The sequence below is a fragment of the Telmatherina bonti genome, assembly GCF_933228915.1.
Source record: "Telmatherina bonti genome assembly, chromosome: 20".
Lineage (NCBI taxonomy): Eukaryota > Metazoa > Chordata > Actinopteri > Atheriniformes > Telmatherinidae > Telmatherina > Telmatherina bonti.
This window is the reverse complement of record NC_136618.1, coordinates 20,855,241-20,916,188: the sequence shown is the minus strand read 5'-3', so window position 1 is coordinate 20,916,188 and position 60,948 is coordinate 20,855,241. Positions and strand designations below refer to the sequence as shown.

The window sequence follows — 60,948 nt, the reverse complement described above, 5'->3', positions numbered from 1 at the left end:
TTCTGTAACTTTTAGATACATGCCTTCACCAACACACCTGAGTCAAATGACTAACTTCCCTGCCTGCATGTCATTCCTCAGCAGAGGACTGGTAACAAACCTTTCATTTGATTCAGGTGTGTTAGAGAAGGGTTGTGTCTAAAAGCTGAAGGAAGTAGCTCTTAAGGTTCTCCTTATTTGTTTGCAACTGGAAACAAGTAAAGAAAACTTTGACAGTTTTTTTTCATTCAATCAATGAAGATAAGTTTCAGGATGACAGTGCATCTCCCACAAAGCAAAATTTAATTCCATAAAAGAAACTTAATTTACACTCATGCATTAGGGTTTATATGTCAAAGTCACTTATATCAGGGTTGTAATTGTGAAATATTTCAATACTGATATGCAAACATCAGTGCAAATTAGTAGTTATTGCTATTTCCTAGGTTTCTCTTCATTCTCCAGATTATAACTCATTATTCACTGAAGCATGAAAGCCACAACGCCTTCTCAGAGTAAACACCCTTTTCTTTGTTTTCCACTGTCTGGTATTGCGAAGGAATGAAATTGGTCTTTTGGGCAAACTTAGTGAGACAACTGAGTAAAATTAACAGCAAATGTATTTTATGGACTTGTTACTGCTGTCAGACTGAATAGCAGGAAAAAGTCTTTTAAACAAAAGATAAAAACTTGGAATCCTTTCTAAGTCTCAGCTCTTACATGTGACAAACTGTAAAAACACGAGTGCAGCAGTTGTAAATATTAGATGTTTTATTTCTGTTTCAGCATAAGCATCCAGGAATTATCTTAAAAGACACCAGTCTGAAAAATCTTCTGCACATTATGTTTAATGTGTTTTAAATAGATTTTTTTCCTTACAGGGCTCATTTATTGCTGACCTACAAAGTATGTTTTTCCTTTTCATTTGTCAGGATGGAGGATTAAATCAAAGACACTCTGATACAATCTATCAATTTTCTCAGTTGGGGAACCTTTCGAAAAAAAAAAATATATGAACATAATTTCCTGGATGAGACTGAAGTAGATTTTAATAATTTTAATTTAACTGGGTTGAACAGACCATAAATGTGTTTTTAAATTACTTTTGTTGTGGTTGTATAGAAACACTAAAACTGAACTGAAGCAATACTATATCAGTTTGTATTGTAATTGTGATGAACATCCACTTTAGTTTGAATGTGTGATGATAAAAATATAAAAAAAAATTAGAAGTTGATGATTGAGCCTGGTGCTAGAATGACTGGAATGATGAATTACTATACTTGTGCATAATGCTTATAAATATCTAGAAATGTTTATTTTATGGAAGATTAAACTTTATTTGAAACATTCAGTAAGAGTTCCTGTTGTAATCTTAAATTGTATATAGGGATGAGGTCGGACCAATCCTATTGTAACAGAAATAATATGGTGAACGAAATAAAATTGTGTCAGTAAATTTGCGGTTTAGTCATTGTTGATTGCATTTATTGCCTGCCAAAATCCTTGTGATTTGAGCATTAGGAAAAAGAAAATATTTTACTTTACACCATGACACATTTACCTCCACTCATCTACATAATCTGTTAAAAGAAATATTAACATTAGTATTTGTGACAGTGATCCTAGATATTAACATCACAAGTCTAGCAATAATGATCACCTCTGTTTATTAATCAATATGGTCAAATGATTTTAGCCTTTTCTCTCAATGCCACATTAGTAGAGTGAATTTTCCTATTTAATATCTGGTTCAAGGGGGAAGTATTTCAACTAGTTTTAATATAGCTATAAAAATCCTGATTAAGGCAGAAATGGGATTTATTTATAGCCCTCCTCTGTAGTAATCCGATGGAAGTGCTTGTTGGAACACATCGGCGGCTGCCCTTTGCCCGGGTGGAGCCACTTTCCAGACTGCGAGGACGACTGTCCCGCTTCCTGCACACTCAGATGTAACATAAAACGAGCCCACCTCCCGCCAGCAATGACGCTCGATAACTAACCCGGAAACAGCGGCAGCAAATCGCTTTCCTTCTCCTCTGAGTTCATACCGCTGCTTCCAGCGTGGTATCCAGACATCGACTCCCGTGTTTCTCAGCGAGCATCAAGGTAAAAGAAAAAGAAAAAGCAACCTGAAAGCTAAATTGATGACTTTCTGTCGCCTCTTTCCGGCTCCTCATCGAACCGTCTTTACTATCCACCGGTTGCCATTCACTGAAGCTGGTTTTGAATGTTACATTTCGGTCTTCCTTGGTTAAACTAATGAGTCATATACGTGCTCAGGTGAAACAACACCCATTTATCTTTCACTTACTGTGACGTTAAACTGGTGAAAAATGTTAATATTAACGCGATGTAACCTGTACATGGACCGTTAACTTCCCCTTTTCAGAGCAGTGGTTGTTTTTATCAAAGGAGACTCGGAGCTACACTGCTAGCCGGAATTTTCCCTTTATTTTGCCAGAGGCATTGGATTTAACATGCTTTCCCCGAAAACGTGTTTGTACAGCCGGGCCATCAGCTGTGTTTGGCCTCATGTATGCCGGAGAGTTGCATTATGTACACAGTTTTAAACTAAGCTTATGGCTTTGGGTTGTCTGCTCGCTTACAGGCAGCAAATGATGCATCATTAAGGCAAATGCACACACTGACAGCTGCGGTTTGTTTGGACCTGGTTTGTCTTTCATATTGATTTTGAAGTATTTATGAAAGGATTTAACCAGTTTTCAAAGTATGCACTACTTTAATTCAGGCATACAGCTGACAAATGTCAGTATAGAAAACCTCATTTACACATATGACATAGGAAAAGGACTATTTTTTTAATTCAAGGTTGTTGGGTTTAATGTACTGCATATAAGCTTTTATTGAATTTAAAAAAAAAAAAAAAAAAAAGGATATTTGCTATAGATGCAATAGATGCATATTTGCATCTATTGCCTGTTTAAGCACAGAACCAAAGCACAAAATTACATTATTTCCTCGCACCAAGTCTGCAGAAGATGCTGTAAGTGGAAGTGAAACTTCCATACTGCCAAATTTGCTCATCATATGTTGTGAAAGAGCAGCATCTACATTAAACTTGTCTTAAGGAACTACTAGTGTCTAGCTAGCTTGGTTAAAATTAGACCAGCCAGCAAATAGATATTTCCATTAATTAAATGTTTATTGTGAATTTTAACACTTTGTTTTGTTGATATAAATATGTATCTTAATTGTGGCTGCAAAAAGTAGTGCCAACATGTTTGCTCTAAGAGCTTACTGAAAGGCTCCAGATCGTTTTGTGACAGGCAGTCCTGCTTTACAGAAAGCTGTAGTACATCAGACAAGATCTAAGATATTTGTGGGAGGGTAAAAAAGGAATGCCCAAACTGGGTTAATCAAAGACCCACCGCTCTAAGGTCATTTGAGTTTTCCTCCTTTTCATTTTTACATCGGCTGACTGTATGTTTTGGAAAATGTCAGAATATTCGCGATAAATTTTTGCTCTTATGTTTCTCCTTAGTTTAACTTTTAAGATTGGCTGGAAGCATGACAGTACGTGGCTGGTACAGACTTGTTGCATGCTGTCATACCAACATGAACGGAGATGATAATAACTGGGCTGAGTTTTTTCAGGAAAACTTCTTCCTGGTTTTGATTCAAGCTGCATGCACTAGATGCAACAGCAGTGTCTTAAAAAAAAAAAAAAAAAAAAAAAAGCAAAGTTGAAGCTTCTACACAAAAGTGAAATCTTGGGAATTTAGTGGCTTCCAAGTATAATCTACGTATGTTTTTATTCTCAGATTAGGAAACAAATTTGAACTAAGAAATATTGTTGACTTGGCAGACTGTTCTCATAAATCCCAATCAAGAGCAAGTGGTGACGTGCATGTGCAGTTAGGCATGACCTCCTCTTAGAAACTAAACATCTGTTGTATCCTGTGCAGCGACGCCATCGTGCCAAACAATAGTTTGTAGTCAATGGAAAAGCTCACAGGTTCTCCTTTTTAGATGTTTTCATGTAGAATACATTGAAAGACAGAACACATAAGGCAAAACAAATCTCTCTTCTGACCCACTGTTCTCATCCACCCTCAGAAATCCCAAGAGGGGAGATTTTCCACATACTTTCTTCAGCATCTTTTTTTTTTCTGGAGCAGGCGGTTGTTAGACACTACATCTAGTGTGATGCATCTGGGCTTGGAGTGAGTGTTAATGTTAGTTAATTTGAATTATTAATCGTGTTTCCAGTACTATTGCCCCAGGACGTTCCTGTCCACTGCTGCTCTGAAGTTTTCAAACCACAAACCTGCAAAAAATACCCACGACAATATTTTAAAGTATTTGCTGCTCTGAAAGATGCCTAATCCTTATCTTATAAAGAGAGGGTCAGAGTCTGCCTTTGCAGCACACACTGCTGTGTGTACTGTAAACCTGAAGCTGTGTTTCAGGTTGGGTTACTGCAGATATCTTGCTATGGAAATACCAAGCCTTTGCTTTCTAAAGCAAACACTTTAGAAAGTCCTGCTGACAGACTATATTATATACCCCATTACCAGTGGTGAGTGGATACACACACACATAACACATCAAATGTCTTGTCGTAACTTGTTCATATCCTTTGTTTTTAATGCAGTATTGCAAGATTTCAGGGAGTTGGTGTGTTTTTTTTTTTTTTTTTACTTCTTGAGGTTGTTTTCTGAAACACTTTAAATACTTCTCAGATTGTCAGTGAGTGTGGCTGTTCAGTGAACCACACGAGAAATTAGTTTAGCATCTAATCTTCGTAAGCTTCTTATTCATGCTGTAGTGAGTGGTTTTGTTTTTGTAATCTATAGTAGGTGGACGCTGTAACAAGCAGCATCAGTATTACACCATTACGCCACCAAGAGCAGCCTTATAGAACAACCACAGGATTAAGCCTGCAGCTCTCATGCACACATCTGACACAAGTTAAACGTTCAGATGTGGGAATGTATGCAGATTTGTTGGTGTTTATCTCATCGCATCCACTCTTTTTGTGAGCATGTTTCTTCCTTTAGTCTGTACAGAAAAGAGCTGTATTGAGCAATTTCTCTCTAATAATGCTGTTTGTGCAGTTATTTGGATTAACACCCTCTATCTGATCTGTCGTGTTCAGCACTTTGCTCTAACACTATTATCATGACATGGCTTAATCCAGCCGAGATGGAGACTCATTCACTATCAAGGATGTTTTTTCCATATGCAGCTTGCTTTTAAAGATGCTCGATGCACCGCTCCAGCGTTTCTTGGCTTGTCTAGTCAGTTTTAGGATTATGGAAAGATTTTTTATATATATATATATATATATATATATATATATATATATATATATATATATATATATATATATTCCTTTTCCATTTGACAGACTCTCGCCCTTCCATTGCGTTTGCGTGTCTGCTCTTGTCCATTAGCAGATCAGAGATAAATTGATGACATACTTTAGTCAGTGGGAAAAGCGCTTTGTGCTTATCACAGTTTTTCTGCCTGCTTGTTTCTGCATGTGGTTGAATTATTAGAAAGCGGGACATTTCTAAGACCCCCTTTCCAACTGTTGTCCAGTTTGGTAAGCCTGTTAACATGTGCACATCGTTGTTGGTGTTATTTTTTCCTTTTTATGAAAGTTACATAAGCAATTAAAGCAAAGACTAAGTAGTTTGAGCTTCACTCTCTAAAGAAAAATTCAAGCTGCTGCATAGCTTTACACTGGGAACGGTTGTATAAACCAGGAGATGAGATTATCCAGAACCGTGATAAGGATGAAAGTTTACTTAAGGTTAGTAAAAGATAGTTTGTTGGTGTAGTCAAGCTAAAAGAATAGTGTTTTGTGCAATCTTTCAGAATTTACTGGAGAAAATCTCTGCTGTACCATAGACTGAAAATCAATCCATTTTTACAGATATTTTTGAATATGCATTATTTGAACAAATTAAAGTTAAATAAAATGTTAAAATTAAGTCACTCTTTGTGTGTGCTCTCTGTTTTGGCAGCTAATCAGTAAATCAGCATCTGGGATACAGTACAGGGCTTGAAGAAAAGCAGAATTAAAAAGCATCCGTGAGCATGGGATTGACACCGGCGTTGACTTGCCGTGGAATTTCCTATAAATCAAATTAATACAAACTGGTGTTTTTTGGAGCTTTCTATGGGGGTGGTATGTGTTTTGGGCCTTTGTCCAAGATGAGTAATACATTCTTGACTTATACCTCTGATGTGTATGATTCAGTGTGAGCCAGTTTCTGACCTGCAGCTCTGGCTGTGCTGGTAGACTCGAGCATTCCTCACAAGCTTCTCACATCCGTCCTGTGGTGCTGGCTTATATGAAACCCTGTGGTCATAATGAGAAGACCCTGTGGTCTGTTCTCCTCCTCCTTCTGCAGGCAGGCCATTTCAAGACCTTCAGCAAGATGCTTTTGCTCCTCATTGGCTGCCGCATCTTCAGAGTGAATTTGGAAACAAAGCAGAAGGGACTTTGCATTTACTCTGCCAAAATGAAGCTATAAATAACATGGCCTTCTCAAAAGAGAGAGAGGGGGTCATAAAAAACAAAAACCCACACCCACATGTACAGAAAACCTCTTCTGGCTACCATGCAGGAAAATCTACAGGGGAGATTTCTTCTTCTAACATTTTATACATTCAGTTGAATTTAAATTATCTGCTGCATTGCAACAAATGAAAAATATTAAATACAAAAAAAAAAAGCAAGTGTTGACTGATTTTATTTTTCTACGCTAAAGCGGGCCTGACATCCTCATGTTGCCACCTACATGTCAGCAGACACAGAGCAGGCTTGTTGCTGCAGATGGCATATCAGCATGGTATAAATTCAGACTGTGGCTGTGTTGCCCCCGCACCAAACCTCCACCCACACACGGTGTTAAAACACTCTGTCTGTAATCTCAAATCCGAGGTGCAATTTCTTTCATTCTTGGGGTTTTTTTTTTAAATTTTTTTATTTTTATATCGGTTAAGATTTTTTACAAACATGCATCCTCCTAATGTATTGTACAGGCTATTCTTCCTTTTAAATGTCATAAAATCGGCACTGTTCTTTGGGTTTACCTTATATTTCTGTTGTTTTTTTTAAAGTTATAGTTATAGTGACTTAAGTGGTAATTACAGCATTTTTCTTTGTAAATCTGAAGATTAGCTGCAATTTTTAAAAATATTTTTTGAAGCCATTTTTTGTCTCTGATTCAGTTCTCTGGTTAATTTGATCATAAAATCAGATACTGCGAACTAATTCTTAGTTGCAATCCCAATATAAATATTAATTTGCATATTGAAATTGGATTATGAAACAAGTTTCTAAGCAAAGTGTTCTGGTTAGCAGAGGCTATTTTCCATGGAAAACCATGAATATTCCTCAGTCAAGATTAATGACAAAGATTTTAAAGCTTTACCTTTGAAGCAAAAGCACAAACCGAATACAGTGATGAAGTATTTGCAGTAATGTTAATGATTACTGCATGCCATGATTGGGTTGCATGACTGGCTATAATCGCCTGGCATAGTGCGATTCCTGTTTTTGATTCCAGCGCAGAAGATCAAACCCGTAACGAGTCATTTTAATCCAAGCATCTACAAACCCGTGTTACTGATCTGTGGGAGTTTTTCTTAATGAAATGATTTTCCACAGAGGCTTCACTGTGTTCTGTGGGCTGCAGTGACAGAGTGTAAACCCCTCTTCCACTCACAGCTCTCACTTGCAAGCAGGGAAAGGGAGAGTACAAGTTGTCAAGGCAACCCAAGCTTTAATGGATGCTTTATTCAGCAGTGTACTAGCCAACATCACAAGGACCTTTTTCAGAGTAATTATTTTTTTGGTGATCTTAAATAATTCAAGACTCCAAATAAAGTATTGTACTGCAAAGAGGTTTAAATATTGTGACCACTGTTTCTCATGGTGGGTGCAGGAGGTTCCTTGTTTTTGTCTGACTTGTACATTAAGCTTTAGATGGCTAATGTACTGTGTGTGTCTGTGTGTAGGATAAAAGGGTTTGTGGGGGGGTTTAATGAAATCACTGCATATTGCTCCACAATACAACATTTTACTGCTTTGAACTAAAACAATGAAAATATATGAGTGAGATGTTTGATATATTTGGGTAGCTGATTATATACTTGAACAGGCCAATCAAGTATTAACATTAAGTATTAAACACTGCTTGGACTCATTACACTGGTCATGCTGGAAGGGTTGTCATTTCAAAGCTTTATCCCAAGATCTCTGCATTAGTGGAGTGTGTGTGATCGGATTGATGAGGTCTGTGTTACAGAGTTCCTAACATAAGGTTAAATGTTTAGTCAGTTTTAGTCAGAAGCAATTTACATGTTTCATTACAGTTCTGGCAAAATGTGATTATGGAGAAACTAAATGTAAGGGCTTATTAAAGATCATTTTCAGCCTGTTGAGACTAATTAACATTAAATATGTTAAAATGAGGAGGGGGTTGGGGAAGGATTATTGCTTTAGTTTAAGAGTAGACTCTTAAAATAAATGTATAAACATGTTTGTTTAACTGAAATCAGAAGAAACTACAGCTTACAAGCTGAACTGCTTGTATACGCAGAAGTACTCTCAAATGGGCCTTGGTGTGCGCTACACATGCTCCGATTTTCCATCTTATTTTTTTTTTACATCAGTAAAGCAGAAGTTTATAAATGAAGCCAAAAGCTATTAGCAAATTACCATAAGTATACATGATGGAATGATCTCCGTGTGTGTTCAGACTAGTCAGCGTACGTTTAGTACTAGAAAACACTATAAATGGAGGTTTTAATTGGCTACACTTCCTGTTGTGCACACACAAAAAAACAAAGGGTCAGTTCCTTTAGAATCGGAACAATGCAAAGTCCATGCAGTCAGTAAGCACCTAAAAGCATTTTAGGACCAGAATCGCTTGCATATTTTGCAAAAAAAAAAAAAAAGCATGACGGTAGCACATGCACAGACATCTTATGGATGACCTCATGGCGTTGGCCCGACAGTCAGTTTCAGCACGTTTTGCTGTTTATAGTGTGCTGCAGGGCCACACATGTTGGTGCACATGCTTTAACCTCTTCATGTGGTGGAGTAAATGAAAACCAAACAAGTGTTTATGGTGCGTCAGTTCATTGCTCCTACGGAGGATTGATTCATTAGTCATACTTTCAGTTGGAAGTATTTTTGCTGTCGTGGACTTTTTTTCCTCGGTGAAACAGAGAACTCTTTAAATTTACCTTTGATATAAATAAGCTTTTAAGGAAGTGATGATTTAGTTAATAGAAAGTTACACTGAGTCACCCATCTGGCTTGGTTTTTATAGGAATGATTTAATTCATGCATTCGTTTGGGAAAGAACGTCTCGCGTGACTTGTAGTTTCCCTCCGAGGTCACTGAAATGCCAAACAGCGAGTGCTGACGGTAGTTAACGCTGCTGCTTGTTGTGTCATAAACTGGATTTAATTGTTTTGGAGGGATGAGCAAAGCAGAATTTTACACCCTGTCAACACACTTTTGATGGTTCTCATGTGGTTTTTTTTTTTTTTTTTTTTTGCGTCAGCACTGAGGGGAATGACAGCAGTCTTTCATATAAATACCTGAAACCTTCAAAATGAAATGATTGTGGTAGAGATATCATCACAATCTGAATTTGACAGTACCTCTGCAAGAGATGTTGATTTCAGATATATGCGTGCCTTAATCCACCCAAAACCACTTTATCCTCCTTATTAAGGAAGACACTGGTAGTTTTCTAGCCTTACATTTAGTGGTTTTTAATCATCTGGTGTCCAGAAACAGTTATTACTAGTACTATTTCAAAAGTACTAGTAATTGTGGGAGAAGCTGATTTTTAGACAGAAGCGACACAAGCATCAGTAAGTCATGCGAGAGTAGGGTCACTGCTGTCACCTAAAAAGGAAATGTATTCGAAAAAAAACCCCAAAACAAAACAAAAACATCCTAAAAAATAGGGAGTTTTATGAATCAATATTGGATTAATTGAATCTGAATTGAATTCAAATGACATTATTAAGACTAATATTAGCTGCTCTGGGAGCAGAGGATTAGACCAAAGGCATCCAGCCTTTTTACTTACTCTTTTATTTCAGACTTTAATATTCCACCTTTTGAACAAGTTTCACAGGAAATGTAGGGGGGATTGACCTGGTGGTTTGTAACAGATGTGATTAGATTACTTTCTTTTTTTTTTTTTTTAAATTATACATTCACCAATATCAGGTCGAACAATCTTCAAAAAAACATCAACAAAAAAACCCCTCAGCAATCATTACCCTCATCTGTGTTCTGGTTTTCTCTATAGGTGATCAGGGTGTTTAACAATACACCTGCAGAAGTCAGCATGTTGAAGCCGTGTGAATGTTTTGTGCTGTATGTCAGCTTTATGTCAGTATTTGCCCAGAAGACACCAAAAGAAGAACAAAAGGTTACTGATCTTTCTGGATGTATGAAATATTTTCTAATCTTTTTTTTTTTTTTTAAATGTATGTCAATTACTATAAAGTCAAATCAAAATATCTGCAAGACTTATGTGTGAATCAGAAAATTGATTAGTTACAATGACCTTTTTAGAAGAATTGGAGGTAGCCTGTGTGATGTCACTCAGTGGTTTGTAAAGTGCCATTGCGGAGGTTTAAGTTCAGCAAGTTAAGTTTGGTTGTGTTCCTCATCTTGCTGTTTCAGAACCAGATGTGATCATATAGAAACTAGAGGCTGAAGCTGACAAAGTTTAGCTTCAATCTGATCTGTGGAAAAATATCTTTTTAAAGACTTAATATGTCTTTTGGGATTCTTTTCTTTTTTTCTTTTTTTTTTTTTAAACCTGTCCAGCATCTCAGCATACAGAACAGCAATCTGCATGCCATATTTTTGCCAGACAGATTTGCTCTGTCAAGGGAGACATCTCATGTATATAGCTGCCCTTGATAATCTGAATATTTTTATTATTATTATGATTATTTTATTTATTTATTATTATTATTTTTGTGATTATTTTCAAAGGGACCAATAGTATTCTGCTGAGAAAGAGTTAAGTAAGCAAATGGCCAATGAAATGAATGACAAATAAGCAGCAGCTTAGTTTTAGATGTCCCAGTGGGAATGTCAAACAGCCGCTTGCTCTGTTTTTAGCAGTACAATCGTCACATTGAAGTGCATCCTGTTATGAGTAAAATGGGTTTTGTATTGCTTGAACACTCTGAAGTCCATGACATTAATAATTCTGTTTTTGTTGAGCTTATTTCTCTAAAAATCAAGTTAAAGCTTTAGAATCTTGTTGGCAAGCTGTCCTGATCGTGGCCTGAAATACTAACATGATGCTCCACATACTGTAGGCTTAACCTCTGTTACCCTGTGTGCTTAGTCAGACACTTGCCGTATGCTGTTAGCCTCAGCTGAAGGCATGATGCATAGCTGACTCCCATGCTGCCCTGCTCCAGATATCACCTGTGTCATGCCAGCTCTGTTCAATTACAGGCAAATTGTGGTCAGTTTTATAAGAAAAAAAAAAAAAAAAGTTAGAGAAGCGATATTGCCTTCATTTATCAAGTTCGGAAGGATCTGTGTTTTTTTCTTTTTTTCTTTTCTTTTTTCCAGCATCTAGTCAACCTTTTGCATTTGTTAGTTTCCTGCTCTTTTCACAGTCTTACTCCCCCACATTTGCCTCCCCTACCAACCCGCCTGAGCTCTAACTGTGTTTTGTGGTTTAGAAGTTTCAGGGTTTGAAGTCTGATCACATCATGCATGACCAACACTGCTGCTGGTGCTGCACATTTGTATGCAGGCTAGTGAAGGGAGAAGCACCTTTGTCGTGTGCTCTCACAGTCTACTGAGCTTGTACTCTTAAATAGGGCTGCACAACTTGTGAAACATGCCTGTGGTTTGCATAGACTGTTAAATCTAAAAACTGAGGGCAGTCTTGTCACACATAGATAGTAGGTCTTAAACATCTTAACTATTGTGATGTGGTATTGATATAATTGATTTTTTTTTTCTTCTTTTCAATGAACAGATGTAAACAGCTGGGCTGCAGCAACTTTGAAGGAGGAAGCAGGGAACCTTGTAGTAAAACGGAAATTAATCATAGGAAGTGTTACTCAATAGGAAGTGTTGAGTTTTTTTCGTCCAAGGCTGTTTTTCTTACTGCCATTTCTGGTGTGCATCTATAGTGTAAGGCAGATAGAGGGAACAATTGCCTTTTCATACTTATCACGGTAGCTGCAGTTTTTCTGGCTGTTAAGGAGATTGTAAATAGATTTCTGAGACTTTAAAGGGGAACCAAGATGACCTCTAGTCTTTTGAAACTGGGTGTAACCAGTTTGTGTGAAGTGTGCTCCACACATGCTGTCCCACATTAAGATGTTATTTACAACTTGTATGAGCAGTTGCTGAAAATGTTGTAATAATCCTGAATGAATTTAGTGATATCTTGCAAAAGAAAGGATTAACGCTGCTGTTTCTGTTTTGCCTTAGCCTTTTCAATCCCCTAAAGTATAACTTTGTGGTGCTCTTGATCATTATGGGCTTGATTGTGATTTTTTTTAAGTTTTACTTTCGGTTTTGTTTCAGACTAAATTCTTCTGGCGGACTGTGACCCGAGGCCACCTTCCAGGCTGGGCTTCCTTGCTCCTGACCGCCAGTTTTACAGCTCCACTGCTGGTAAGTCCTCACTCCAAGCTGCACCTTATCTGTGAGTTATGCAATTGTTCTAACTTTAATGTGAATCTGATCGGGCCCCATTGATACGATAGAGATTTTGATATTTAACAGAAAAAAGTTCAGATAACAGATTAATTGGCTGATTAACTTAAAAGATATATTATCAATAAAATAACATATTTTCTTTATTTGCTTGCAAAACAAAAACAAAAATATGAATTCATTTACTGTTTGACTAATGCTTGGCTAGGTTACCATAACTACAGCAGTGTTGTTGCTGGGAAACAGATAAAACTCTCTTGCTAACTGAAAGGTCTGTGTGTAATAATAGGGAAGGTAGGCTCCAATAATGGTCAAAACTGGTCATTTATTGCGATGAATCATTCAAGTTACAGATCAAACTCAAACCACATCACACACACAGATCACACTTTTATCAGTGTGCGGACTATATATTACAGACACAAAGTAACTTAAAGCGTGTGCGAGAATTACTCCCATCTAGCGGTGCGCTAGATTAATGCAAACAAGTAAGTAGTGCTCTCTGGTGCCTCGACATATTAACAAACTGCCTCTACTGAAAATGTGGTTAATCACAAAAATGAAAATGCCAACAGCTTGCACAAGTTGGAGTGCCCCTTCAGGTAATGAGGTACAGAACAATGCATAATTCTGTTTTTATTATTGATGCTGATAAGTTACAAACATGTTAAAAACGTGTATTTAGTACCAAGCTACTGCAATGGGAGGGAGGAAATCAACTCCCACCCTGCTTAACAAATGAGCAAATAGATTATGAACCACTGAAAAGTTCTCAGAAAGTACGACTGAAAGAAATGCATAGTTGCTTGCTGGTATGACTTGTGTTACAAGTAACAGTAACTGAAAACTAACAGATTAGCGGTTTTTGCTAATTTATGTAGCTTGGAACAGTAAATTATCCGACTCGCACAGGATAAAAAGTTGTCTCTGAACTACCTGCCCTGTTTCTTACATAACGCCATAATACACTTCACTGTTATATTGAGTTAACTACTAGGGATGGGAAAATCGAATCGAAAATTTGGACTTTTTGCTTAACAAGTTTGAAATCGATTTATTTATTTATTTTTTTTTAAAGTCTTTTTTTTTTTTTCAAATAAACAAAAATCATACATTATAACATTTTTGTCATTTTTATTGTATTTATTGATCTTTTTACTTGTCTTCTTGGGCATTATAGCAGCAGATTGATGTGGCTACTGGGTTGTTTTTTCCTCATTGAAATCAAGTAAAATGACGAGTGAAAGAAATCTTCTAGACATTTTTTTATTTTCAATCTACAAAAATCAGCAATATTGAAGAATTGTGAGAAGCGCAATTTTAATCGAATCGGCATCCAAAAAATCAGAATTGAATCGGGACAAAAGCATATCATCACAGCCCTATTAACCGTCCAGCAGAAAGCTGCAATCTCCACGTCAGTTTTGAAGTCCCTCTCCCTTATGAATAGTCTCAATGAAGGTAAACGCTACACAAACATAGGCTCTTGTTTTCTCATGGTTATTTTTATTTTTTTTCTTGACTATTTTTTTGTCCCTCCTTGTGGGGTAAAGAGTTTGGATGATCTTCTATTTCAATAAAAAGCAGCAAGTTGAATGATCCACAGTTGACTTTGCTTGTTTCTCCTCCTCCCCCTGACAATGCACAGGGATTCACAGCTACAAAGCTAACAAGTTTGTCCCCTTTTGGCTACAGTATTCAAAGATGGCGGTGCAACAAGGCAGCCTTCAGTTTAGTGCCCCGCCACCTATGTGTTTATGAAAAATCCATTCTAAGCTGCGAGAACACTTTAATTTCAGAACGCTTTTTAATTAGACTTAGTTTAAATGTGTTTTTATGAAAGCAGTACTTGATTTTTGCTAATAAAATGCCAAATAAGTTACACACAGTACCTTTTAAGTTAGTTTAGCACAACTTAAATAGTTATGCAATCTAAATGAAAAGCATGACTGACGCATATAAGCACCTTCACTCATGACATATGGCAAAGAGAGTTTAAACTGAAACTGGATACATGTTGAGTCATTGCCAATTTCCCTACTATGTTATAAGCTTACCTGTCCGTGAGCTCCCCAGAGCCGCCTCCTGTAATGTCACCTGGCTGTAGCTCATTCCAGTACGACACTGAGAAGACAGTGGTGAGGATTGACTGGAGTTCATTTATTGGACAAACGGTACAAGAACATGATTCTCTATGACTCCGACACTTAACAAAATTTTCTTATGCAAAATTAAGACTGTTAGCTTCTTGAAAAATTCTTGAAATTTTAGTTGACTGGTGACTAGACTGCCTTTGAGACTTGACCCAAAGGCAGTGTGAGGAAATTATTACACTCATATCAGTGTGCACATGTTAATTATTTATGGACAAACTTTGTTCACTGTTTGCATATCTGTAATATATCCGTCAAAGCAAAGTTTGAGGCTATTTTAATCATGCAGTGTTTTTCCCCTGCTCCTGATGGTCACGTCGATGTCTGCTCCGATTTGTTTACATGTCTATTTATATCCATCCAAAAACGGAACTAAGATCTGTCTTAATTTAAATGGACCTCAAAATCAGAATTTTAAAATGTCATTCCTATTTGCATGTTATTTTTTTCCCACTGTGTAAACCAGTGACTGGTTCATGACTGAATGAATGTGAGTATTTTTGTAATATTTCTCCAAAAGGCAGTCGAGTCATTTACAAAGGTAGCGGTTTCTACGTGGATGTGGACTCGCCATGGATGGGCGAAGAGCTTTAATGTAACTGCTGTCTGAATCATTTTTATTACATTTCATTTAGTGTTATAATGAATATTGCAAATCATTTTACACTCTCATTTTGTCCCATCCACTTATTGTTTTTACCTGTTTGTTCCAAACATGGTCCGTTAAGGCAGTGCTGGAATCTATCCACTATCGGAGAGACGGGATACATCCTTAAAATGATGCCAGTCCATAACAGTGTAATTTTGTTTGGAAAATGATCCTTGTATTGTCAAGTCTGCCAGTTGGAAAAAAAAGTTGCATGTTTGAGTTCATTTTAGCTGGTCATGATTAAACCTACATTAGTGTTTGTGGACATTAACTCATCTTGTCTTGTTTTTAACAAAGGCACAGGCAGTTTATTACTGTTGGGAGTCTTGATCACCTTGCTGTGCAATTTAGTCTGACTTTTTTGTCAGGTGAAAGCACAGAACACATGCACAGATAATTAATCCCATAATGGCCTATGATGAGTTAAATTACAAGCTGTATCGGCCACAACCTTATTTTCAGGTTTGAACGTGATCAGAACCTCAGTTTTCGAAGTGTTTGGCACTGGAGTGCACAGATAGCAACGTGTCATTATGTAAGGCCGGATTTGGTACCTCTGCTTATTATTGTCTTAAAGTGCTATGCTGTGCTGTGGGTTTATGTGTAACACCAGTTCAGGAAATGAAGTGCATTGTGGGCCATAAAAAAGAGTTGAGTAATATAGGTGCTCCTGAGGTGCTTCCTGTTCCTTTTCAAGGCCACTATGTTATGTAACTACAGGACACAGGGTCACTGCTCACACGACAAGACAGTTCTGACAAGAGATTTACTGTACAGTTTCATTTAGGAGTGTTTTTAAAATATTAAATTGTTCTTTATATCCTAAAGCTGGTTGTAATATACATCCTTTTCATTTTGAATCTCAATATTTTAGTGTTGCATAGTTTTATTGCATGGTTTGTTTCCCTTTAGATTGTCTTTTTTTCGTCACATCCTATTAAGCATAAGATCATTTCTCCCTGGTTGCATGTCTGTCCATCCTTGTTATATTTTCCTCTGTGTCTCCTCGGAGATTGTTACCATGACATGCAGCTATCAGTGGATTGGCTAAGCTGTGCTGCTGGAATGCTGCACCGTTATGACAGCAAAGCCTCAGGTGGTGCATGTATGGAGGGCTAAGTCAGTGTCTCCCCATGAGAGACTCATGATGTGAGCATGTGTGTTTATAGGCTAATGCCATGCTGCCATAGCGCTATGGTGATGCTTGAATCCATTCACTTAAAAAATGCCTGAATGAATGGCATGCTATTGTAGCCAGCGTGCAGAACACAAACCTGTGGCGATGCATGGGAACAGTATATGTGTTGCATTAAACATGGAGTGTGGAGCTTTGTTAATGTGGCAGCTTGAGTCCTGTGTGAATAGATACAGGGTGGATTAGTTTTGCTAAGCCAGGGGGAGGTGTTCTACGTTATCCTAAGGTGAAGCTTTCCTTGAATCTCATATCTGTGCCAATACTGCCCCCAGTTGGTGAAGTCTTGTAGTGTTATATCTGAGGTAATGATAGATTCTGCTCAAAATACACTTTATTTTTTGAAAAAAGGGTTATAAGCTTAGAAATTAAACTATATTTGTGAAGGAAACTAATTTATTTAAGCACAGATGTAATTCTTCTAACACAGGATAAAATGATCACAAGTGTTGCTCCACTCTTGACTCAGCATATGGAAAATGCTTAGGTCTCTCTTTCTAAACCCCACCCGCAGAATCTGTAATATGAGAGGGTATGTCTGACTGGATGGAATATGTATAGAGGTCTTGTTATGTCAGCTAAAAGCTTCTAGCTTCTCTTTGCTTATCTATTATTTATACCAATAGTGGTTTGACACCATGTAACTTCCTGTCCCGGTTTTTGTGAGGAGCTTTCAGACTGCTGGTCATTCCTCTGAAGACTTACTTCATAGAAAAGCAGAGTCTGGCGGATCAGTTTTTAACGGTGTGAAATTTTGCAGCAAAGTCATTCTAATCTTGAATTTGAGGCACTCTTGTGAAATAGCTGCACATTAACACTGGATGGTGCTCTTGGATCTGACAACACTTCTGCAGAGTCACGCTTCTTATCTCAAACACTTGTTTGCAACATTTAATTTTGTGGCAGATTTGGGTGTAGCAGTTACTTTATAAATGTTTCCCATTTTGCAAATTGTGAAACATCCTTTTAAGTTGGCATGAGTAACGGTTGGGAGTGGTCTTCATCATCCCTGCACTGCTGTCTGTATCCTCCAGATGGCGCTCATTTCCTACTGAATAAACACACTGGTACTCTTCAATCTGACACTCATCTCTCCAAAGCCTCCTCTCTGCCCCACCCAAGATTCAGTTAGCATAACACCGTTTGGGTGGGGTCGGAGGGATTTTTGGGGTTAATTTTAATCTTTCTTAAATATAAATCTGGCTTAATTTAGACTTCCCACTACAAACGTAAACACCCTCCTATTCTCCTCACACTCATGACTTCTAATACGAACAAGTGAGATTTAAAGATGCGCTGATGCTGGTGAGTCACATTCACTCAGAAGGTCAGTCAAGTAGTGATGGCTCAGGGCTGTTTCTGCAGAAGAATGGGAGATCTGTGTGAATGGATTCAGGAGGCGGCTGCCCTCGAGGGAGGCGCTGCTAAGACCGGTGACAGTGAGTCAATGTGCCCTCCTTAATGATTTCCTAACGCATCCTAAGAAGGACTCTGAGGACTCTCAAGGGCAGGATGGAGAGGGTTTCTCTCTGAAGCAGACATCGGGGTAAAAATGTTCAAATTAGCAAGAAAGTTAATGCAAACACACTGCTTATTACAGCTCCTTGAGTCCTTTTGACATAAATTTTATCATACTTTCATTCATTATTTTCTGTTTGAACTTGAATGATCATCCACACCCATGTAGTGTAGAGACAGAAGTCTTCTCTTCCCCTTTTTCTGTTAAATTCATCAGTGTGGCTTTAAACGATCCAAGCTGTCAGCATCTCGGCATGTTTTGATGGGATAAAGTGTTGTATTGGTGTGACTGAAGAGAAGCGCTAAGAGCCTTTTCAAAGAGCTCAATTTCAATGAAGCCAGCATTTTCACAGACTTGTGTATGTGCCTGTTGCCATGGTTTCCAACATTCATCAGCTGCTGTCCAAAAAGAGGAGCTTAGCTGAGGATGAGGCACTCCTACTTTCATCCTCCTCTCTGATGTGCCTTTATGGACAAACCATCAGTTTCATGTGCTCGTTTACTTCCACGGTAATTGGGTTCATTACGGAGCCGCTGATGGAAAGTTTTGCAGGAGCTGTTTTTTTGTGGAGGGAGTATTTTTAGCCCTGCCCCCCTGTGTAGTTGCAGGAGTAAGATGAGACAGCCAATACCAGATGTCACCTCAAGTATTGCAGTCAGTTGTCATGATTCAGTCTTCCTCTAGGGTTTGTTTTGATTTGCTTGAATCTGGGTGAGGGGGGTATTAGTTGATGTTTACTCGGGTGCAAGGGGGCAGAGGCGTGGCCATGAGGAAATCAAGTTCACCCCCTGTAAACAAGCAAATAGCTGCCTCCCCCTTTTCCTTGCGCCTCCTGCCATGTGCCCTCTAAACCATTTTTGGTCAGCGGGGTAGGATTGGCGGTAGAGGGCGTGGAGGAGTTGAGATGGGGTGGGGGTGGAGATGCTAAGGGATGTGTCGTAGCCCCATTTGGGAAGTGCTCCCCCATTTATCTGCCTGTCGAATCAGGACAGTATCAGTGAGCTCCGGCGGGTCCAGGTCTGGCCGAGTGGGCTAATGCAATGTGGCGTGTCAACTGGGGGAATCTAGGTCAAATTTAAAGCTGCCTAGCTCTACCCGCCTCTGCCGCAGTGTGACGCCCCCCCAAATCCCTCCCCTTCCACACACATGGCTACCTTCACCACATATCCTTACCTGCACTACCCTTAATCTAAATATTTTATTCAGGCAGAAAGGAGCAATGCATATCCTCGTTGGACCCCACATTTTTTCAGACAGTAAAACACACACGCACACAGACGGCTGCCTTGGCCCATCCCCCCCCTTCCTCCACACCTCAGGCAAGCTCTCAGCCTGAGCACGATGGAGCCCACGTGACGCTCTGCGCTGAGGCTGGGGAAGGGAGGGCGTTGTTTTTCCCTCCATAGTAAAGCAGCAGGGCACGTGGATCCTCATGCTGCAGCCCAGTAGTGGAATGTCAGCACTATCCCAGCCTCACATTAGCCATCCCCAAGGCCCCCCGAGCTGTTTCTGTTGCCGCAGTGCCCAGTTTCAACTATGCCCTGATTTCTTGTTTTTTTTTTTTTTTTTTTTTTTTTTTTTTTTTTTTTGGTGTGCTATTTACAGGGGAAGTGGAGAGCTTGGAGATGTTAAAAGGCAGTGCCATGCAGAGGTCAGACTGCTGCATAGGCGTGGTGCTGTTTTGGTGTCCTCACTATGTAGACTGGAACCTCTGCACCACCAACAATCTAAAAATATGTGGGATTTGGGGTTTTTTGTTTTTTAAAAAAAAATCCATGTTTTATTATTTTGTCTTAGTGACCAGGTGTATTTTAATATTCATCTTTATTTAATTAAGCAATGAGCTTATTTATCAGTATAAAATTTATGAAGTTTTTTTTTTTTCATGACACAAGTGGTAATAACAATGTGATTTTGTTGAGATGCACAGAAAGTCAAATCTCAACAAATCTCTAAGTCCTCACTGGTGGAATTAAATATTTCTCCACCATCTGCAGTTGACTTTACTCCCCTACTAATCCGCTGTTTTTGGCACATTACCTCATCTGTATTAATGTATTCATGTGCTTTCAATTCCTACTACTACTGTACTCGCTCCTTACCCGGTGCTCGCTCCTGATTGGCTGCTGCAATGTTTTTCAATGGCTCCAAATTTTTTTTGACTCCATGGATACAGCGAGCTGTTGGGTAGATTGGCTCAGCCAATGAGAAGGCTGCGCGGGCTCCAGCTTGTCAGATTCTGTCCCTGGCCCTCGGAGCAACACTCCCTCCCTTACAGCGAGCACGCGATGGCTCAGTGGGGGGGTTCAAAACAACAACAAGGCTGTCGTAGGGCTTGCCGTGGTGCCCAGGACATGCCAGCACTGCCGGGCACTACTCCAGCCACAGAGTTCCTCAATATCTATCTGATATATCTCCTGCTGCCACTGCCCCTCACTTGCTACACTATCACTAAGCAACCAGTTACTTAGTTTGGCTTACTTATGAAAAATGTGTCTTTGAAGAGAAAGCTGTCATCATAAGAAGTTTGTTTAAGCTGCAAAGTCAGTGTTTCTGTAATGTCTGAACAAGTCATGAGTAAATTTGAGTGGAGTGAGACTTAAAAAAAAACTGTAAAATGTACCAATATAACCAGCTTCCCCCCCCCCCCCCCCCTCACTGCACTTGAGGATTCTCTTCTGGACTTTGAAACATAGCCACACAAATCCCTGTCCTTAAAATGACCTCATTTCAAACGGCACAAGGGACCAGTGCCGGGCTCTCTACTAGGCTGTTGGCATCCTTGTCAGTTAGGCTGTTCCTGCCAGCCGACTCCAGTCAGCGAGCGGCTGAGAGGTGGCAGCAGAGGACCAGAGGAGGTCTGGCGGTGATGGGCAGTGCCCACATCATCCAGCAGGGCGATGCCAGTGACAGTTCTCAGCCCTTCTGAGGCTGCATCAGGTGCTGCTTTCTGACAGCCAGCGAAGTGCCAGCGTTGGCACAGTCAGACATTCAGGTCACATTAATGAAGGGTAATGGGACGAGGCTGGACAAGGCAGGTGGGTCTGTGCAGGTGGTCGGTGGGTTTGATGAGTGACAAAATTTCAAGAAAAGAAAGTGTCCACTCAAAACTGTCCTTCTGATGACTCGCCAACAGAGCAGAAAAAATAGTAAATAAACCAAATAAGTTAAAAAAAAAAAAAGAAAAAAAAGAAAAAAAGTAAAATTACATATATTTAAACTTTGAAATATATGGGGACATTTTCAGCTTGTCATTACAGAGGCCTCTCTTGTCTGAAAATTGTGCACTCATCAGAAATATTTTCTTATATTGAAAAGGCGGGAAAAAGGGGGACCCCCTGTCAGGTTTTCAAGAACCCATATAAGTCCCCCTCCCTCCCCCTTACATCAAGCATCTCATGCATTTTAAAGCCCACCCCATCTAACCCCCTGCCGCTGACTGCTGAGTGTGTACTTTACTGTGTTGCAGCACCTCCTTGTCTCCCGGCATAACCTGCACTGACATGATCGACCACGTCACCACCGGTCCACACTCAGTCATTTTGGCTCTCCCCCTGTCACTCATCTCAGGTGAACCCGGCACTGAGACTCTGTGCAGAACACAGACCCTGTACTCCACAAACCCTAATTGGGCTAAGTGTTGGAGAAAATTAATGAACAAATGAGCTGAAACATGCGGTATATAAATCAAACATAATATGGCCTCATATAATGATTTTTTTTTCTTTTTTTTTTTTTAATAAAAAATGTATTATTGTAACAAAGGGCATATTTTTCTTTTTCCACAATAATGTGCAGCAAACTACAGCCATCTGGGTTGCTGCAGTCTGCCACTGTTCTCCCTCTGAAAATATTCACTGTTGTTGCACCTTGTGCTCACTGAGTACTTGAATTGTTTTCTGTATGTTAAATATTGATGCAATGTTTATGCTATTATGACCTGTTTTGCACTACATAAATTCTGCAGGGATGAGCAGGTGAGTTTAAAGCACCTCTACAATTGTTGGTCAAAGTATAAAACAACTATATTTTGCAGAACAGACTTCTAGATGATTTCCTTTCTAAAAGCTTAATTGTATGTTGTGGTGCTACCAGCTACCTATTTAATGAGCGACCACAGATCAGTAGAGAGATTCCTGTGGAGGACAGTGACTTTGCATATAACTGCCTGTAAAGACTTTCCGAATGCTGGGAACAGGGTTAGCAAAGCAGAGAAGTCAAACTTGTGTTTTTTATTTTTGGGACTTTTTGACATCTGGCCGGTAAGAGGTTGGTCCACTGGGAGTGCTGGTGCTCATAAGCAGTGGGAACATGGCTGTAATCATACATGCATCAGAGCAGTGAAGCAGAGCAGAAGAAGGTGCCTCAGATGCAGCAGTGTATTGACACCTGCTCTTTACCGCTGCATTATTCCTCCTTTATTGACTTCTCCCTCTTTTTTTTTTTTTTCTGCAGGTATCATACGATGGGGAACCTACTGAAAGTTCTGACATGCACAGATCTAGAACAGGAGCCCAATTTTTTCCTTGACTTTGAAAGTAAGTTTCAAGTAGTTTCCTCCACTCATGATATCAATCACATGAATATCCTTCCATAACATTATCACTCTGAATTCTCATGCCTGTTATCCTAATTTATCTTTACCCTATTTTTTTTCACAGCAGCCCCCCCCCCCCCCCCCCCCCCAAAAAAAAAAAAATCTAGTGCCAAAGCTGCTGACTTTTCCATCAGCCTGCATTTTCCACAGTGTAGTGTGTGCAGAATAACAATCAGACCAGAGCTGTAACAGACACCCCCCTCCACACACACACACACACACACACACACACACACACACACAAAAGCATCGAAGTTCAGTTGCTTTGTAGCCTTAGGCCCCACAACACAGCTTGAACCTGCACTGTACTGTTCTCACACTTGGCAAGCCCAGACACTCAGATACCTTAGGAGAAAATAGTTCCTGGTATGGCTCAGACTGTTTCTAGGTGGTTTTTATATTAAAAGAACATCAAGCTTTTACATCCAGTAGGTGCCTTGATGTGCTGTTGCTGAGGGAAGCTTTTGTGTTTTCAGAATACCCACCCAGATGTGTTAATAACCGCAATATAAATTAGAGACAGCAGCTTCTATAAACTGTTTTATTAGCAGGGAAGTAGGCATTTGTCACGCTTAACAGGTTCTTACTTCATGTTATGTATTAAAAAAAAAAAAAAATTTCATCGTTTCACTATTCTCCTAAGCTCTGAGTAAAGTTTCTGAAATCAACGCCCCTCTACACCCGAGAGCTACAGTGGTGTAAAAAAAATCTTCATTTCTTATCTTACTTCAGTGAATCTTCTCTCAGCGTGAAAAGTGGGTGGTGTTCAAACTTAATAAGAAGCAGTTGGGAGAAGAGATTAAGTGACATTTCATTACCATAATTGGAAGTTGTTTATTAAACTTTTCATGATATCAGAGAATTTGAAGGATTTCCTGGAGCTGTATTTTAGTCTCATGTTGAAATACTATTAATATGGGCAAGATACCGGTCAGATACGCCTTGCTGACTTTCTTGCTGTTGTCCCATGCAGATGCACAGCCCACGGAAGCAGAGCGAGAGGTGTGGATGCAGGTGGACGTAGTGCTAAAAGATGCAAAGGGGATCCTGGACGAGCTGCAGGCCTACAAGGGAGCAGGGCAGGAGATCAGAGAGGTACACCTCATTCAGTTTTCCACCTTATTTACAGCACAGATCTTCAGGAGAGTTTGTGCCTCTTCTTGCTGCAGAAAAACACATTTAGGTTGTGTAACACTAATGCTACAGGGTTTATAAACATGTGAGGAGTTTAGATGTTGCCTGTAGCTGGGTCTGATGCTGTTATACAGCCTGTTTAGTAGTCCTGTAAATGAAAACAAATAAAAACGGACATTTCTTGGATTCAAACGGAAAAAGACCCAGAAGAATAACTTTTACGTAAGTGAAGTGTAAGTAGTTGTCAGAGCAGGTTCTGTGTTTTGCTTCAATCTGTTTAGTTTCTGTGGGTTTTTTTTTTCCAGCCCCAACCTAAAAATTAAGCCGTAAAATGATGTGGATGTTCAGCTAAAGACGACCACAGCAAATTCAGGAACATTGGATTTGCTTCTGTCCAGAAGAAAGGATGCTCCACCAGTTTAGCCAGTGCTTCCTGTAAAGTTACCAGACTTGATGGAGACATAAAACATTTCTTTTTCACTAATGTGCTTTTTTCTCTTAATTTAAACCTGGAACAACATTACCCACAATGCAACACTTTCTTCAGCAGTTTGATTATGCATGTGTTATTAATTGAAGGAATTGTAGCTTCAAACCACCAACCTGAAGCTGTGGTTAAGGGTGGACACATAGTTTCTGCATGTGTGAAGTCATTGAGACTTTTGGACATGCAGACATAAAGGCCTAATCCTTTTTCCCACCTTTGGCGACACTATGAACACCTTTGCAGGAATAAGCCCCCTCCTTTTTTAAGGAAATTCTTTGACGACTAGATCACTATTACTCAGTAAGTGTTGTTACAAAAATTCGGACTGCACGCCATGCGCCACAGAGGGACCCAGTGGACCCAGACAGATTGCTGTGGGTGAAATTGGTCTTTAATAGGTTTTGGAAATGTGAAAGCCGTGAAGTGTCTCAATGAAACCACCTGAGATGTTATTGTTTGAAAAGTTTATTACAAAGAAGGACACATCCTTTTGCTGTTTAAAAAACAAAACAGGAGAAAAACACAGTGGTGGATGGAAACTGTCTGAACATACTCCAATCATTTTAGCTTCTCATCATAACCTTACTGTTTCCTGTAGTTGCTTTTCTTTTTGTGGTGAACTGCTAAGGTCATTACCTTTTTATAGATTGAGACAATTTTCAGCCACTCTGTCTGGAACCCTGCATATATAGTCCTAACATTTTATACAACTATAAATATCTCCATTTAGACTTATTCACAGGCTGCAGTGCTCTGTAAATCTGTGTGAAGTCAAAAATATGCATACTACACTGGAAAAAAGGGTGCCTTAAACGTTTTCTAAATCTTCCTAAACAACATTTATCTCATAGTTTTAGACTCAAAAATTGTTGTTTTGTCATCCCCAGGCCATCCAGAATCCTAACGATGAGGCACTGCAGGAGCAGGCATGGGCAGCTGTGGTTCCTTTGGTGGGGAAACTGAAGAAGTTCTACGAGTTCTCCCAGAGATTAGGTATGTAATGGGCTGCGCTGTCTGTACAGTGGCCTCACTATGTAGGCCGGGTAACATTACATCACTGGCTCTCATACTGAGGCTGCTGCATGCACTGTTTCAAATGGAACAAGCTCACAGGTCCTGACGAGCAGAGATCTCATGTGATGTTATGTATGATATAGGTCTCTTTAAGGGGTTCTGCACAGGCACTACCTCCATACATGACCTTAATTGTTTGTGTGTGCATCTGAATTATTGACTGCTGAGCCAGATATGTCAACAGACATGCAATGTATTCACATAACATGCAACCCAGCCTCTTGTAACATGCGTAGAAACCCCACATAGCCTTGCATTCATCAACATGCTGCTTGCGCTGCACAGTGCACTGACCCCTGTGTAGGTTGGGGCTATAGTTTGTTTAATTAGCATAGAGAAGATGGGGGTGGGGACGTGGGCTTCCTACTCCCTGATCTTCTTATGACCCTGAAGCTGAGGAAGGGGGTGGAGCTCCTCATGCCTCAGTTCGCCTCCACTGTGTGATCTCAGTGGCGGCAGAGGAGGTAGTCAATGGGAGCAGTGGGCGGCGGCGGTCTGACGACGGCTGTTATGTAACGAAGTAGGTCATCTCTCAGCTTTGGCTGATGCTCCAATTTGTTGCCTTGACTTTTGGCTTCAGGGGCCATGTTGGCCTCCGCAGCCTGCCATTCTGACTTGCACGCATGAAGCTGAAAGTCTACTACAGCCTGGTGGAGCGATATGCAAAGCAGGACAACCAAGCTTATGTAATTATTAGATCTAAAATAAACTCAAAACATTCATAGAAAGCACTTAGAGGAAAATTGTTTGTATTTTTAAGCCATTTTTTTTCTTTTTCTATGTCTGGGTAAGATATATGAAAAAAAAAAAAAATGCTGTCAGTTTTGTATTGAGCAAGAGTGCCATGATGGGCAATGACTAAACGGCGGGAGAGTAACGTTGTTCAGTCGTCTGGCAGGCTCAGAGTCTGACAGCATCATAGAGAGGTTCTCCGCTGAGGTCTTGCTGATAGAAAAGTGTTGATTCCAGACATCTGTCAGCCAGACAGAATATGCATCCAGGGAAGAGGACACCTTCACAGTTGGGAGTACATAAACACACTTCTTTTAAAGCAGACAGTGGTTAGTTTATTGTGCAAATTTACAAACTGTGGCAGCTGAATGTCAAGACACAACATTCACAGACAAGCATTGTTTCAGTTTGAACACGTTTATACCTATAAAACAAGAAATGGATCCAGTTAGAATCGGTGTAAATCCTTTTTTTAAACTGTCAACTCGACCTTAAATGCCAATACCAAACACGTAGAGATAATACAACCGAAACTAGATAAAAGCAAAATACACATGTGTTGCTGCAGAGTTCTTTTCTATGAAATTGACTTTTGCTTTAACTTGTCAAACTAAAACTCACAAATGCAAAAAGTACCTCTATTTTATGACTTATAATTTTCACTATAGCGTTACATTAGCAGCAACAAATGTGGATTAAAATTGCAAACTTCAAGTAGAGATTAAGAGTGAAATACATTTTTTTTTTTCTACACGAACCAGTTGGAACTCTTAAAGCTGAGGTAGGTAATAGACTTTTTTTTAAACTCTGGGTGAAGTGGTTCTTCATGCTGATAGTAGTCTATACATTTTGTAATCATGAACAATAAGAAATATAGTTAGACCCCTCAGTTTACTGTAAATCTGTTAAAAAAAAATAAATAAAAAAATAAAACAACAAAAAAAAAACCTCTTCACACATTAAACGTTCAGGCCGAATTAACGTTAATTTCTTAGTTTTTGTAAGATTCTTCTCCCGGCTCCCCCCCTCCCGCAGCGCATACCTGATAACCACACCCCGCATATAAACGGCGTGTTAGGATGAAATTATGAAGTAGTGAAGAAGAAACTCTGAAGGCAAACTTGGCTGATAAAATGCAGGAAGGATTTCCGGACCCATCTCGGTTTATTTGTCTCCTCCCGTTAAACAGGAAAGAAAGAGGAAAATCATTGGTGGAAAAAGCTGCAAACTAGAAAAGCACTCAAGAGAGCGCAAATTTCCGCCACGGCTTTTAAAAAAATTTCTGGATCCAAACGATAATCCAGATCAACATCAAAATTAAATCCGTTTTTCCTTTTCACATTTCCAACAACGCCTGAAAATTTCAATAAAATCTGTCCATAACTTCTTGAGTTATCTTGAACACAAACAGATAAACGCTGGTAAAAACATAACCTCCTTGGTGGAGGTAAGGAAAAAGTCTTGGATCACGCAAGGAGCGAAACTAGAGGGGGAGGGGCCAAGACAGGGTGCTACTTTCACATCTTGCTAGCTCCCCAACATTACCTACCGTAGCTTTAAGAGATGTTGACATTGAACCCCCAATATCAGTTGCTACCTGCTAGATGCCCCTTTTCCTTATGGAATAAAGGAGTAGTGGTCATCTAGTCCTCCACAGCACAGGACTTTGTTGATGACTACAACGTCATTACTTCTTCATTCCATAATAAAAAAGAAGGGAAAAGGCTGAGGATGAGGCTTGGGTCAAGTCAACTTTAATAATAATTTAATAGTCTACGGTACGTTTGGAAGAAAGTGGTTCTCCTGCAGACTTTAGTTGTTCTGTTTTCAGTATACCCTGTCAGGTATTTTTCTTTTTTTAATCTAAGCACATGCATACTTGATGAACTCAGTCATTGCGATTACAAATATGTGGACTGCATACATTTTGCCACAGAAGGACCCCGTGGATCATTACAGACTAGTGAGGATCAAACAATTTTTCTCTAACAAACCTTATAAACACTGAAGGTGTTAAGCTGCATGAAATGTTGCCTGTTTCTGTTTGGTTCATCAAAATGTTATTGATGAAACATTTTGATGAAATGTTTCATCAAAAATATTCTCAATGTTTTGATGAAGATTAAGAAAAAAAATGTGACCAAGAAAAGCTGAATAGAAACTGATAAAACTCCCCCCCCCCCCCCCGTTTTGAATAAACAAATAAATTCTCTCTTGTAAAAATTGAGGTTGGTGGCACAATATTATATAGACATATTTTTTTTACCCCAAAATAATTTTGCTTGGACTACAAATTTTGCATCTGATAAGACAAACGGCCAATATGTGACATTCTTACTTGATAATTTAAAAAAAAACAACAACCTGACAAATCATGTGAAAACGTAATTAGCCGGAGCGGAGAGCGGAGTTGTACAGAATCCTTGATTAAAATTTCGGATCTGCTTCCTTCAATGATGGCACAAACTTTTCAGTTCTCATCAGAGACTTTAGTGTCAAAACCAAACCGCCGCATGCACATGCCCAAAATTCTGCGCCTGCGACGGCATGATCTGATGAGATCGGACATCTCCCCCGAAACCCCACCCCCTCTCTGACTTCCCGACATACTAGAGTGCCTCATTTCTGACCGCCTAAAAGCAGCTCCATCTTAACTTCTGTTTTGACTGGGATGTAGACAGGGGGGGAAAAAAACTGCACCACTAAGACCATTTTTAATCAGCTGCTTCGCTGCAAATGCTGGCCCAAGCAGATGGAAGTCATTACTGGACAGCAGACGTGCTCAATTTACTGCAGCGCACTGCCAGCTCTCTGTCCGTCTCCTGAAAGTCGTCTCACGATTATCTTCAGCAGACCCCTGTTTTTTGTTGACATGTGCATCATCATTTGTAATCGGCAAAAACTGCACAATACAATTGGAATAAATCTGTATAAATTAAATGAGCTAACACGAAGCTTATAGATGCTGAGTTTGTCTGGGGTTAAATCACTGCTGAAGCTTCTCCTCGCGCGTTCAGACTGAACTCAAAGCACCGTCTGAGTCTATAAATAAAATTCCCTCTGGGCTTGAAAGGTTTTTTTAAGTTCTTCCTTGCAAAAAAAACAAAAAAACTGTTTGAACAAGACCCGTTTACTGAATATTACTTGATAATTCTCAGCATTTCACTTCATGTTTTTCCACATTTCCTGAACAGTCATTCCACCTTAGTTATCAGTCCATGGGCATGGTATGTTCAGGAATGGCTCCGGCTTTGTATTTACTGATTGTCAAAACAATGAGCATAATCCTGCTTGAATGAAATCGCAACCCCTTCCCCCCAAATTCCATTCCATTTCCACACCAATAAGATAATTAGTCCCATGTCTCATGTGCATCTGAGCAGGATAGCCCCTTAAGCCCCCTCCACCCCTCAAAATACAACCCCCCACCATTCCAGACCTCCTGAGCCTGGCATTGAGCCCTGGGCAGTTTGGGCACCACCGCTGCCCCATTATCTGTCTCCAGTATAATCAGGATGCTTCAGCTGGCTGACACACTGCACTGTTCACAGATCTAGCTGCGCTCATGATCCACTGTGACAGTTGTTAGTTGACCTCACACAGAGCCCATGAGAAGGAGTGGTTCGTTTTTCTTTCTTTCTTTTCATTATCTGCTGTATAAATTTAAAGTTCTTTCAAGGCAAATTTTGCAATACTGAAACTATTTGGAGGAGTCATGCACATTAATACTCGATCAGTCTGCAGAAACACACCTACTTTATATCCGCTTTGTTTGTAGTAGATTCTCAGTCTGCAGACTCTTGCTGTCCTAAGTGCTTGAGGAAAAAGGTAACTGGATTATTCATTAGTTTTCATAGAAATCTCCCCTCCAATCCGAGGAGCAGATGTGGTTCTAACTCACGTTGGTGAAACTGATATTACGGCCCGGAACTTGTATTGATTAACGCGTGAATTGTGCCTGCAGGCCTGGCTATCAGATTGTTGCTCTTTGACAAGATAAGCTGTGTGTCCTCCTACTTTTCTGTTCCATCTTGGATGAAACAGACTTAAAAAAGTTGTTAGATAAAAAACAAGTGCTGGTTGTTGGAGTTTCGTTAGTCGTTTCCCCACCATTCTGCATTTTGTACGTGAATATTCACCGCTACCCTGCTACAGGCAGCTGTTCCTTTTTTCTGACCTTTGCATTACAGGCTGCCCAAGCTATAAACTGGCCGCCTGAATGACAAAAGGCTGAATGTTCAGCAGTGCTGCCTGATGGTCAGAAAGACTACAGGCATCAGCTAAAGTGTCTCTCTTCAGTGCTCCCTTCGTGGTTTTTTGTCATGACTAAGAGCCCAATAGATGTATATACTCTGACAGTGCTGCACTTTCATCTTCAGATCTGTCTTTTTCTAACAGAGGCAGCATTGCACAGCCTCCTGGGAGCTCTGACCAGCGAGACTTACAATGACTCGACTCAACACCTGGAGCGTGAGCAGGCGCTGGCCAGGCAGTTTGCAGAGATCCTGCACTTCACTCTTCGCTTTGATGAGCTCAAAGTAAGACACTCTCTCTGTTTCTCTAAAATATCTCCACTCACTTTTAACTCTTTTTATTAACTGCATTAATTTTTGGAAACTCTGCTCTTTTCCGCTGCCATACAAAGTGGACCTATTACTCATCCTAACAGGCTGCTGATGCCCTTAAACTGATTTGAGTTGTGTGCAGTCTTAAACTGCCGTCAGTGAGTGCATGATTAGCACTTATTTGGAGTCCTGATGCTGCTCTGCTGTGTGTAATACACTGGATGTCAGTGGAATGGCTAATAAGGGTAATAGCAGGGAAATTGTTGTCATCCTAAGCAAAGTTCTGCAGTGTGGCAGCTTTTCTAGATGAGTGAGGGAATAAACTTTAAGCACTCTGATCTGGCTTGGATTCAAACACAAAGTGCTGATGAAATGCTGTTAAAAAAATATCCCACATCTAGTTTGAGTGCCTCTCAAATATCAGTTGTAACGACACACGATTCCACTCAGTGGATAAACTGGATCCCCCTGATGTCTGAGACACAAACACTTTAAAAAAAAAAAAAAAGAAAGAAAGAAAAAGTCTCTTCGAGTCCCTGAGGCGATTTGCTGTGACGCCCCAATTAGTACCCACCACCGATCCTGGCAAGATAAAACATAAAGGTAGGGGGTGTGAGGTGGCATGCCAGGCCTATTCATCAATCTTTCACACCCATGCATGGGCTTCTGACCTAGTTAGCGTGTCTGTGTGGCGCACATCCCCTCCCTGGCAGAGCAGCCTGTCTCTCCTGGTGGGCACAGTGGACACAGACTGAGTACCAGTCTATTGTAGCAGGATTAGCATGCTGCCAGTGCAGCTTGGACTCTGACAGGCTCCTACAGCAATGGTGATAATTAACCACATAATGAGCTCTCACTGGTGGTGCTGGTTTGAAAGAAGCTCTCTGATTGGCTAGATTTGTTTTTGTGACATGAAGTCAAAACCAGATAATTTGTATTTTTCTAGGAAGACCTTAACTTACTCTCCTCTTTATGTAGCTGCAGGTGTAAATGATGTCCGAGTAAGATCACATTTGTCCTCGCCTCTCCTTTCTGGCTCATCCACCTCGTCATTTCAAAATGATCCAAATCTTCCTGGCAGGATGAACAAAGATGCGGATGTCAGGAAGCAAATGTCGGGCGATTCATATCTAGTTCAGCAAATAAAACTGTATTTGTATCAGCATTTGTTTTGTCTTTTCCCACCAAAAGTTCATTTCTGTCGTTTTGGCTGAAACGTTGCGTCATGAAGAGGGTGGGTTTGATCCAGAACTGAATGTCCTGCTGCAGGCTGTGCCACTTCCAGACAAGTCTGGCTCATTGTTTATTTATTTATTTATTTACAGATGACAAACCCTGCCATTCAGAATGACTTCAGCTACTACAGAAGAACCCTGAGTCGAATGCGGATCAACAACATACCAGTGAGCACATTTTATGCCTTTTCCTTTGGTTCGTGAGAAGAATTGTGAGACAGACTCATGATTTCTTTTTGCTTCTTACATCGACTCTTTAATTGTTTAGGCATCTTTCAGATCAGATTTTTTTTAATCGTACAGCTCAAATGTTGCTGGTTTTCATCTTGCAGGAAGCTCTTGAGCAAAACGAAACAGTGGATTGCTGTAGTGCGGCGCTATGTTATCTTATGTAGTTCAGTATATCAGCTTCCTGCTAAACATTTTAGCTGTAAATGAACAAAATCCAATTAGAAAACTGATAAAGTACCAGTGTTTTGACTGTTTTCAGATATCTAAACATCTTTATTCCCAGTGTATGACCTACAGTATGTGGGAGCACTGTGTGCTACAGCACTGTGTGTGTGTGTGTGTGTGTGTGTGTGTGTGTGTGTGTGTGTGTGAAATCAGCGTAGCATTGTGACCACACCGATATAATTCCTCCGCAGCAGACAGTAGCCACGTTTAAATGGAGAGTTTTACCCGATTCGGCCTGATTTCCTCCTGATTTTGGATCTACAGTCAGCTGTTTTCATGGGAACTCATCTATTCAGATCATGTTTGTCTAATAATTAAGCAGAACTTTCCTGTCTGACATATGCAGAAAGATGTTTACGTCACAAGATTTATCACAGAGGGAGACGTCTCCAAACCGAAAGGGTGTTGGGGTTTATACTCATGTGCTCCTACAGAGATAGAACGTTTCTATTCTATTCTATTCTATTCTATTCTACAGTCATTTAGCAGACGCTTTTATCCAAAGTGACTTGCATATGAGTCTAGACAGTTTGAATTAAAAAGAAACTTTTTGCCGCTCTCAAGTGTTTGTTCGGCGCCGTCTTCCCAAGTGAGGAAGCGTCCCTCATTGCGTGTTTACGTCTAGTCAGAACACGCGCTGTAAGAACGCAGCTGAACAGCTTTGTGATTCAGTGTTTACATGATGCCACGGTCGGTTTGGGGAAATGAATTCAACCCCTGTGAAACTGAATGAAAATCTTTTAATTCAGAATGAGGTGTATACATGGGTCATTTTCATTCATAGGTGAACCAGTTTCAGGCTTTCTCTGTTCTGCATGCTGCATCTTTTCCATGTTTTACTGGAGCTCTTAGACTTATCTGCCATTAATGGACTTTTCTTGCTAAGACAAAAAGTCTGCTTTAAAAACCCTGTTGTGCGTCCCATCTCTGTCTGTTCGTCTCTGATATGCGAGCCATGAGGGAGGAATCTGAGATAAAGGCACTTGAGCACCAGTGTGACAGCACAAAGTTTTAATTACAAGCCCCTGGCAGTAGCCAGGTCTGTCAAAGATGAGTTCCTTCATACACTGTGTTACACTCCACTATGTGTACACTATGTGGAGATGGCCATACTTCAGACTTCTTATTGGAAGCATAACTAAGTGCAGTTATCCCATAAATGGTTATCAAACCCCTGTCACGACCCACGCAGAAGGCCGTGACAACAATGAGGGAAGGCTACGCTGTTTATACACAAAGATGTTTTTTTTTTTTTAAATTAAAGAATGAACTTAAAATATGTGTATGCAGTGTGTACATGTGAAATTCAGTGGTGTAAAGTGGTTGCAAGTCAGTGTCTGAACAAACCAAGCTGTGGGCTGAGAGAGCTTGAGAGAAAACAGCCCACAGCCTTATATAGGCAGGTGCGCTACAGCCAGGTGATGACTGGAACCACCCACAGCACACCTACCTACAAATAAAGAAAAACCTAGTTAAGGCCAGGCTGTCACACCCCCCAAAGCTGCTGGGTGATCTGAGGTTGTTGGATGCTGCCTCTCATGACAATATTCTAACCAGTGTTGCCGAGATGTGATAATTTGATGTGATTAATGAGGACATAAGCATGAAAAGGACAAAAGGCATAGACATTTTATGTATGGACTGTTGCTCTATCAGGATATTGCACACACATTGTTTCTCCATCACAGTTCCAGCTGCACATTCACTCTCTTTATGAGACAGTCCTGTTCTGGTTTATTTTCTTTTTGCTTCTTTCACCTCATGTTGGTTCATCATGTGTCACCAAACTATCCCATCAGTTAGTTCACTTCTCGCTTCTGCTTTCAGTTTATATGTCTTGAAGATGTAACTATGGATAATCTTGTTAGTATAGATTCAAACGAATTAACTACATCTGAGGAAGTGTCCTTGAGCAAAGATTCACGTTGGAAAAGGTAGCTGCCATTTTTAAGGACGTCGCTTTTACTGAGTGGCAATTAAATCAGTTGAAATATAAAATTCAAGGAGTTTTTCCTTCTCTTGTATCATTAATTCTGTACTTCAGCTCAGTCGATTGGAGGATGGTTGGACTTGATGCTTTGAGACTATATGTTATGACCTGTTTGACAAAAGTTATCTCCCCCCCCCATTTGACCACGATGTTCCATTAGGAAAACGGGCCCAGGCAAGTTGTTCGGACCTGCCTCTGACTGAACGACGCTCAGGCTGCAGTTGCAGCCGTTTAGTCACCCCTCAGACAACTGAATCATTCAGACATCTGAGATAAAACGCATCTGTCCCGCTCAAGCAGCCTTTGAGCTCATCTGTCGGTGTTAGAGTGCGAGTCGGTTTGAAAGTTTAGGACGAGTTATTCATAGTCTGTCAGGAATCTCATGACGGCAGGAAATGTTCTTTTTGTGTTTAAATATGCAGACAATTTTAGAACAGGCTGTTCAAGAGACGGCTTTTTCTTTGTTTTCCACCAGGTGTTTTTAGTCTTTGAAAGTGGAAAGCAGCAGGGCACATTAGTCAGCTGGGAAGCCAGAGAGGGGGGTGGGGGGGCTCGGTGATGTGGTTCAAATCAGTGTTTTCCTGTCATGATTCTGTTTGATGAAGTGGTCTTTCATGTGCATAAACATAATCTACTGAAGTTTCTTGCATATATCCAGGTATCATTTTATTGGTTTTGCTCTTTTTTCTTCTTCTTTAAATTCATAATTTTTTTTAATAAAACATCTTCAGACTAAGGAGAATCTGGCACAATGGATCAAGATTCCTGCGTTTGTCTCAGTCAAAACATTGTTTTCAGAACCCCTTTTATTTTCATTACTCTGACATTTTCTTTCCAGTATCACTGGATAAAACGTCATTTCCCATAGCAGCTGTCCTGATAACACTTTTCTGCTTTTGATATCAGGGTCAGCTAAAGGTCTGCATATGAATTTAAGATTAAGGCCAAACATTCAGAGCTATGAGAAATAAAAGGGTTTGCAGGTTCAGCTGTCTCAGTAATAAACCTATTTTTTTCAACGATTTCCAGGCAGAAGGTGAGAATGAGGTCAACAATGAGCTGGCCAATCGGATATCTCTGTTCTACGCCGATGCTACCCCCATGCTGAAGACGCTAAGTGATGGCACAACGAAGTTTGTATCAGAGGTGAGGCATCCACAATCTGAATTTTTTTTTTTTTTTTTTAGTAGCTACTGGAATGTGCAGAAAATGAAGCATTTCCAGTGTAATCTTTAAAAAAAAATGCTTAGAAATGTCTCATTATCTTAAAAAAGTGAAGGTTTATTCGTCCCTTTTTAATAAAATGCAAATGAGGAAAAAATAAATTCTTCATTGTAGCTGAAAACGACCTTCATGGGTTCAGGACTGTCTTGGACACCCTCACAAATACCAAGTCATCAGAAGAACACTGTTCTCGTTTCCTCACTCTGAGAGTCAGATTTACAAGTTTGCAAATGAACATGATGCATATGGACTCATCATCGCATAGCTGCCAAAATAAGCAGAAGTGTGTTTGAAGACAAAAACGTTGGTTCTTTTCTTGAACTTGTTTGGATCTGTCATGTTTGAGCTTAGGTTGCTGCTAATGGCAAGCAGAACAGCTGTAGATTAAACTGTAGATTGAACAAAACCTGGCAACATTTTTCAACCCCACAGTTTGTGAACGCCTCACTTTTTTCTCCACTTAATGCAGAACAAGAACCTTCCCATCGAGAACACGACGGACTGCTTAAGCACAATGGCCAGTGTGTGTAAAGTCATGTTGGAAACTCCGTAAGTGACTTCCTGCAGCTGTCTCATGCCTCGTTCAGGACTGCGCTGTGTCTGACCGTCCTCCTCTGTCCTCTCAGGGAGTATCGCAGCCGTTTCACCAGCGAGGAGACGGTGTCTTTCTGCCTCAGGGTCATGGTTGGAGTAATCATCTTGTACGACTACGTCCATCCTGTAGGAGCATTTGCCAAATCGTCTAAAATCGATGTGAGTCCACCCCACGTTTATGTTACAACCCTGCTTTACTGCCTCTTCTGAAGCTAAATGCTGTACTTCTGGTCCACAGATGAAGGGCTGCATCAAAGTCCTCAAAGATCAGCCTCCAAACAGCGTAGAAGGCCTTCTCAACGCTCTCAGGTCAGCTCACGTTCAAATAAGCTCATTATGTGCTTGTAGCTCCAGTCTCCTCTGAGGAGAGGATTCCTCGCTTGTGGGGCTCATTGGTATCAGTTCACCAGCAGCAGAAGACCTCTTGGTTTATGTAACTCGCCTTCAGCACAGTGACTCATTTTCCAGTCAGCTTGATTCTTGTTGAATGTCGGAGCTTCTACAGTAAAGGCCGATTACATCTGACACCTTGTCCCTCACAGTCTCTTAAAGCGCAGCCACATCGCCCCGCGCTTGCAGCCGCTACAGCTGACTGATCTGTTCCTGAGCCGAGCTAACATCTCCATCCCTCTCTGCGCTCTGCCAGAGGCAGGCTGGCACTTCCCGGCTGCATTAAGTTGTTTTCATGCAGAAGCTGGCACATTTTGTCACCGATCACAACTTTGATCTGGCAGACGATGACAAAATATGGCGGATGCATGTAGCAGAGGAAAGTAACTGAGTTTACTTTAAACATATTACACATGAAAATGTGTTTCAGGGAGGCTCTTCATTGCAGATTCGTCAAAAGCTGGAAAATGATTCAGACAAAGTTATTGTTGCTCTACAGATTTTGTACACGTGGCCTTTAGCACTGACTGTGTTGTTCTGACCTGATTGATAAATATCTCTAAATGTTATATTTACCTGAAATATACAAATAACATGTAATGTGTTTTTCATCAAGCAGTTTTTATGTGTTCATGGACCAAAGTGATTGTGGGTTAAATAGTAGACAAGCTGACCTGATAAGATCAGACAGTTAAACCGTAAGGCAGGTGTGAGAACATAATCAGTCTAATGCAGATGTTTTCTGTTTCTTTCTCCTCCTCCTCCTCCTCCTCCTCCTCCTCCTCCTCCTCACCTTCAGGTACACAACCAAACATCTGAATGATGACTCGACAAACAAGACTATCAAAAGCATGCTGCAGTAGGACCGAGCTGTTACTACTTCTGGAGGTGGTGGTGGTGGGGGGGGGGGTGGCTCTGGCACCACATGCTGTCCTGAATGATGTTTCTGCACAGAATGTTTGGTTTTTGTTGACTTAGCTGTTTTTGTTTTATTTAATTTTTTTTTTTTTTAAAAATGGAAATGGAGCTCAGCTCTGTCCTCTCTTATGATGCGAAATGCTACTGCCATTATGAACATCTTGTTCCGTGCCAAACACGTTGCTCTGATGTGATGTTTTTGGGTAGAAGGCCACTTGATGATGGCAGCTAACGAAAGCTTTGCAGATCATCTTGTGTTTTTAAACATGTCTTGTTCTGTTTTTTCCCCTGTTTAAGGAACAGGAAGGCTTTGACTTGAAAGTTTCAGAGTTATATAGAGAAGTATATATTTTTGTTTGATTGGTTATTTAACTAAATCTTCTGAAATATGAAGATGTTCTTTTCTTCTATTTAAAAAAAAAAAAAAGCAAATGGTTTAATTTGTCTGCTCTGTTGTGCATCATCAAATGTGTTATTGAAATGGTACTTGTCGACATGAGGTTTAAGAGTACTGTTTTTATATTTTTTTATAGGTTTTTATTTGTGCATGTCCTTTTTTCATGGTCGTGTTGTGTTTTTTCCTTTTTGAAAACTTTAAACTGTGACATGTGCAGAATCAAATTAAAATCTAAAACAGTTTGTACTGTAAATGTACAGTATCTTGTGGCTGGAGACATTAAAAAGAGAACTCTTGTTTTCTACAAAACTTTCCGCTTTGACAGGTTTTATGTCCTTATTTTACATCGTTTTCTCAGGGTAAATGATGGGAGGTTGTTGCACACGTTTTTTTTTCCCCCCATTCATGTGAGAAGCATTGCGTTCTCATGTTTGACCACGAAGGAGGCGGTGAGAAAAACATTTCAGATCACTTCCCCTGATTAAAAAAAAAAAGAAAAAAAAAATGAACCCAGGCAGTTGCTTTTCTCTGAAGGGAGAGCAGTTTTTACTAAAATGCGTTGAAAGATTATTGATGTGACTGAAGACTTGGGGGAAGACTTGGGGGTTTGGCGTGACTCCTATCAGAGAAGACAAAACCAACTTAAACTGGTTTCACTTAAGATCGGTTACATATTCACAGCTTTAGTTCTTTACATATATAATTTCAGTATTTCACATTATACAATTTCATATGACTTAAAGGCCCTTATTTACATTGTTTTCTGAATTATGACTTCTTTTCATTGTGAATACTTTTTCTTTGCTGTCAAGTTGTAGCATCAGGTTAGAACCCATAACCAGTGTAACCAGCAAAGTGGTTGTGAAACATTTTTATAGTAGTTCAAGATTTTAAACTAGTGTAAAAAGTTTTTAGTTATTCCTTGATGACAGCCCACTTTGCAGTACATACAATCACTGTGCAGTTTATTAGAGTGACCTCACTTGTACTGAGTGGGACCCCCTTATTCCTCCAGAACTGTCTTAATCCTTCATGGCTTAAATTTGACTTGGTGTTGGAAACGGTCCTCTAAGATTTTGGTCTGTCATGACATGACAGCGTCACACAGTTGGTGCAGATTTGTTGAGCATACATCCATGAGGAGAAATTCCCGTTCCACCACATCCCAAAGGTGCTTTATAGAACTGAGATCTGGTACCAGGGAGGCGATTGGAGGACAGTGAACTCATTGCCGTGTACAAGAAAGCAGTTGGTGATGATTTGAGCTTGGTGACACGATGCATCATCGTGGTGGATGTAGACATCACAAGATGGTAAACTGGTGATTAAGAGATGGACATGGTCAGAAAAAAATATTAAATGGGCTCTGGTCTTTAAACTATACGCATCTGGTACTAAGCAGCACAAAGTAGGCCCAAGTAAATATCCCCTATCTAATTATACCACCAGCCTGAACTATTTATATAAGGTAGGTGGATTCATGCTTTCATTTAATCAAATTTTGTCCTGACCCACCCGAATGTCGCACAACTCATGAGACCAGGCAAGGTTTTCCTGATTTATTGTCCAGTTTTGGTATGGCTTTATGAATCGTAGCCTCAGTTTCCTGCTTTTAGCTGTTAGTACTGCACTTCATGTGGTCTGCTGCTTGTAGCCCATCTGTTTCAAGGTTCAAAACATGCATTCAGAGGTGGTTACTCTTGGTAATATGTAGTGATTATATGAGTTACTGTTGCCTTTTGATAATCTCCACCCAGTCTGCCCATTTTTTTCTGGTATCAACAACACCTTTTATTCCAGAGAAATGCAGCTCACTGGATAAATCTTCTTTTCAGATGGTTGTGTGTAAAAATGTCAGTAGATCAGCGGCTTCTGAAATACTCAGATCAGTCCGTCTGGTACCACCAAGTCACATTAAAAGCAATTTAATTTCTTTTATTTTTAAATCACCATTCTGATGCTCAGTTTTTTTCAGCAAGTCATCTCGACTGTGTCTGTATGCAGTGAGTTGCTGCCATGTGATTGGCTGGTTAGCTATTTGAGTAAACAATGCGTTACCAATCAGTTTGACCTAATTAAATGACAGTAAATTTGAAAACATCTGTATACAATCTGTGTTACTGTTAGCCAAACTGAAGTTTTATGTCTTCAAGTATTAACTCTTCTTTTATATATTATTTGCATCCAAACTGGAAAAAGGGATTCCAACTTTTTAATTCTCAATTTTTCAACAGCAGCAGATGAAATATCTGCAGTTTAAACAAGTCATAATGGGGCAAAAACATAAAGTGACCAAATCAAAAGTTTGGTGCATTGAGCAAATTAAAAAACACTGAGTTTGACAACATAAAGAACGAAGTTTCTGATGAGGTGGCAGCAGAAGATGACTGGATCCAGGAGAAGTGAGGGACATTCTCCAGTAGGAACATGAGACATTATTATCCAAGTCAACAAACCATAAATGTGCTAAGGTCACATAGTTCAGTTAAAACGATTCATTTCTTCATTTAAAACATATGGAGCTGATTTAATAACATTGAATCTAAGTACATAGAAATAGTAAAGCAGGATGTCAGTCAGTCCACATTTAAATTGTTTTTTAAGCCACAATAAATTCACATTAAAGATTTAGCAGCAATTTCTGTAAAGACAGAAATAAATAAAAAAAATCTGACAGCAAAAAAATCAAAAAATGTTTTATATTAATGAAATAATCAACTTATATAAAATTCTTTTTTATTTTCATGAAATCTCCATTGTCCTTTTGTGTCCACTCTACCTTAGCTAATGGTTCATTAAAAAGGCTTTTAAGCCTCTCAGGATCTATTATCCAATCTTTGCTAATTGTATTTATTTTAGTCCACTAATAAAAGTCTCCCTGTGTATTTTCACACCTCTTACTAGTAATATTTTCCACCTCTTTTAAGCTGTCCTTTAGAAAAAGAAGGAGCAAGCACTGCAGCACCATCGTCTGTACAACCTCTCAGGGTCAAAAAGACACAGCAGAGTGTGTGAATGGGTGTGTCCTCTGCAGCATCACTGCACAAACAGACATAGTAGAGGATGGAAGCCGGAGGGAATGAAGGAGAGGATGGAGGAAATGAAGTGGATTGATCTTGGGTGGGGTCTTTAGCTCACTAAAGGAAAGTGTTGGAAGGGGGGGGGAGCAGTTGTAGAGCAAGCAGCGATCACAGAGGCGCAGCTCCTCCTTGCTGAGACTTGACTTGCATTTGCGACCTCGTTTTGCACCGGCTGATGTCCGAGCATGACCCTCGCTGCAGAAGCTCTCACTCATCCTGCATCATTAGCTGCTGCAGGCGGAAACGCCTGTGCTGCTGTCCACATGAATGAACTCTCTTTGTGGAAGGAGAGCTGCTGTACTTAATCGAACACCAACCTTTTTGAGTGTTTTTTTTTGTTTGTTTTTTTTTTTTAAATTCTTTTTTTAAAAAAAATTCATCATTTCTTAATGTGAAGATAACAGTGTAATATGGAGGTGCACCTGGAACCTAAAAAAAACTGATGATGTTTACAAAATATATTAATGCAGATAGCAGCTCTTCAGTCCTCAGATCTTAGTTTTATTTGCTGATAATATCTGGACTGGCAGAAAATATAATCAATGCTATATTTCATAAATCAAGATGGGACTTGAACTTATTTCTTCCTGTGAGCGTCTGCATTGACAGATTATAGACAAACAGGCCTTAAAAAATATCACGTGGAGGGTACCACACCTTCGCTAAGGGGATCAAGGCACCAGATGGAAAGAGCCAAATTGTGCATTTTTAAATTACACAAGTGTATGTTGCTTGTTTAGCACTCATTGATTTGAATTTATTTGAGCTTTGCTTGTCTTTTATGACTGAATCTAATTGTTTTGTGTGCATTTTTGGAGGATTCATGGTTATAATCATTACATGGACACATTCACACTATTACACTAAAAATAACACATCAAACTAACCTACAAAGAAAAAAAAAAAGACCCAACAGTAATTCTACCTTCTCTGATCCTGAGCTCTAGAGGAAGAGAAAAAACTTGTTTTGGGAATGACTGGAACTGTAACTATTAGGCGAGGAAGGCAACAAAGAAATCCTGCATGTCTGTGAAGGCCCTATTAATGCTGAACAATATGCAGGTATTTATGTATCAGAAATCACATATATTTATACCAACTGGATGTTTGATGGTGATGGAAACTGTTTGAGGAGCTTTTAAATCTGATTAAAAGTGCAGAATGTTGTTAAATGTTCTTTATGTGACTTACTGGGTTTGTTCATAACATTCACAGGTCTATTCTTTTCATTGTGTTTAGAGCTGGTCACTCAGTGGAAGTGTGTTTTTATTCAGTACCAGGAAGGGAAAAATGATTTCAATGTGCTTGGTTAGAGACACCAAGGGGCCGAGAGCCAGTAATGAAATGTGATACACTCCTGATCTCAGCAGGTGTTTTTCTTTTGTCTTTCACTTGAAAGACAGAAAGATTTTTTTTTTTTTTTTTTTTTTTAATGTTTGTTTTTTTCCTTTTTCTGCACTAATCCAATTGGAAAATGTCATTTTTTTACTGCTCTGTTTGTATTTTAATCTCAGTGGGGTTTTTTGTTCACTTCATGCTGGTTTTTTTTACTGGGACTGGTATTATTTTTATTTTTCTATTTCTGTTTGTCTGTACACAATTTGACAGATGTGAAGTACAACATGAGGACAGCTTCAAATCTCTCAAACTGCGGCTGATTGGAGTTTTTTCTTAGTCTCATGGAGTAATAATTCTGACCAGTTCAGTCATCTCAATCAAGAAAAGAAGCAATATTAAAGTAATTTCTGTCCTCATGAGTGGCAGCATGATGAGTTGGCCCCAGAGCAAGATGGTCAAAGTTCACCCTACCCTTCACAGTGCATCATATTATTGTGCTTACTGTTTACACACAGACTGAAGCACATCAGCCAGCAATCACAATACCCAACATCAGCTGCTGGTGAAAGAATTCAACGTTAAAAAGCAAAACAAACAAAAATTATATGTAAAAAAATAAATGTGCAAGCTTCATTTTCTACAAGTCAGACACAACAATAATCAAACCAAAAACCCTCTTTGTGAGATAACAAGCCAACATTGGTCTAATTGCGACAACATTTGGTGTGGAAGCATCGCAGGTGATTATTGGGTCTCTGGTAGAGGTGCGAAAATCGAATAAAAAAAAAAAAATCGGAAATCTGGATATTTTGTTTCACAATTTTAAAATGGATTTTTTTGGTAAAAAAAAAACAAACAATTTTTTGGTTAAAAATGATTTTTTTTTCCATTAAAAAAAAAAATCAAAATTTTTTCAATGAAAGAAATTTTAATCTACTATAACATTTTTGTCATTTTTATTGGTTTTATTGATCTTTTTACTTCTTGTTGGGTATTATAGCAGCAGAATGATGGTCTGGCTACTGTGTTGTTTTTTTCTAACTGAAATTAAAAAAAAAATTATAAACATTTTACAATTTTTAAAAAAAAATTTAATCTACAAAAATCATCAATATCGAAGAATTTTGAGAATCGTAATTTAAATCGATTCGGCACCCAAAAGATTGGAATCAAATCGAATCGGGTCAAAAGCATCGTCACAGCCCTAGTCTCTGGGACCCCTAAGCAAAGTTTTGTGGCCCCTTCATTCAGTGTTTATTGCCATTTTATTATGATATATACTCATAACAAAGATAATAACTTGTTAATAATGTTATCTTTAAATGTGTTGTTGGTACAACATTTAATCATTTAACAGCAACTTTTAAATGTTCTTTGATGGTTCTCACTTCGTCTACTTCTAGTTTATTTACTATTTTCTTTTAAATAAACAGAGGCAATGTGTAATTCCCATGTAGCAAGATATATTAAACTATGTGCTAAAACCTGTACTAGGACTCTTTAGGATTCCTTTTACACAACTAAAACAACACATTAATAGCTTTCCTTTTTTTAATACTTAATTTTTATTGAAGCATTTTTTACATAAACAATAACAGTTATAGTCGGTACAGTTTGCACAGTATGAACTTGGCGACAGAAAAATAAATGTCATAATACAAATATTATATTATTACAAAAAATTGGGGAACAATATCCTTTTTTTTTTGTGTGTGTGTATGTTTACTTGGTTTGTTTTTCCCCTATTCACTTTGAATTTGATTTGTCCATTCGCCCCATCTTGAGAAATAGAGTCCAGGTTGTAGTCTCAACATAAATGTCAGTCTTGCCAGGTTATGAGTTTCTTCAACTAGGTCCAACCAGTCCTTGATACATGGTGGGTCCACTTGAAGCCATTTTCGTGTGATTGTTTTTTTATTTGCTATGGCAAGAAGAATTTTTAAAAGATATTTATCATTTTTAACTAAGTCTATGGGGAGATCTCCAAGGTAAAGTGTCATGAAGGTTTGGGGAATTTTAAAACCTAATATCTGGTCTATTTTGCTTCCAACCTGTAACCAAAAGGATCTTATTTTTACACACGACCAAAAAATGTGTGTGTGATGTGCTCCGTCTACACCACAGCCCCTCCAACATGAAGAACTGCCGGTGTTTAGGCTTTCTTGCTGTTTAGGAGTTATGAAATAACGTACTAAATTTTTCCAACTGAATTCTCGCTAAATGGCTGAGCAGGAAGTAGAGCATGCATTCTCACACATATTGTCCCATTGTTCTGTTGATATATCCATATTTATTTCTTTCTCCCATCTTTTCTTAATATAATCTGTTGAATTCCCTCTGCTGTTTTGAATAGTTTTATATAGCTTAGAAATAATTGACTTACAACCCTTATTGTACACTTGTGAGATCAGAATAACTAATTTGTTAGACTCTGAGGTCCTAACCTTTAGGATCTTTGAGGATATATACTGCTTTAACTGTAAATATCTAAAGTAGTCATTTTGTTCTAAGTTATATTTCCTCTGACATGACTGGAAGCTTGGTAATGAGTCTTTTTCCAGAAATTTGCAATAAGCTGTCATACCATTCTGTATCCAATATCTAAATACTGAATCAATTGGATTTGGCTTAAAATCTGAATCAAATGCTTCCCATCTAAGACTTGTATTCTGATTCACTATTTTAAGTTCTTTCAAAACTTGAAACCATAGTGATAAAGTGAAAAATGCAATTGGAGTAATGTCTTTTTGAATTCTTGATACAAGTTTTATGTCTCCTATTAAAGTTTGGATTGGGACATTCCCGCAACAAATTTCCATTTCCTTCCACCTTGTCCCACATGTGTTATCACACCACTGGATAATAGCTTTGAGTTGGGCCGCTAAATAGTAGTCACGGAGATTGGGTAAGGATAGACCCCCCTTTTCTTTATTGAGTAACAATGTTTTGTATTTGATGCAGGGTTTTTTCCCCCTCCAAATAAATCGGGAAATTTGTTTATCCCACTCCTGAAATTGGGATGTTGGGATTTTAACAGGAAGTGACATGAACAAGTAAAGTAATCTGGGCACTATAGACATCTTTATAATTTCAATTCTTGAATTAAAGTTAAGTATATTAGTTGTCCACTTAGTAAGATTTTGCTGAATATTTTTGTTCACTGGTTCATAATTTTTTTTGTATAGATCATTAGCAAAATATGTCAGCCACACACCTAAATATTTTATTGCTTTCTGGGACCAATTGGAGGGTAGTTTCTCTCTAAGTTCTTCAGATGGATTAAAGTTAAAGGCCATAACTTGTGTTTTGCCTAAGTTTAATCTGTAGCCTGAAAAAGAGCCAAATATTTCAAGTAACCCTAAAAGTGCTGGTATGGATTGATCTGGGTTGGTGATAGCCACATTAATAGCTTTCAGAACCACAAAGCCTACTAGACAGGGAAAATAATGTATAAACTCCTCTTGCACACAATAAAGTTCATCTGTACAGTTTAGTACATATCAGATTTCTTGCTGATAAGTTCTATAATATAATCTTTCTTAGCCTGTGAGGTACTGGTGACCTGTCCAGAGTGTGTCCCGTCTCTGGTCCAGTGATTGCTAGGATAAGCTCCAATTTCCCTGGGACCTTTAACTGGGCAAAGCAGTTAAGAAAAGAGATGAATGGATGGATAAATGAACTTTCTAAGCTTTAGAGTTAAGCTTTACAACACTGCTTTAATTTTATATGATCCAAATGATCTGTTTTTACTTCCACCTTCCTGACACTCAGGCAGTCATCAGCAGATGAGACTGAGTTACTTTGAGCTAATTTGGCTTCTGGAAAATCTACACTAAATTACCACTGTGTTGCTTTCTTCTTATCTCTTCCTGTTTTGTTCTATCTTTCTTTTGTGGAGTTTTTTTTTTGTCAAGCAATCTCATGGAGTGATAATCCTGACCAGTTCATTCATCTCAATCAAGAAAAGAAGCAACATCAAAGTACTTTCTGTCCTCATGAGTGGCAGCATGATGAGCGGGCCCCAAAGCAAGATGGTCAAAGTTCACCCTGCCCTTCACAGTGCATCATATTATTGTGCTTACTGTTTACACACAGACTGAAGCACATCAGCCAGCAATCACAATACCCAACATCAGCTGCTGGTGAAAGAATGCAACGTTAAAAAGCAAAACAAACAAGCAAAAAATGCAAAAACATACTAACATGAGTCAGTTTGTGGCAAAACTTGGTATGGGAGCACCAGAGGGGATCATATTATTGGTAGACAGCAATATGTGAACATAAATGGAGTAAATTCCAGTTCCTCAGGAATCCATTTAGGGTCCCCACTTATTTATTGTTTATATGAATGATTTTGTATTTTGTTTTACTGATATTTATAAAATGTTTTTTTGCAGATGACACACATTAGTTTGTGGCACATAAAAATATAGATCAGCTCTTAAAGGAACAGTTCCATCCATCCATTCACAATCACACCTAAGGACAATGTAGGGTAGCCAACCAACCAGTGTCTTAGACACTGTGATGTAGCTGCTCTTTACCAATGCTTGATGTAAATGTGACTCATGAGTCGAATATCCATCCCATGTAGCTCCCGCTGCTTGTGGGGTGGTCATATTTCTTAGTAGTGTTGATTTGGGCAAGCTGTATTCAAGATAATATACTATGTGTCAGGTGGCGGTGTTGTTGTATGAGTGTGTGAATGGGTGAATGTGACACATCTCGTTAAAGCACTGTGAGTGGTCAAGATGACTAGAAAAGCACTATATAAGTACAGACCGTTTCCTTTGACTTTAATCTATTTTGGAAATGGTATGAACCCCTTCTTTTTTTCCATCTTGTCAACTTTATTTCCTTTGTTGCTGTGCATCAGTTTTTGCATTTTACGACTGCAACAAATCCCCCCAAAAAGCTGAAGGGGCACAAGTTTGTACACTTTTATAGTGTTGCCATTCAATATCACAAGCCTAAAAGATGTTCTGACACCTGAGGATACAGAACAATTAAGTTGTTCAGGTGTGTTTTTTGTCCCATTAATCTTGCACATAACAACTCATCTTTACCACATTTTTAATTTTTCTCCACATATTCTCTCTTGGGCTCAGTTCAAGACTGCTGACAGACCAGGCAGTATCCTGTATTATCATCTTTCTTACCTTTTCTCTGTAATGTGTGCAGAATGACATTTTGCATATTCTTATTTAAAACACATAAAAACAGATATGCTCTTTAAAGACACACCACAGAACATTTGGCGTTTTCCCCGTCAAGCACCCCTTATCAACGGCTAATTCGACATCCTGCAGCAGCTCCAAAAATACACATGATAGATGTCACTGTGTCATCAAGCAAGTCCGAAACACATTGTTTTAAGGTCAGAAAGTTATGTAATGTGTCCTTAAGAAAGCACATGTTATTCTAAAACCACTGTGGAAGTCTCTGCATCAACACTGCTGCTTTACTAAGAGCACTGATAGTTCCATACCGTACATTGTTTATAACAGGATGGAGGGTCCTTTTAAATGTGGTCTGGATGACACGTTCACAGTTTCTTCCAAAGAAGATTTGGAATAATGACTTGTCTTAAGTCACACTGGTCCAATCAAGATGCCTCAGAGCCTAGACAAATCCATGCCAGACCTGGGCAAGGTTGACATAAGGCTTCTTTATTACACAGTGGCATTTGTGATTAAAGTACCGTTTACCAAGGTTTACTACAGTAATCTGTTCTCCAAATATAGTTACAGACCTTCTTGCTTCTGTTTGGGGAACACTGACTCCCAGCATTTCCATCCAACAAACTTCTGGATTATCTATTGATCTTAGATGTTACAAAATGTTTCTCATGGGCTGCGGTTTCTGTGACATAATGTGGACACCACCCAACAGAAAACAACAGCCCAGTTACTTTACAGTTTTGCCTAACTGCTAAGTGTAAGGCCACTCGGTTTTGCAGTTGTGGTCAAATGTTCCTACCATACATTTTCTGGTGAGACTGAAGTGCCACAAAACCAAGTTAACACTTGGCCCCTAACACAGGAACACACAGAAGCATCCAGAGGACGAGAATCATGCTGTGATCGCACCTCACAGAGAACGTCTCCTGCTCATCAGCGTAGTCGTTCAGAGGGCCTCACTGTGTCACACTGTGCTCGTGGCTGCCATGTGTGTTATATGATGAACGATGATGTAAAACAAAGATTACTTAACAGCAAAGACATGGAGGACAAGAAAGCACAACTGTCAGTTATTTCCACGTAAAGCATTTCTTCTTTTATTCCACTGAAAACCCCACCAGCCTGAGAACTGTGCTTTGTCCATAAACCACAAGGCCCTCGCACATTGTTCATCTGTCTCTTGGGTGAGACAAGTTCACTTTTCTGAGAAAGACAACGGCTATCCACTGAGACCACCCCCCCTCCACACACAAACACTGTCACAGATGCAGAATCCCACTTCCTCCCGTACGTTGCTTTAATCGGGGGAGTCTTAGTTAATCAGTCATGCCAAAACATCAACGGCTCATTGAGGATCATGTTTCATGCCAGTAAAACTCAACCGGGGGTGCTGTAATCTTGGTCCGTTGGGCCAAAAGGACTGCTTGCTTAGGTAAAGCTTCAGTGCTTTATCAGGAACTTAGAGTGAAAGTATTGCTACACTTGAGTGAGAGGGCACAAGCTTAGTTCCTCTATAACACTCAGAGAAAGTGGACGTTTTACACCAAGAAACGTAACTTCACCTCTGAAATAAACAGTTAGCAATGAAGGTTTGATGGCCACAAGGCACATGAAGAACACATGGTTACATCGACTTTTATTTTATATGGAAATGAAATTAAATAAAAATGTAATAAAATGGAAATGAAATGAAAAATAATTTATTAATCCCCAAAGAGAAATTCAATGTTGTAGTATATAATTAACTAGAGGAGGTCTTGTTCTGGAGGCTGCTGGCAGGAATGATCTTCTGTATCTTTCAGTCTTACATTGGACCTGAAGAAGCCTCTCACTGAACACACTTTGTTGTTTCTTCACTGTGTTGTGGAGAGGGTGTGAAGACTAAAATAAAAAATAAAATAATAATAATAAACAAATAATAACAAAATAAAATATAAGAATAAAATTAATTAAACCTTTCGTTTAGTTTGTCTGTGATTTTGAATTTTACAGCTTAGAAAATAAAATGATCAGCAAACCCTTTTTTTTCTTTCCCTCTTTTTTTTTAATCAGCAATAATCTTGAGTAATGATCGTTAATCTATTAGATTTTTTTCTAACGACTTTGCATCTTATGGATGTGACTGACATTGCATCAACTGTTGATTATTTTATTGGTCTCATGAAACAATTTTCCACAGCTTTTTGTGTCATGAGATCTTTTCACAGATATTTTCTCGATTTAAATGTCTTATTACCAACTTGTCAGTCAAATGTAAAGCTCTGAAGTGCTGATATTTGATGGGTTGATTGATGACACATCAGTCTTACCTAAAGCTCTATTAACAGCTAGGAGCTTTCAATCATATCACATTCCTTCCACAACAGATGGATTTGCCCACTGGTTCCCAACATGCCGGAGGTTTCTTATCCATGGTCATTCAAAAAAAAAAAAAGAGTTTTGGCATTCATCGGTATCTAATGATCAGATCATGGCTTGTATCTGTTCTACTGCACGTGGAGTTTGCATCAGTGTCAGCTCATCCATCACTTAGCTCTGAGCTGATACCAGCAATTCCCAGACGGGCTGCCATTAAAAGTAACTTAAATATTTATTATACTTCAAGCATGAGTTCTGATGAATTCTGTGAACTCATGAATTTTGTCAATCAGGTAAAAAAAATCTGTATATTATAGTAAAAAATCTGCAAAGTAAATAAAACTGGCAATTACTCTGGTAATACACTGCAATGTAGTATATAATTAACTAGAGGAGGTCTTGTTCTGGAGGCTGCTGGCAGGAATGATCTTCTGTATCTTTCAGTCTTACATTGGACCTGAAGAAGCCTCTCACTGAACACACTTTGTTGTTTCTTCACTGTGTTGTGGAGAGGGTGTGAAGACTAAAATAAAAAATAAAATAATAATAATAAACAAATAATAACAAAATAAAATATAAGAATAAAATTAATTAAACCTTTCGTTTAGTTTGTCTGTGATTTTGAATTTTACAGCTTAGAAAATAAAATGATCAGCAAAACCCTTTTTTTTCTTTCCCTCTTTTTTTTTAATCAGCAATAATCTTGAGTAATGATCGTTAATCTATTAGATTTTTTTCTAACGACTTTGCATCTTATGGATGTGACTGACATTGCATCAACTGTTGATTATTTTATTGGTCTCATGAAACAATTTTCCACAGCTTTTTGTGTCATGAGATCTTTTCACAGATATTTTCTCGATTTAAATGTCTTATTACCAACTTGTCAGTCAAATGTAAAGCTCTGAAGTGCTGATATTTGATGGGTTGATTGATGACACATCAGTCTTACCTAAAGCTCTATTAACAGCTAGGAGCTTTCAATCATATCACATTCCTTCCACAACAGATGGATTTGCCCACTGGTTCCCAACATGCCGGAGGTTTCTTATCCATGGTCATTCAAAAAAAAAAAAAGAGTTTTGGCATTCATCGGTATCTAATGATCAGATCATGGCTTGTATCTGTTCTACTGCACGTGGAGTTTGCATCAGTGTCAGCTCATCCATCACTTAGCTCTGAGCTGATACCAGCAATTCCCAGACGGGCTGCCATTAAAAGTAACTTAAATATTTATTATACTTCAAGCATGAGTTCTGATGAATTCTGTGAACTCATGAATTTTGTCAATCAGGTAAAAAAAATCTGTATATTATAGTAAAAAATCTGCAAAGTAAATAAAACTGGCAATTACTCTGGTAATACACTGCACTGGGAACTGCACTATTAATCACGCCGCTTTGTATTTCACACAATTTATGTTCAAGTGTGAGATACAACTATTTGATAGGTGTCCTGTGCTTCTGTTAAATTATTAAACCTTGCTGATTTGTTGCTTTTGGTCACTACTATAATGCACAAATCACAGCTTGTTGGGAAGCCTGTCACAGGAATTTTATTAAAAAAGTAAATAAATGAATAGAATATCAAAGCAGCCTTTTTTTCCCACCCAGAATTTACTCAGTTCATGCCTTTAAGTGGTGTTTGTCTTTGAACAACTTTGAAAATCTCTGGTATTTTCTTGAAAATTTACTTCTTCTAAATAACAAATGTATTGTCAGATTTGGTAAATGTTCTTATGATGCAGGAATAAACTCTTAGCATTTCAAAATGAAAAAAACAAAACTGTTACTTTCACGTCTCCTAAACTTGCAGTTTTGATAAACCCAACTTATTGCAATTTCCTCAGATTGAGGTTCTGCAGGGAAGTTGACCGTTTTTTGTCTTGCTGTCACACCATAAATCATGGCGCATTAATCATGGAGTCTTGATGACTGTGCACACACATACACTTTTGAGGTTTCACTCAAGCCATCCTGTTACTGAGTAATATCCGATCGGAAGCAATGAGTGAAAACCTGAGATATTTGTGTTCATTCTTTCAGGGAGACAAGCTCAATCCAACTTTAGAAAGGCATTCACCTTACTCGAAATAAAGCTGTTAGCCTTGCAATGTCAAAAGTTAGAAACCTTCCAAACAACATCTCTAAACTTATATATATATATATATATATATATTTATGAAGTTTGAAAGTAAATTCTGGACACAGGATTTTTCTCAATATGGATGGAAAAGAGCAACTCAGTGGAGTTTTGTGCTCTCTAAGTGCTTTTTTAGGCTTTCATGTAAAGATAAACAGTGTTCTGCTTTTAAGAACTCATAAAAAACTCAAGAAACATTGATACCTTGTCCTTTTTTTTAGCTGCCTGTTCAGTTGTACTTGAAAAACATACATGTGCATCAAATCTGTTGTCAGAGTAGATAAAGACTGATAGATTTTAGGTGTTTGTTACAACACTAACTATCCCATCCATTAGACTTGTGAAAAAAGCAAAACAACCAATTAAACAGGCGCAAAATAAAAACAATAGTGTCTTTGAGTCTGTGGTGCTGCCAGCAGTATGAAGTAGTGCATTATTCCTAGGCAGCATGAGCATGGTATATTTGTGTGTGGAAAGGGAGAGGTGTGTCAGCCGATGCAGTGTGCTGCTGGATTTAACCGGGAAGCTCCAGCTGCTACTGAGCTTTCACATGACTGTAATCAAGACCTGCTGGCACCAGTTACGCTGTTCCACTCTACATCCATACGGCAGAGTAATCTTACACTGCTAAAAGGAAAAAAAAAAAAAAAAAAAGAAACGTGTCCGGGTTTAAAAAAAGACTCATGGCAGTGCAGATTTTTTTTGCATGATAGCTTCACTTGTTTTCAGTGTTGTTTTAGTTTTACTTTACCTGTCATTAGTTAAATGTCAAAGAATATTTACTAACAAGTTTACAGAAATGAGAAACTAATGTTTTTGTATCAGTTCAGCAACCGTCTACATAACTGTTATATTTGAGATTTTTTTTGGGCAGAACAGGGAATCTGTTACTGATTGGTGTGTTTAATTTTGTCAGAACTAATATGTGATTGATTATTAATTAAAAATATAATAGTTAAAGCTCCACTTGCCTCATTTTAACCCAGAACAATACATGCTGATGCACATTTGTTGCAATGCAGAGCCTTCACCAGCAGCACGCTCATCACTGACCTCCTATTCTGCAGGGTGTGTCACAAGAGAAATGAATGGACACGGACTGCAGCTGCTGTCCCCTCTGCAACGTTTGTGTCTAATGGACAAGAATCAGCCATTCTCACTTTCAAGTGCTAAGATTCAGCACTCAGAATGAGTTATTATTTTTATTTTAATTTGGTATAATCTGATTAATAGTGCACTTGTAAGATAACTTTCTAATGTTGAGAGTTGGCTTATTCACACCCACTGCATAACACACACACACACACATACACACACACACGCACACACACTCTCTGTCTGCAAGCCTGCAGGTGGTGCAGTAGCATCAGCTTTGGCTTGCAGCTCTGTCTGTTGGCCTCTCTCTGACTGGGAGAAGAGCTGCTGACTGGAACACATTTCCTCTGCTCTGCTCTACGCTACAGAGGGAAAACACTGATTCAGCTCTTATGGGAGAACCCGTCTCTGGGGTTAGTGAGGTTGGGATAACATCAGCGCTGCTAAAGACGGCCATCCATCCAATCCTCATCACTCACAAGAGCACATGTGAGGACTTTTAATAGGTATCGATTTGCTGTTAAATGTGGCAGCACATACGCACAGTTGGCTTCTTTAACTCCCTTTAACTTCTTCTAATATAGGCACACAAGCTGATCTCCTTGCTTTACTGATGTGTCATAACCATAAATTGATGTTCATCATTTCTATTTTAGCTCAAAGCACTGTGTAAGGAGATGGAGTGTCAGCAAGTGAAAGCAGCTTCATGCCAGTGATATTTAACTATGGCCAGTTTCAGACTGGATGACCTTCTTCAGTCTTTACAGCCCGGCAACACCCTTACACCTTCACACTGCACCGCTCCTTCTACTTCCTTCTTCTCCTCTTTTTACAACCTCAGCCACCGCCCCCCAACCAGCCACTTTCAGCCCCCTCATCCTCACCTGCTACTCTACATGAATAATGCACGGGCTTCCTCGATCGTCGCTACCAACATGCCACAGCATGTTTTATTCACACTACAGTCAGACAGATCTCCCCTTGTGGCTGCCCAGATCCGCTGTCCTCAAAGGCATCAGCATCAGATCAGTGCGCCTTTCTCGCAAGGTCTCCTTGACCTGCACAGTCCTGCAGGCAAGCACGCCCTTTTTGTAATGGGAGGACAGGGGTGGAAGTAAATATTTGCCTTTAATTCCTGATGCTCTTGTCACATCCCGCTGAAAATAAATGCCTCTGATTCAGCTGGTCCTTTTCCATTCCATTTAACTAACATCTCTTTTATGCTGTTTGTACCTTTTGAAGGTGGCATTGCTGTTACATACATACAAGTTCATATCCTGTGTCCTTCAAGCAATTCCTGCTGCTCAGCTCTCCTGCTGTCATTTTGTATGTCTCTTCTTAAGACTTTATTCTGCACTCTTGGTTGCCCATGAGCCGCTTCATTAGTGTCCTCTCCTTGGCTGTAATTGTCAGGCCATTAATTAGAGACGATTTTGGGTTGCCAGCCTGTGAAAAATCCCTTTGACAAATGTGGACAATATGAACTCTGAACTGCTGCAGAGGACTGGATGAAAAGAAATTTAATGGGGACTTATCGAATACTGGTCTGTGAGATGAAATGCATTAGAAAGAGTGGTAATAAGGCCATTAGCCAGTAAAGCAGAGTGGTTTGTGTGTGTGTGTGTGTGTTTTATATCAGAATAATGAAGACATTTAGCTTTTTTTCCTCCTGCTTCCTCATCCACACACACACCAATATTTCAGGTGAAGTAGGTGTAAATGGAAGTCCAGTTCACTCACTGACAGTTCACCAATTTTTTTCTCTGGCTTGCTCATACAAAAACTTTTGTCATATAATAAAAGGACTATATATTGTAATTTCAGGAACACCCATAACATACGCTCTGAAGGTGAGACGTTATCCATATCCAACGGTTGACGGTATCATATGAACATGCATGCAGCCATGATTCAGTAACCACCTGTGTTCCTGTTTTGAAAACAACACGCTTCCTCTACTTTAACATAAGCTGTTGCCGCATCACAGTTTTGCCGCTTATCTCACAGCCTGATCAGCTCCTCTCATTATCTGGTGGAATGGGGCCAACAAGCGCTGCCAGTCACACCTTACACACTCCCCCATGGCCATGTCAGCAGGGGTGACAGCATTTTGATGAACCATTTGTTACCCTGTGGCACTCACACACTTTCTCAGAAGTGCTTAGCTTTGGCTATGATTCATTTGTTTTCCTGTCTTGACTGAATGGTCATTATAAAGAAAGTTCCAGACTTGATCCCATTTCACCCTCCAAAGATACTTATCTCAGATAAACTTGAGACTGTTTTGAGCAAAAACAGTAACGTTAAGTTTCTCTCCTGCTGAGGATAAACAACAAACTGTTAGACCAAAGGTGCAGTGACGTCCAGCTCTGTTTCCACCAACAATAACGTATTGCATCATCCAGCCCCTTCTTATTATGCATCCCCTAAAAATGGTCCATGACCCCTGACTGACACACACACACACACACACATATATATATATATATATATATATATATATATATATATATATATATATATATATATATATATGTATACACACCAGAGTTTATATTTATACATACACTCTGGTGTAGGTGGAGTTTGGCGAGGCCATGGAGAATGATTTCCGGATGGCTTCGAGGCGATTCTGGTCCACCAGAAAGCATTCGACCGTGTCCCCCGGGGGCTCCTGTGAGGGGTACTCCAGGAGTATGGGGTACCGGACCCCCTTGCACGAGCTGTCTGGTCCCTGTACGACAGGTGTCAGAGCTTGGTCCGCATAGCCGGCAGTAAGTCTGATTCGTTTCCAGTGAGGGTTGGACTCCGCCAAGGCTGCCCTTTATCACCGATTCTGTTCATAACTTATATGGACAGAATTTCTAGGCGCAGCCGAGGTGTTGAGGGGATCCGGCTTGGTGGCCTCAGGATTGGGTCCCTGATTTTTGCGGATGACGTGGTCCTGTTGGCTTCATCTGGTCGTGATCTTTAGCTCTCACTTGAGCAATTCGCGGCTGAGTGTGAAGCGGCTGGGATGAGAATCAGCACCTCCAAATCTGAGACCATGGTCCTCAGCTGGAATAGGGTGGATTGCCCTCTTCGGGTCGGGAGTGAGGTCCTGCCACAAGTGGAGGAGTTTAAATGTCTCGGGGTCTTGTTCATGAATGAGAGAAGGATGGAGCGCGAGATCAACAGACGGATCGGTGCGGCGTCTGCAGGAATGCGGACTCTACGCTGGTCTGTCGTGGTGAAGAAGGAGCTGAGCCAGAAGGCAAAGCTCTCAATTTATCAGTCGATCTACGTTCCTACCCTCACCTATGGTCATGAGCTGTGGGTGGTGATGGAAAGAATGAGATCTTGCATAAAGGCGGCTGAAATGAGTTTCCTCCACAGGGTGGCCGGGCTCTCTCTTAGAGATAGGGTGAGGACCTTGGTTATCCGGGAGGGGCTAAGAGTAAAGCCGCTGCTCCTCTGCATTGAGAGGAACCAGTTGAGGTGGCCTGGGCATCTGGTCAGGATGCCTCCCTGGTGAGGTGTTCCAGGCACGTCCCTCTGGGAGGAGACTCCAGGGAAGATCAGGACACGCTGGAGGGATTATATCTCTCGGCTGGCCTAGGAATGCCTCGGGCTCCCCCCCGCAGAGTTGGCAAATGTGGCTGGAGAGAGGGGAAGTCTAGGCTTTCCTGCTGAGGCTGCTGCTCCTGCGACCCGACCCCAGATAAGCGGCAGAAGATGGATGGATGGACGGATGGATGGATTATTTATTGGCCATTCACTTTAGCTTTTTTGATGAGAATCCAAGCCTGTTTGCTTGGAAAGTTTGCTTTGAAATGATTCAGACCAAAGAAGCGGACTTGGTCCGTCTACAAACACAGGTCTCAGCCCATTTCAAGCAGATCAAATACAGTAAGCAGGCTACAAAAAAAGTCCCATCTTGCATTTGACACATAGCGATAGTTTTAAGGGTCCTCTGCCTTGTCTGCTGTTCAAACTGCGGTCATTGTTGCAGTGTGTTTCTGCAGTATTATTGCATAAAACAAAATAAAAAACCAAAATAGTGATAGTTTTCTGCTCCATATTTAGCTCTCAAGTGGAGGAAACAGAGTTTTTTCATCACGTGGGGCCTTGTCGTATGTGAATATTCGCCTTCCTGACCCACATCCAGATAACAGCGTCTTGTTTTGCAACAAATACTTCCATTACACTCCATATGCATGGTATATAAGTTGCCCCTGAAAACAAAAGGATTTAAAACTTATATATATTTATATATAGAAACTGGCTGAACAATGAAAAAGACACTAAAATAGGGGATCCTATATATATATATATATATATATATATATATATATATGTGTGTGTGTGTGTGTGTGTGTGTGTGTGTGTGTGTGTGTGTGTGTGTGTGTGTGTGTGTGCGTGCGCGAGTGTATGTGTGTATACACACAGAAAGTTATAGATGTATTGAGATATAGAGATATTCAAATGAACTGTCTGCTTCCAGTATGTGAGTCTGCATGACAAAAATGACAAATCAAATAAAAACATAGGCTTTTAAAGAGGAATGTATTTCTAACATTTTGGTTTTTACTTGAAAATCCAACACACCATGTGTCAGGCTCATTTAAAGCCTCGTAAAGCCTTCATTTATGTCTAACCTGCTTCATTTTATGGCTTGTGGAAGCTTTAATGCCCTTTAGACCCAACAAGGAGCCTCCTGGGATCCTCTGAGTCTGCTCCTGTCCAAGTTTAGTAAATACAGCCTGAAAACAGATGTCACCACTCAGATAGCTATCAGGAGGAAGGACAATGGGCCCAGTGGAGCGATCCCGGCTGACAGAGGTTATGTTCTAAGGTGGGAGAGTAACAGAGCACATCATTGAGCACACAACTTGAACCTCTGAGTTATTGTGTTGAGGTGGTCTGGTGTGCAGGGAGGCCCTCTTCAGATCACTTTCATCCCACACTACCTATGGTGCGAGAAACTCTTTGTAAGTAAAGCATCTTATGCTATCGAGGGAGATCTACGCAGAAAAATCATTTTGACCTCGGCTGAGCCAAGGTGAGATTTCTGTCTTTCTCCTGTTAAATTAATAAAAAATGGAGTTGCTGTACATCAAGCTCTTTGCTTTCTGCCAGTGCAAAGTGTTTCCATCACTCACTCAAGGCTAACTTAACCAGCTGGATCAAGATAAAAGCTTGATCATTAAAGTACCTCCAAGATCCTTTGATGCCCAACCATGAGGTACATCGTAAAGCTTTTAGTATTCCTGACTGAAAATCTAAAAGAATTTTTCAGTCTGTGGGTGCAGGAGGTCCTCACGGTGAATGGTTTTCCTGCATTTAATGTATGTTGCTTGACTGTTGAACCGAAATGCACGACCTGTCTAATCTTAACATGCTTGCTGCAGCAGATAGCAAAACCGCTGGGAAAACTGTTGTGCAACTGTAAACTGTTCTTACGAATGACGGGTGAAAAAGATGCAGAACTGCTTGTTTGTGATAACAGTTCAGCTTTGTTGTCTCTGGATATCCTCCTGTCATTTCTCCTGGGTTTGTATGAGTGCAGCTGTCTATTAGCTGAAGAGCTTGTAAGCCTGTGTTTTTGCCTTCAGCTTTCTATCAATTCTGTGGAGCTTTGGGGTAATAGCTTCCGCTCGGCTAAGGAAAAGCTCTAAGTGTGCAGACAGACTTCATCTCCTTTCCTCAACAGGCTTTCTTCATCAAAAAGGCAAGTCCCAGTGGTCCTGCTGCCAGTGGTCTCAGCTGTTCAGGCTCTGGAGAACATTGGGCCCTCTCAGCTGTCTGTTTCCGTCGTATTCCTCCCTCCCCTCGGCTAACCACAGGCAGTATAACCCCTGCTAGGATTGACAGCATCTGTCAGTGTCATTCATTCAGCTGCGGTTTGATGTTTGACCTTTTGAGAAGGGAATGTGCTAGAACCGTAAATACTGTTTGTTTTACAATCATTCTCCTCTCTTCAACAGCTACAAGGGAATATTATCGCTTAGCAAGGATGTAAATATTCTTTTACACCCTTTCATAGATAGTGTAGGACTTGATGTGGAACAACATATCATAAATGAGGAGATAAAGTACCTGCAGCAGCATCCCTTATTATTAACCTTTCTTGTGAGATTGGAAACTAGAAACACATACATGATACATGACACCAGCAGACACGATCACACCTTCACTGTTTTTATTAGATTCTTTTGCGAGTTGATCCAGAAGCTCTTCTCCCTGCATGGGGGAAGTCGTTTGTCAAAGACAGATCCCCTCAGGAGCTCTGCAGGATTTGGGGGTTTCCTTCGCTGTTCATGGGGCACATTTCCCAGAATTACACTCATTCATGATGAGGGAAAGCATTCAGAAGAAAAAAAAAAAAAGCTGCCTCTCGCTTCCATTCAGCTAGCCCTGGCCCCTAATCTCGGCTGGACAAGCCGACAATGTGAAGGGAAGGTTGGCACTCACATCAAGTACTGGGTGACAATGGGTAACATGTCATGGTGTATGGATAGCGCCGTCTGTGTATGCTGTTAGAAACTTAAAAACACTACAAATACTTGAGATTATTTGAAAAACACATTCCTTTGTAACGCAATCAAAATGCATGTGTTGGTTTATTATGTTGTTTTAGGCAGACTTGCTTACTTTCAGGGCCAGAAATTCACCATGATCTTGTTGGTATCGTCCATAATCGATTCCTGCAAACCTTACTCTTATAATTGGGGAAATTAATGCATACAATAACAGCAATGTGTAATAATTAGCAGTGAACATTTGTATCTGAGCCATTACGCTAAAAAGATGAAGACTTACAGATTCTATGTGCTCTCCCTCCTCTCTTTCTAACCCTCTGAGCTCAGAGGCTTGGCCATAAGACTGTTGGCAAAAGCTACTCAAAGCAGTGTATGGTGTTATGCCCTTTACCAGCCGATCTTACAGAACATCAACTTTGCGTTTTTGATGCAACAGCTGTAAAGAAAACAGGCAGATTCTAAGGCACAGTTGCAGTGTGAAGAGGAAATAAGTGGGCTTCTATAAACTATATATGTTTATATATATGCACAAAATGACTGTGACCGTATGAAGACATGAAAGGAAAAAAGCAAATTAACGAACAAGCAAACAAACAAAAACATATTCTGTGGTCATGCCTATTTCCTGATCAAATGCAAAAATCTGAGGCTGTGGCAAGGCGAGTGGAACTGAGTGTAAGGCCTGAATCTACGAAAGGTTTGCATGTGCTGAAACGTGTGCAAACTCAAAAAGTACAAACTAATTTACTAGCGGCGCGCAGAGAGAGTTATAAAATAATATGTCTTCATCCAATTAGTACGTCTTTCTCAAATAATATGCAATGTCAGATGCTTGTGTGTTTTGAGGAGAACATGTAAATATATTAATTTAGCACCCAGAATGTGATCCATCAAACCTGTGGCTATGACTGTAGTTATTGTCACAAGAAAGAGACATTGAAACAAAGCAGTGAGATGCAGACAATGCGTTTTTCACCCTTGTGTGGATATTTTTTGCAATGAACAAAGAAACAAACATCAAAACATATGGCTTATCCAGCAATGCTATTTTGGAGCTGTTGGAGGAACTCAGGATGGACTTGGAAAGGAGTCCCGCACACCTGCAAATGACAGATATCATGTGTCACAGCTGGGATCCCCCAGATGTGCTGTCTGAGTCCTAAATACCAAGTGTCACTAGATGGTCACGGTTTTTAAGTTTCCACGCACTCGACGGTTATTGACTGAGGCCAAACAA

General features: G+C 39.6%; 1 protein-coding gene across 1 annotated transcript; it reads left to right on the top strand.

The window, feature by feature from the left end:
• The first annotated feature begins 2,016 nt into the window (after positions 1–2,016).
• fam49bb (family with sequence similarity 49 member Bb) lies at positions 2,017–37,573 on the top strand. The gene is made up of 12 exons (XM_079260181.1): positions 2,017–2,088; positions 12,560–12,649; positions 22,660–22,742; positions 23,775–23,896; positions 25,310–25,415; positions 30,627–30,766; positions 32,119–32,196; positions 35,504–35,620; positions 36,168–36,247; positions 36,325–36,451; positions 36,531–36,601; positions 37,482–37,573. Exons 3-12 carry the CDS (start codon positions 22,670–22,672, stop codon positions 37,543–37,545), a joined length of 978 nt encoding a protein of 325 aa, XP_079116307.1. The 5' UTR covers positions 2,017–2,088; positions 12,560–12,649; positions 22,660–22,669; the 3' UTR covers positions 37,546–37,573.
• The last annotated feature ends 23,375 nt before the right edge of the window (positions 37,574–60,948 follow it).

Excerpts from the sequence above, each read along its gene's own strand:
- fam49bb (XM_079260181.1), top strand. The coding sequence starts at position 22,670 with ATGGGGAACCTACTGAAAGTTCTGACATGCACAGATCTAGAACAGGAG. Across the intron at positions 25,416-30,626 it reads CGAGTTCTCCCAGAGATTAG|AGGCAGCATTGCACAGCCTC; the intron begins GTATGTAATGGG and ends TTTTTCTAACAG. Across the intron at positions 30,767-32,118 it reads TTCGCTTTGATGAGCTCAAA|ATGACAAACCCTGCCATTCA; the intron begins GTAAGACACTCT and ends ATTTATTTACAG.